The sequence below is a fragment of the Cibotium barometz genome, chromosome 6, assembly GCF_041138505.1.
Source record: "Cibotium barometz isolate CiBa-2024 chromosome 6, ASM4113850v1, whole genome shotgun sequence".
Classification (NCBI taxonomy): domain Eukaryota; kingdom Viridiplantae; phylum Streptophyta; class Polypodiopsida; order Cyatheales; family Cibotiaceae; genus Cibotium; species Cibotium barometz.
Genome location: NC_141051.1, coordinates 32,982,679 through 33,054,767, shown reverse-complemented (window position 1 = coordinate 33,054,767; position 72,089 = coordinate 32,982,679). Strand labels below are relative to the sequence as shown.

At 43.1% G+C, this 72,089-nt stretch overlaps 2 protein-coding genes across 2 annotated transcripts; both read right to left on the bottom strand.

The window, feature by feature from the left end:
• Positions 1–16,073: 16,073 nt before the first annotated feature.
• Positions 16,074–47,695, bottom strand: LOC147637659 (THO complex subunit 4B-like). Its single transcript, XM_086799486.1, has 5 exons — positions 47,407–47,695; positions 45,894–46,046; positions 45,670–45,738; positions 45,320–45,510; positions 16,074–17,187 (listed from the first exon to the last, which is right to left on the bottom strand). Exons 1-5 carry the CDS (start codon positions 47,602–47,604, stop codon positions 17,052–17,054), a joined length of 747 nt encoding a protein of 248 aa, XP_086655612.1. The 5' UTR covers positions 47,605–47,695; the 3' UTR covers positions 16,074–17,051.
• Positions 47,696–59,601: 11,906 nt separating this feature from the next.
• LOC147637658 (dual specificity protein phosphatase 1-like) lies at positions 59,602–61,198 on the bottom strand. Its single transcript, XM_086799485.1, has one exon. The coding sequence runs from the start codon at positions 60,685–60,687 to the stop codon at positions 60,034–60,036; it is 654 nt and encodes a 217-aa protein (XP_086655611.1). The 5' UTR covers positions 60,688–61,198; the 3' UTR covers positions 59,602–60,033.
• Positions 61,199–72,089: the final 10,891 nt, after the last annotated feature.

Here is a 72,089-nt window from a genome sequence, read left to right as displayed (position 1 = left end):
AGCAGTTGGAGACTTTGTGATTCCTCCATTTTACACAATAGGTGCAGTAGAGGTTAGGACAAGGTCTCAGATGTGGACACTCATGCTAGTATGGTTAGCTCGATAGACCGGGCACTATACAATCTCCCTCTTTGGATAGAGATGGGATTGACCTCCCCGATTCCGACCTTGGTCGGTTCTCCATTGTTGGGTCATTTGTTGCATTAATGCAACCAACTTCTCCACTTGTTGTCCAAACATGGACTCTTTGCCTTTCCCCTCAGACTTTGTGCTGGTCGTCTTAAAAGAAGCTTCTGATGTGCCCTCATGAAGCTCTTAGGAATGTGTTCCCTTGAAATTGTCCTCAAAATCCATAGCACTCATGCAACATTGCTCAAAGGAGGTATGGCCCAAGGCATACAATGAGTTGTTTAAGGACACATCATCAAGTCCCTCTAGAAATCTCCCTATTAATCTTTCATCAGAGAACTTGTCTCTAGCACTGCATCATGAGTGGAGATATCTAACTCTATTGATGTAGTCTCTGATGGTTTCTCCTTCCCTCTGTCTTACGTTATGTAGCTGCTCCATTGGGGCTCCATCTGGTGCCTTGGCGAGAATATCCTACCTTGAAGGCCTCTTTCAAGGCTTCAAAGATGGCATTGTCGTCGGACTTCAAGGACCTAAACCATTGGCCGGCTTTACCATCAAGGGTGAGCTTCTTGAATCAAGTGACAGAGAGAATGGCATGGACGTGGCAAGTTCGAAACGGCCGTGGTACTTGTGGTACAGTCATGGCACTATCAAATTTAGAAATTTTTAAGATTTGTCTAGGATTTCATGGAATTTAAGGATGTAGGTCTGACAGCCACCCAGTATATTCTCTGACAACCACCCAGTATATTCTCTGACAATTCAGTTACACCCACTTGATTGAATGCAATTAAATGCACTTTATGCTCAATTTGATGCAAATATTCCAATTTTAATGTAACTGTCACGTTTTCAGGCTGAAAATCTTACTAGGTTTGGTCAGCTGAGAAAGGGAACAGGTGTGGCAGATGTGCCACGACCGTGGCCTGTAAAGCGAATGGGTTTTTGTGCAGTTTTTGCTTGATTTTTTCCTCCAATTCTTGCTGATTCAGGTGTTTTTGTATTTTTGATTCAATAGAGAGCTAAGCTAGTCTCTAGCTATATCGGTGCCTACAATGCATAATTAAAACTAACAAATGGAGATTAATTTTTTGATTAAACTAAGATGCAAGCTTAAAAGAAGAAAAAACAAAAAATCAAAGTTTTACATGAATGTTAAGGGCAATGTGAGAGCAATTACGTGCTCCTCCCCCACTCGGTGAAGATTTCAACACTCTGATGCTCAATTAACCTTCAATGCTCCAGGTAATCACCATCAAAAAGAAAACAAACACGAAATCATTGAAAGATCCCTGCCCCCTCCGCGCGCAACGAATTCGGGGGTGCTAGCAGCGGAAGTAGCACTTCTTGCGCAGGGCAGAGCCTCTCACTCGGGGCCTTGCCCACCACGGATATCCGGACAAGAGACTAATCCCTCGGTTCTTCCAAAACCGAACCCGAAAAAACTTCCCTCGCCCAAAAAGCACAGGCGATTCCTCTGGGATATTTTTACTCTAACGTAGTCAAGAGCCTTAACTAACTGAACTGATCCGACCAAACCCGTAAGTCCCATGGTCAGATCAAGGAAAAGACTTGCACTTGGATCATAGAGACCAACGTTTTTTTCCTCATTGTGAGAGGCACAGTTATTGATTTTTTTCCATAGAATAATTTCTATCCAGGATTTACTTCATCTATCATACCATAAGAGAATTGAGTCTCATTTTAGGGATCCATCAGTCCAGCCTAACCCCATCCAACTAACCCCATCCAGTCCCATGGGTTAGCCAACTGCCCAACCACTATAGTGATGGGATCCAATTAGGAATTTGGTTAGACTTTGTCCCAGGTACCAGATCAGCAAGATCAACCAACAGATCCATATAAAAGAGCCATGGACTCATCCGTTGAGGACCAGCAAGGTCAACCAACCAGATCCATGCCCGAATTTAGAAAATAACTCTTACTCCTTGTTCCAATATCTTCCTCGATGCACGTGTGGGTATCTTCGGCGACCCAGAGCCCGAGCACCGTATGATCAGCACCCTCTAGGATCCTTCGCAGGTTACCTAGCGCTTACTCATAGGCCACTTCCTTGGTCCCTCATCCACCATACCGGAAGCTCGCCATTTAAATCAAACCGAGGCTACTCAAGACCTCGGCCGCGACCTTGCTATACGCGAGACGTCCTCCGTTGACTCTCCGTCAGCTATTGTAACTTTATCACTTAGGTCTCCACACGACCTCATACACAAGACGGCTAGCATTCTTGATATAAAATAATCATTTAAAAACAGGTCATAAATACAGTTTCTATAACGAACTCTCGTCTTTCGACATTGTTCCTCATCAATCTCATCAATCCACATTACTTAATCCAAGTCCAATCATATTTATTCCCATCGTCCTTCATCCATTCTCATCCAATCACATCATTTTCCATCTCATCACATCTCATCCACTCGCATCTACCCATATCCACATCTCATCACATCACATTCATTCACATCTTATCCATTCATATCTACCCCGATCCACATCACATCACATCCATTTCACCTCACATCTCATTCATTCACATCTATCCCGATTCACATCACATCCATTCACATCTATCCCAATTTACATCACATCTCATTCATTCACATCCCGATTCACATATCATCCATTCACATCTATCCCAATTTACATTATATCACATCACATCCATCTCACATCACATCTCACCCATTCATACTTATCCGACTCACATCACATCACATCCATTCACATTCATCACATTCATTGTATTCCCATTCCATCACATACATTCTATACATTACATCATATCCACATCATATCTCATTTATACACATCCCATCTTATTCATCCACATCCATCCAATCATTCACATGCACGACCATCCACATCTATCCATACATTCACATCTATCACTTCACATTCACATATATTCACATCACATCACATCTCATCCACATCCACATCACATTCAGATCCACATCTCTTTACATTACACCACATCTCATCCACATTTACATCACATTCACATTCACATCCCATTCAGATCCACATCTCTTTACATTACACCACATCTCATCCACATCTACATCACATTCACATCCCATTCAGATCCACGTCTCTTTACATTACACCACATCTCATCCACATCTACATCACATTCACATCCACATCCCCTTACATCACATCACACCTCATCCTCATCCACATCACATTCACATCCATATCTCTTTTCAGCACATCACATCTCATCCACATCCACATTACTCTCACATCCACATCCCTTTACATTACATTCTTTCACATACACATCCACATCCATTTACATTATATTCTTTCACATACACATCCACATCCATTTACTTTCCATCTCATCCTTTCACATATCCTCTCATCTCACACATCTTATCGCATCCCATTTACATCTTATCACATCGATTCACATCCTATCGCATCCCATTTACATCTTATCACATCCATTCACATCTTATCGCATCCCATTTACATCTTATCACATCCTATCGCGTCCCATTTTATCACATCCATTCACATCCTATCACACATCCCATTTACATCTTATCATATCCATTCACATCCTATCACATCCCATTTACATCTTATCACATTCCATTCACATCCTATTCCCATTTAGTAGCTTTTTCTACTTCGATATCGATAATGGGACTTTTTCTACTTCGATACCGATAATGGGACTTTTTCTAAATTTCTGCCAATTGCTTAGCCTAGATAAAGGTTCTTTTTCTCGACGACTATTTCCATATTCTTTCTCAATTTCTCAAATGAATTATATTCAATATTTCTCTTTTGAATAAAAGAATTCATGGGATTTGCAAAAATCAATTCTACCCATATTTTCACTTTTGATAAATAATCATAATTGAATTATACTAAAAATTTCTCTTTTTTTCATTTAATTTCTTGGACCTCAAATATCATGGGAATTCCACTTTTTGCATTTAATTATTTGCATTCCAATGTCATGGGAATTCCTCTTTTATCATAAAATAAATCTATCTAAAATTCCTCTTTTCTTTAATAAAATATCCTTTAATTTAATATGCCAAGAATTTCACTTTTACTATTTAAATGATTGAATTTCAAATGTCATGGAAATTTCTCTTTTATCATTTAAATATTTCTCATACATAAAATAAATTTATCTAAAATTCATCTTTGAGTTTAAATAAAATATCCATTAATTCCAATATGCTAAGAATTACACTTTTCCTATTTAAATGATTGAATTCCAAATGTCATAGGAATTTATCTTTTATCATTTAAATATTTCTCATGCATAAAATAAATTTATCTAAAATTCATCTTTGAATTTAAATAAAATATCCATTAATTCTAATATGCTAGGAATTTCACTTTTTTCATTTAAATGATTGAATTTCAAATGTCATAAGAATTTCTCTTTTATCATTTAAATAAAATTACCATAATTTTCTCTCTTTTTTAATTATTTAGTTATACGTAAACCTTAAAAATTAGTTTTCCATTGAATGTGATGAAAATCATTATTTTAGCCTAGGATAAGAATGAATTATGTATCAATTTCTTAAAATTTTTACCATAGCTTCACTGTGCTATTACTGACAAATTTTAATATTTTTGAAAAGAATAAGACATAGTAATGTAATTATGATAGTATAACTATCTTTTAACCTTAAATCCAATTTATGGATTTATCTCATAATATTACCATAATTTACAAGCATATAAGTATAAAAAACCATCTTCTTAACCTCTAGCTTCACAAGCCTAGAGTTTGATTTGTGAATTAAGAATTTCTCCATGAGAAGCATCAACTGAATAGAGAATTGGTCATATGAATGACCATTCTTTGGGGGAGAGAGAGATAAACATAAAAGCATCCTAATTTAAGCATAAATGTAAACTTTTCTTAATTATTCTTTACAACACTTAAGAAAAGCTTGATTTGCATTATAAACACTTAATTAAGAAACTTCTCAAGCTTGAGAGGGGTTGAGAAGTGAAAATATTGAGAATAGTATAGAAAAACCATAAAATTACACTTTACCTCTTGTTTTTGCTTGCTTCTCTATCATAGAAGAAGCCCCCAACCAGTCAATTGGTTTGTGTGTTGAAAGGAAAGCTCCAAGGATGGTTGAAGAGAGAGAGAGAGAGGCTCCACTCTCTCCAAAAGTAGAGGATTTTTAAGGGATAATAAAAAATATCATTATTTTAGTATAATATTGGCATGGTATAGTTCACATATTTTTTTACAAAAGACTAAGGATCTATTTATAGGTGAGGGAAGCCTCTAACCAAGTCCAACTAGGTTCTAGAATTTTCCAGGTTCAGTTTGGTTGAATTTGGATAAGATTTGGACCTAGTTTGGCTCCCTTTTGATTTGGTTTGATCCAAGAGAGAGGAGAGATAAAAATATCACAATTTTTTTTACTTAAAAACTCCACCACATGTGTGAAATAGGTGCCTCCTTGAAGTCCCCCCTTCTCCTTACCAAGGTGTCAAAAATGTATCATTACACCAAAATATCTCATTTTTTAGTAATATCTCATAGTTTTTAACTAATAAACCTTGTACTCAGTCAACTCTTCATCTTATGTGGGCATTTACTCATTTTTGGGTATTTTCTTTTATTCATTGGATTTATCTCCTCCCCACACTTGGATTGATCCTATTGGCCCCCATAGAAACCTTAATTGGACCATAATCTAAAAATTTCTGAAAATCTAGACCCTTAGGCTAAGGTCCTTTATACACATTTTCAGTTAATTCCAATTGCACATTGGAAAGTTCTTTTTGAATTTTTGTTTCAAGGGAAACCATTTTAGACACTAGGAGGATTTTTATATCCAAAAATATCTCAATTTTGGATTACCTCTCTCTAGACATTTTCTCTCTCCATGCCAAAATAGAGTAAAATAGGATCTTTCTTTTATTTCAGAGAGGGGAATAATTACAAGATCAGAAGGGGAGGTTCTTACACCTGTACACCTCAAAAGTTGGAGGGAGGAATCTTACAATCATGCAACCAACCAGTGGATTTACATTCCAACCGGGCTAAACAAAGACACTAGCAAATGAATAGAGTGGAGGACCCTAAGCTAAATGCATTCCCTCGTAGAGGTGCCAAAAATGTTAAGGATAACGTGCTAACTTGCACACAAGAAGGAAAGAGAAGAGAAGAGAGACACATGCAAGGGTCTAGTCCAGAGAGTTACACTTAGCCAACCCTACGAGGGTTAACTCCTCGATGTAAAGTCGCTAGGGGCTCACTCCACCTCTTCTTGTGTCACCCAAGAAGAGATTCAATGACTAGGTAGTGAGCAAGAAGGAGGGAGCTATGGAGAGCTCAACCTTCACCTCATGCAAGGGTCTAGTCCAGAGAGTTATACTTAGCCAACCCTAAGAGGGTTAACTCCTCGATGTGAAGTCGCTAGGGGCTCACTCCACCTCTTCTTGTGTCACCCAAGAAGAGATTCAATGGCTAGGCAGTGAGCAAGAACGAGGGAGCTATGGAGAGCTCAACCTTCACCTCATGCAACAAGCATGCAAAGGGACTTGATAGATAGCAAAGAGAGAGTAGAGAAGAAGAGAAATGAGAGCATTACCATCCCCACTTGCATACTTCAACAATCAAGCATGCAAGCAAGCAAAACACAAGTTAACATACACCACAAGCTCAAATGAGAGAGAGAGAGAGAGAGAGAGAGAGAGAGAGAGAGAAGAGGCAATCTCAAATGAGACTAATATGATTTTTCCCTTTCATATTTCATAAAATGACTTATATACAAGAGCTCATAGTTAGAATGGTCGGTTGCCCATTTACAATTGGGGGCCCAAAACTAGTCTTCCTAGTCTTTCTAGCTCTATGTACAACTATTCCTCACATGACCGGCATTACACAAGTCGTAACCTTGGTCATCCCATGTCTCTTATACAATAAGCGCATTGCACAATCACAAAAGATAGATTACAAAGAGTGTAGCCACGCTAAAGGTAATGTTAACCAGAGTAGTTAACAACACACTTTGTTTTCAGAACGCTGGGTATCTCAAACCCAGGTGGTTATGCCACATAAACCTCCTTCTTGAGATGGTCATTCAAAAATGCTAACTTCACATCCATTTGCAATACTAGGCCACTTCCCAGCGGCCAAGGCAAGTATTATATGAATAGTGGTAGTGGTAGATATGGGAGTGAATGTCTCCTGAAAGTAAAATCCTTCAACCTATGTGAAACCCTTTGCCACACGAGCCTTTTATTATATCCGATGTACCATTAGACTTGTACTATTTGGCCTTCCAAACCCACTTGGTGTCAATATTTATAAGACAATCCATAAGATCTTGAGTGTGGTTTCTCAAAATTAAGTCAAACTTTGACTCCATGCCCTCCTCTAGTTTGGATCTTCTTATACTTCCTCCAAGCTAGTTGGCTTTTATACTTTCATTATCTCAGGCAAGGCTATATTGACAATGTGAGCAGAGGCATTCTTCAACTCTTTTATTCTCTTGGATGTGCGAATAGCTACTGCCTACTAGTTGCCAATGGAGCTTTCCCATCCAAGAGCTGCTTCACCCATTTAGGATATAGCCCCTTATGTGGTGTTGTAGGTTTCTCTTCTTCATCAACTAAATAATCCACCTCTTGTGGAGTTGGTACTATCACTGGTGGTTGTGTCTGTTGGGCTACTTCTTCATTGATTAAAGGATAATGTGGACAGACACCACTTGATGAGGTTGTTCCTCAAACACCACGTCATGGTTAATAACTATCTTCTTTGCCACAAGGTCATATAGTTGAGTATAGTCGATAACCCTTTGACTCCATATTGTGCCCCAAAAGAAGATACTTTTTGCTCTTGGAATCCCACTTGTTTCTAGATAAGTCTAGAACATACGCAAAACAGTTAAAACCCAAATTTCTTGAAATATTCAGCCAAAGGTTTCTTGCCTATATAAGCTTCTTGAGGTGTCATTCCCTTCACTATCTTTGAGTAACTCCTATTCAGGATATGCATTGCAGTGAATCCATGCTTAATGCCAAATAGGAAAGCCTCAAACTTTATTCACATATTTGTGCAAACTAGAAACTAGGTCCATGGACTATTTTTAAGATTTGTCTAGCCTAATGTGTAGCTTGCACTAGGTTGACCATTTAATATGTAACTTAGCCTTCTTTAAACTTGTGAGTTATTTGCAATCCACTTAACTTAAGAGAGAAGAGTTGAGAGAGAGAATGAGAAGATAGAGAGAGTCGACACTAGATTGGGTCCCAATTACCCACTCCTACAAGCCTTTTGCAATCCACTTAAATTTAAGAGAGAAGAGTTGAGAGAGAATGAGAAGATAGAGAGAGTCAGCATTAGGTTGGGTCCCAATTACCCAACTAAAGGACCCACTCATGGCAAGCAAGAGTATTTGCTTGTATTTCCTTACAGAACTATGAACAATGATGACTTTGGATAGCTTAACGCAAGGACGAGGAAGCCCAAACATAAGCTGGACCATATGCTATCAAGAACATCAAAGCTGGACCATAAGCAACTCCAAGATGTTGAGGAGTAGCACATATGCTGGCTGAGAATGAGGGCTACCTTCATTTGCTTGAGGTTGAGCATAAGTCAATTTTTGATAAAGCACTAGATGCCAGGATGCTTGAAGTCTTGTTGAATGAGATGATTTATGCAAGGGAAAGTGAGATCCTTATATAACACCCAGATGACGATGTCGGTTCATTCATGCTATTACTGTTGGCATGTAAATAAGACAAACACTATATTAAAATATAACATTTAATGTTAGTATTAAATGCATTAACATAAAATGTTGGTAGAATATTTATATGCTATAGTAGATGCAAGTCGACTCCTTGACAAAGCCTTTGATCAGGCTGAACATTGAATGCTTATGTTTGGGCATAGCTATGATTCTTAGCATCTAGTGTTTGGGTACCAGATCTTCCCCCAAACTGCCCCATGGCCTAGCCCATGTGTCCATGCTTTCTGCATGCATTTCAATGGTTGTTATATGCCTAGCCTAAAATTACATGTACATGCTTTTGTTCTCTCCAAGTGGGTTAAGGGACTCACTTGACACCTAAGGCTAGGAGACTAATCTACATAGCTCGTTCTTGACATGTCCCAAACTACAGTTCATAAACTGCAGTTCATAACAAGGTCACGATAGGAGATAAATGTTCCTGAATGTGTACTAATGATGTACAATGTGGCACTGAATGGTGAGCCAGTGTGTCACATAGCAACTCAGTGCAGGGTGCATGTGACATTCCTTCTTGCTTAACTTGGTAGCTGGTTCATAGCTTCTAACTAGTCCAACAAGATGAAGAACTCTTCATTTAGCCAAACGGCTTCATGCGTGCCTCGGTCATTGAGCTTTGTGTAGAATTGTCTTTGTCTACGAGATGATTGGAACCATGCTTCTATTTTTGGAGGAGAATTTACTCAGGGTCGACGACTTTGGCTTCATCCACTTTTGGTTGAGACCACCTGTAATGCTAATCCAACATTGGGCTTCCATTTGTGGAGGAGAATTTACTCAGGCTCTATGACTTTGGCTTCATCAATCACTTTCAGTTGTTTCTCATTTGAGACCACCTACAATGCTAGTACAACAACATAGGGCTTCAACCTACAATGCTAGTAGGGCTTCAACCAAGAAACATGAAAGACATTGTACATAGTCCAATTTTTTGGTAGCTTAAGATTCATGGAGACATCACAGATCTTTCTGATGATTGGAAAAGGTTCAAAGCTTTGAAAAGAGATTTTGGGACAACTCTTGCCCATGTGCCTCAATCTCCATTTCTTAATCTAGAGATACACCGAATCCCCTTCCTTGTATTTGAGATCTCTTCTGGACCTATGGACTTACCTTTGATGAGATTCCTCTTCTAGAAGCTCTAAGATTTGGCTTAGTATGTCCAACGGTTTCATAGGTTATGAGGATTTCTTGACTTTTGGATGCAACATCCTTGCTAGCTTTCAGCTTTGCCTCAAAGTTTATTTGGCATTTATGTACCAAGTAAGTAGCCTCTTCTAGCTTATTCATTTCTTACATAGAATTTGGGTATTCATTGAATCCTTATTAGGTCTTTGGTGGAATTATTTACTATGTTGGCCCTTGCATAGCCTGCACTATGGATGCTTTGAGTTGTCCCATAACTAGATCCTCTTGTGAAGGAGTTGTGGTCATATCGTCATCAAGGATGCACTTGACACACTTTGAACCACAACTTGTTCTTCTCCTCTTAGCTCGCCTCCTCCATCTAGATTTGGATGTCTCTCCCTTCTAAAAATTGGAGTCCCCTTTTGGCTTTTCTTGCAATTGAGTGACTGAAAGGTATCAAGGTCACCCTGTGGTCCTTTATGTAAGGAGGATTTGTTTCAAAATTAAGTTTATATTCGTTGGTGGTCCTAATAGTAATTAGAAAATGACTCAAGGGGGATTTGTTTCAAAATTAATTTCATGCCCCTTATTATTTATTAATGGTTTCTTCATTAGCAAAGTAGCTCTAGTAATTCTGCCTTATGCACACTGATGACCTCATACTATGGAATCTGCCCCCGATAGCAACCCCACTTGCAATAGATATGTTAAGATTAGCACAAAAAATAGGAAAGGGGTGGCAAGGAAAGTTGGATGAGGTACAAGAGATCCTAATCAAGATAGCTCAAGGGCTAAATTAATGCATACATTTCAAGTCGACATAGATTCTAGGCAACATTTAGAGATCTTTGGAAATATATATATATTGAACTACATGATTTGATGCATTTGGTGAACAAGATAATGTGTGTGTGTGTGTGTGTGTGTGCGCGCGCGCGCGCACGCGGGCGCGCATGTGCGCCGCATTTGGTGCAGTAGATGATTTGACTTGTGTGAGGGCATTTAGTCTTACACATGATGGAAGAGTGGTTTAGATCACTAAAGCTTGGTTAAAGAATGGCTTTTTGAAACCTTAAAGGCAACATTTATGGTTGATTTTCTCAAAGTGGAGCAAAGTGGAGTGCAGCCACCACACAACTGAAGAATATTAACCAAGATAAAGGAGAGAGATGGCATAAAACACCTAGACCAACGATGTAAAGAAAGGGAAAGAATGAGTCATGGTCAATTGTTGTCACAATTTCTTATTAGATTAAGTGATATTGCTTTTCATTATCATGTGATTTGCTAGTGGATTACGAACTTGGGATGCTTCTTGTCAACTACCCATTAGGCTAGATGATAACATGACATATAAGTATGGGAAAGATACGGCAATGAATATCCCCTTTGTTTCTTGCAAAAAGCAACCCAAGATGCTAATCCAACCACCAGTTACTCAAATTCTATTGACAAACTTAGTACAACATTGTAGGAAACGTGATGGTGGAAAAATCCCAAGATACCATAGGGTACACGCATTTGTATCATGAGAGGAATCAAGTGTGGTGTGTTATATGCCACCAAAATCACATAAGCATTGAGTGTCCTCAATGCTATATGACACCAAAATCATATAAACATTGAGTGTCCTCAACTAAGGTAAAGACCTGGAATGTATAACTATACATGCTATGTTTGATGGGGTAACCATGATCTATGATACTAATCAATGTCGTTATCCTTGTGTTGATAATGCCCTCTCTTACCAACAAAGGCCTCCACGTACTCTATCTGCACCTCCAAGACTAGCCACAGTTGTAAATCTAGCTTAGATTTAGTAGTGCAACTAACACTTCCCCTTGGTGTCCCACTCCACAAATCTAAGAGCACTTTCTTGCTCTCACCAATTTTTCAGCAGGTGTTATATTTGCACACTCCCCTACACTCACACGAACGTAACATGCCTTTGCCATGGACACAACTCAACACACATACATGCCTCTTTTGGGCAAGTATGCCCCTTGGTGTTATATTTGCACACTCCCCTACACTCACACCAACGTAACATGCCTTGTGTGTCCCATGGACATGTGGAGTGGGCTCCACAAGGTCCCATGCTTCCGCATGACTACCAAAAACACCAAGATACCTCCACTTGGCATCTTCGTACCAATATGACTCACTACATTTTTTTATCAAATGCATGTGAACCACCGCTTATTGAGGTCTTTTTACACCAACCAGAGGCTCTTTGTGTGGGCATTAACAAGAGCGATCTTAAGGCTCTTTAAAACCTTATCTTTTATCTCTGTCTGGTGACCGGGCGACTGTCTCAGACTTCCGTTTGTAGACCTGCATAACCTACCCTTGCAGGTGCTTCTAATCACTTGGACCTCATCGACTTTTCGAACAGGAAGAAATCGCACAGTGTATTTGTTCTTGAGCGTAGATGAGAGAGGGGATCTCATAAGCACACGCATCACACTGGAAGGGTCCGTAGTACAGTGGGCCTTCATCGACGTGCGCCTGGAACGCCTCAGCTGGATTGTGGAACCATTGATACTTTCAAGCATAATTCTCCACCTGAATCAAGAACTGCCGGGCTTGTCAACAGGATTGGCTTGGCGCAAACCTGCAGGCGCAGCCCTGCGTAAATCTATTATTTCTTATTCTTCTCTCGGTAGATTTATCTTGGATGCTTTGCTTGTTGTCGCTCCATGTGGGTGTCATCTCTAGTACAGGGGTTGTGTGAGATCTTTTTCTTCTCCTCCAGGCTGTTGCTCTAGCCACTAAATGGTATAAGGTCCTTTTTTCTTGAGCTTCTTGTTGCTCCCTCTTTCTTTGGATAGCTGCTCACTTGTGTGAACGTCCTCGAGTCTTCCTTCCATTTCAAACAAGGCATAAGTGGTTGACATGAAAGGCTGCCTGCTTAGGCATGAACTGAATTGTTAACATGCTGAGCATTCATTCTTGCATTACAACCTTAAATTCTACCTTCAACTTTCCTCAATCTTCAACCAGAGCTCATCATGTGCATGCTTCTTCCCTTTGCATGCCAAATCTTCAAGGGTGCTCTTCATATGTTTCTTTTGAGAAACTATAGATGCAAAACCAACATGAAAGTATCCAATGAGGTGATAGCTCAAGTGGTGAATAGGACCAAGAGGTCTAGGATTCAAAATCCCCCTTGGTGCTTCCTCAATGCATCACCTACCAGCAGATAATTAAGTGCTTATGGCAAGTGCCCGCCTACGGGTAGTGAAAAATCAGTAACTATGGGAAGACCTTGGACCCTAAGGCCAATTGGAAAAAGGGAAAAAAAAAACCCAACGTGAAAGCCTTTAATGGCCTCCACACCACTTTACTCTATCTTTCATAAGCAAACTTAACCAACACACCTCTCTTTTTGGTGTGCTCAAGGAGGGTTGCATCCTTAGCCCACAACCACTTATCCCAAACAAGCTTGCACCTCTTCACATTCCTTGCCAAATACAAAGAACATGGAAATCACACATGCCATCACATAGCATCCCTTTCCACATTGAGCATAATTTATCCTCAAACCAACTCTATATGGTGCAAAAAAAAAAAATCGTAATCTGACTTTTCTTGAGGTAATCTTCATTGTTGACAATGTAGACTCCAAACTCTTCAATTGTTGAAATCTTCATTTGTTTACACCATGGGCAGCTTTAAGAAACCTCCAATCCTGCCATTGACCTATTGACCTATTGACCAAGGCAATCTCACAAATAATCTCTCTAAGATAATGATTGTGCTGATTTTCCAAAATCAAAGAACAAATTGCATTTAAAAAAACCCTAATCAAATGAACCAATTTGCAAATCTACTCTACACTCTACCAAATCCTAAGAACCTTGCATGGCTCTAATACCATGTTGAGAATCTAAAGGTGCAAGGGAGAGGCTCGGTAGAGTGTTGTACATAATGAGAGAGATCCAATTAGGGAGGCTCATAATAATCAAGGTAATCTATGACTAAATAAGTGGACACCAATAAGCACACTCAACAATAATGTATTGCAATAGCTTGTGTCAAGCATACAAAGTGAGAGGCTTCGAATATAGATAGCCTCAAACCCAATATCTTTGACATGTGGCACTCTTACCCTTTCCACCTTTAATGTGTTCCTCTACACTCCCCCTCGATCACATATATTTGTGATACCATATTTTCTAACAATCTAATTTACAACCTGCAATTATACATACTAAAATTATATGTACTGAAGTTGTACGTGTTAAAATCGTATGCCATGGGATTGTACGTGTTATTCAATATTATCAAGTAGGTCTTTGTCTGCAAGAGGTAAACCTATGTCAATACTAAAAACCTTCTCACTTCAAGATTGCATACCAATCCAATCATGCATCGACATATGTACTAAATGCTATTATACCAAATCCAATCGTACACATACCAAATGATTTTGCATGAATGCCAAATCTAATCATACACCCCGGAATTATAAGTAGTAAATTATATATGCTGTAGTTGTACGTGTTGAAGTCTTACACCATGGAATTGTACGTGTTACTCCAGTACAATAAATAGTCACTCTCTAAGTAAGAGACACAAGAAAAACCTAATCTCTCTCTCTCTCTCTCTCTCTCTCTCTCTCTCTCACATACACACACACACAAGTTGACCCAACAGTTTTCAATCATGCAAAAGAGTTTCCCACATAATATCGAGAGTTCACTTACATAGCAAGTCGAGTGTTCACACTATGGCCGATTAAAATAGAAAAGAAGAGTTATAGTAGTCTAATAACCTGATAGTTGATTGGCCTCAAAACTATTGAGCGTGAAGCATGTACAACACGTTATCTAATATTTGGTTAAAATTGGTCTTCTGGATCAGCCTACTGACGACTCCTTGGGTGTACTCTCAAATACAATAATATTTCCCATGAAGGCATGAACCCTGGATATCAAAGATATCTGGAATCTTGCTGAAGTGGTTAATTATGGTTCTTATTAATGGATTCAAGCCAAGCCAATTCAATAGCATCAAAGGTGATCTCTTGGACTCAAAAAAGTGTGAGCCACCACTCCTACAAGATATTTGTGGTAACAAGTCATTCAAAATGACTTGGCAGTGGCGGCAACTCCTCGTCTTGGGTTATTGCAAGTCATTCAAAATGGCTCGACAGTAGCAGCAACTCCTCGTCTTGGGTTATTGCATCCTTGCTTGGTTGTTTGCAAGTACCTTTAGGTGTTCACAACCTAACCACATCTAAGGCATCCAAGGGCAACAATTAAGTTTATAGATGTACTCTCATTCTGAAGCATTTCGCATGCAACACCTAAAAATAGTCACCTGGAAGAAAAAAATGAGATTTACTTACAAAGAAGAGATTATATTACTATGCACATAATGGCCACACAAGTGTGCGCACACGTGAAATTTGTTATTTCAGACACGCGACCACTAAAAGGGCTTGCTTACAAGCTCTCAACATTGCGTAAAAACACTTTCTAAAATCCTAAAAATCATGAATCTTGACATCCCATAGTACGGATCAAACCTTTTGCATGGTCTTCTGATTACTTAACTGAGTAATAAAGTATTCTTGCTTGCGCAAAGGCCAGAAATCTACGAAATCGGGCAGCTATTACACCATATTTAGGCATATATTAGGTCATGTGAGGCATCCTTGTCATTTCTATAGAGGCAAACTGGGACTCGGAATGTTCATCATAAACATCAACTTCGGAACCTAAATCTTATTGAGATAATTTGAGATCCAAAAAGTAACAACAATCACAACTAGATGTAAGAGCAAGCTATATTCCACCAACAGAGTTAAGATCTTTGTATATGAATTGGTGGAAATCTTGAATGTCTTAACAGTGAGACATGGTTTACAAAGAATAATAGAGCAAGTGTCAAGAGGCAATTAAACATTTAGCCCGAAAATATAAGACCTCAAACTCAACCCTTCAAAAACAAACACCTTATAAATAGGAAGGACTGCCATTCCACAATCTCCACTAGAGGTAAGAACAAGCTATATTCCACAAACAAAGTAGAGATCTTCATATATGAATTCATGGAAATATTGACTGTCAAGGACAATATCTATATGACGTCTCACTTGACAGTGCTTGACAGTGAGACATGAATAATAGAGAGTGTTAATAAGAGGCAATTAAACATTTAGCCCTAAAACATAAGACCTCAAACTTAAAAATTCAACCCTCCAAAAAACAAACACACCTTATAAATAGCAACCCAAGGGAGGGACTGCCACCGCCTGCCTTTCTTGTGCTCTAAGAAGACGTGCACAGATATTCAAATGGACCATCCCGTTCCCCAGGTTCCAAATTTTCTGCTACTAGTGTGATGATTGATCTGATTGACCAAAGCGGTTTGCGGTTTAAGAGGTAGTCCATCTTGATCATTGAGCTCACTGCCAAATCGTTGAGCTCTCTGCCAATTTAGAGCAAACTGTGCCTGATCCTGAAGGTAACCAAAACTCCATACTGTTCAAGTACAAGCAAGGCTTGTATCTGATGTTTGAAAACCAGTAATATAGACAAGCCTGAGAGTATGAGCTGCCCAAAACCAGAATTGGTATGATCTTTAAGGGTGGGCAATGCCAAGAGTTACAGGGCAAGATGTACCCCTGGTCCTGATGAAGGAGAGAGTGATACCGCTGAGTACACTCAGGACCAATATAGCATGTTCTCGGACATTCAATGGCAAGAATAGAGAAAAGTTCAAGGAGAACAAAATTCTGCTCAAATTCTCAAAAGTTTTGAGGATCTATTACTAAAATAAATCCTGATCAGTGAAAGAACCCAAGAGCCTTTGAATCTGGAATAGCAGTACTCCGCTTGAAAGACCAAACACAGCTTATAAAGCTTCATACAAACTTGCAAACCCTGTATTCCCATGTGAAAGGACAAACACTGCTCAGAGCTTCAAAACAGACTTGCAAAGCCTTTACCAGACATTGCTTATATGTTCTAGGATTGCCGAGTCGTGCACTTAAGAAACTTGCATAGCCTCAGCATGGTAATCTTCTAGCTCAGCATCTAAATCTGCTGCAGACTTGTCTGATCCTCTGCCTCCTCGTCCTCTCCCACGGCCTCTCCTAGATGGCCCACCGCGACCACGAGTACCCCTGCTTCAGATAAGACAAAGGATATCTCCCTCCCTCCCTCTCTCTCTCTCTCTCTCTCTCTCTCTCTCTCTCTCTCTCTGGAATTTTTGGGTATGTACCTGATGGAACTGCACACACAGAGAGACCTTGATGCAGCTACACTCAGGGAGGAAGGATCAACTACTCAGACCTCCATTACAGAATTTTTTAGCTCACAACACACACACTCAATCGAGGTGGCACCAAAGAAAGCAGATAGATAAATAGATCAGGACACAGAACTGCCATTTTACCTCATGGTACTGCCATTCAGCGGACCATAGTCGCCAGAGAGGGCAAAGTCTCCCTAGAGAGCCAAACAGCCGGCCCCCAGGGAATCCAGACCCTCTTCCACTTTAGTCTGAATTAGCAGGGTGGTGGATATGAACTTTGTTAATGAAGAGGGTGACAAATGATTTTCACTTTTGATTGCAACTGTTACAACCCTGTGTTTTTCCCTCTGGACAACAAGCAGGTGGGCACGGGCACGGGCACGGGCACGGGCCACACAATGTGGACAGGCATCAAGTTTGGGTATGAAAAGGAAAACCTATAATTGTGGCCAGCCCAAGTGTGAAAGGGGACAAAAAGGATTTTTAAAGTTATAAGGTTTTTAAACCTTTGATTGCTAAAAATATTATTATTATATTTTGAAAAGCATGCGTTTATTCTAACCTTTGCTTTTTAGCGTTTTTTTGAAAAAGCGCATCGTTTCTTTGAAGAGGGCGAAGGGTGGCGAGCCGTGAGGAGGTGGCCGTGTGGTGATCGCTGTGTGGGAAGGTGGCCGGATGATACGCAGGCACATCTCCTGGAGCGCTGCTACGCATGAGGTGCTGCTGTTGCCACCACATACTGTTGCTGCTGTGCATGGGTGCTGCTGCTGCTGCCGCCTGATGTGCTGCTGCCGCCATCTGCTGCTGATGCTGATGCTGCCGCTGCCGCTGCCGCTGCCCCTGCCCCTGCCCCTGCAGTTGGCCGCTGCTGCCGCCACAGGGTGATGTTGCTGCTACTGCCGTTGGTTGCTGCTGGGCGCTGTGCGCCTTTCCTGACTGCTCGCTTAGCTTGCAAGTGGCTTATGAGCGGAAAGTTTGGAATACCTGGCTCACACTAAATGGTCACCGAGGTGTTTGACACATTCCGATTGATTTGGAACGTGTGCTTGTCCCACTTGACATCAGGAAGAAACTTGTGAAACCACTGGATACCCAAAATTATGTCTACTCCTACAAGAGGGACAACCATAAAGTCACGCACAAACTCTATGCCCTGAATCACTAACTTAGCACCTAGAGCTTCATACTTGACGCTCGTTGTCATACCTATGCTAAAACCCTCAACCTGTTTGTCCACCGAAGTCAGCTCGAAACGGACACGCCTAGCGGCCTGTTCCGTGACCACATCCTCCGTGCTGCCGCTGTCAAACAAGACGACTCTCTGGCCACCTATGTAGCCAAAGGACTTGAGCAATTTGTTGCGCTCATACTCCTGGTCATGGGCGCCCTTCTGCTTATCTTCGAGCTCCCGACTAATAATTGCTCCAACTGAAGCACCGGGGTTTGAAGAACTAGGGTTAGCCGCTGGGATCTGTGTGGGAGCTGAGCTCACCACGGAAGCTGTGGAGGCGGCGGCGGCCTTTGGAGGCTTCTTCAGACAATCAGCAGTATGTCCTTTTGTATGACAAAAGAAACATCTACCTTCCTTGTACTGAGAAAGCTCCTCAGCACTCAACTTGCCACCTATCTTGCCTGTCTCCGCTTTTTGGTCTGGAGTAAGCTTAGACGCATTGTTCAAGTTCTTGGAGCCAGAGACTTCCGGGCTTTGTCCTGGGAAAGACCCCGTCTGGTTCTGGCTTTTGCCCCCCGAGGTGTTAACCTTGGGAGAAGCCGGCTGGGAAGTCTTAGACTTGCCACCATTGTGTTTCATTTCTGCACTCTGCGCAAGCGAGAGTGCGTCCTCAAAGGTGGCTGGCCTAAACATACGCATCTCCCATTGGATTTGCGTGTCCAGGCCATACAAAAACTTCCCTTTCTTGTCCGTATTAGATAAGCCTAATTGTAGACACAAGGTCGAAATTTTATTGGCAAACTGAAGGACTGGTTGCGCGTTCTGACGCGCTCCCCTGAACTCGTCTTCGAGTCGCTCAAGGTAGTGGGGCGGTAAAAACCGCTGCTTAAGGTCGCGGACGAACTCGTCCCACACATAAGCTGCCATACCTGCTCTGGTGTGGGCATGAGCCCACTGAGTCCACCAAGGAATGGCCTCACCTTCCAAGTACCAACTAGCTAAGATCACTTTGTCAGTATCTGTTTTCCTCACTGCAGCAAAGTAAGCTTCAAATTGATGTAACCATGAATAAAGAGTTGTGGGATCGAGTTTACCATTATACTTACTGAAATTCATTTTCTCGGAAAAATGATTCGAGAGCACCGCCGGTGTCAATCTGGCGTCCAAAGCTCTGAGGTAACGCTCGTGTTCCACGTGTCGCATGGCGTCGTCTTCTCGTTGTCGCATCTCCAATGCACGCATCTTAGCTAGTTGGTACTTGGAAAGTGAGGCCATTCCTTGGTGGACTCAATGGGCTCATACCCACACCAGAGAAGGTATGGCAGCTTATGTGTGGGACGAGTTCGTCCGCGACCTTAAGTAGCGGTTTTTACCGCCCCACTACCTTGAGCGACTCGAAGACAAGTTCAGGGGAGCGCGTCAGAACGCGCAACCAGTCCTTCAGTTTGCCAATAAAATTTCGACCTTGTGTCTGCAATTAGGCTTATCTGATACGGACAAGAAAGGGCAGTTTTTGTATGGCCTAGACACGCAAATCCAAGAGACGTGCGTATGTTTAGGCCAGCCACCTTTGAGGACGCACTCTCGCTTGCACAGAGTGCAGAAATGAAACACAATGGTGGCAAGCCCAAGACTTCCCAGCCGGCTTCTCCCAGGGCTAACACCTCGGGGGGCAAAAGCCAGAACCAGACGGGGTCTTCAAAAGCCAGAACCAGACGGGGTCTTCCCCAGGACAGAGCCCGGGAGCCTCTGTGTAACTCGCGGCGGCGGGTGCCCGGGGGACTAGGGCCTTTGACACACTTGTTGATACCATCAATGCATATTAAAACACTTAAACATAGCCACAGCCTTAACACATATCCATCATCACTTTGCATAAAACATAAAGCTGGACAAAACATCCACAAATGCTGAAAATGGAGCTTGCACACGTGACACCGCATAGAGGCCGGAATGGGCCGACCCCCCCCTTGGAGTATTTTATTACCCAAGGAGAATAATATCATGTACCAGCTTTGAGGGCCTTACTCTCCCCACGGGAGATGCCGGATTATCCATATACAAATGCCATAACACAGCCCAACACAAGGCAACTGAGCCGGAACATAGGCTGTAGAAATGCCGAGCCAACAAGATAATCCATATACCTCCGTGTGGATACTGATTCTTCCCCAAAAACCACGGGTCTTCATGCAATAGAAAGGGTACAGCAAGTACAACTCTCCATTCAGCCAGTACAGCAGGTACAATGGCTGGTACAGCCGGTACAGTGGCTGGTACAGCCGGTACGGTGGCTGGTACAGTCGGTAAGGTAAGTACAGAAGCTGGTACAGCAAGTACAGTGGCTGGTACAGCAAGTACAGTGGCTGGTACAGCCGGTATGGTGGCTGGTACAGCAAGTACAGCAAGTACAAATGCTGGTACAACACATACAATGGCTAGAAATCATAATAAATGATTGAATACCCTTGCCTTCAATAATTCTTCGCGATGGAAGCCTCCAAAACAGTCCCATACAGCCGGTATTCTTCATGGGCAGCCTTAAAGTGAGAGAGAAAGAGAGTAGCCATCATTAGAGAAGCCTTCAATGGTGGTAGAGGCTAGTGTGCAGCAAGAGAGCCTCCATTAATGAAGAGAGAGGGCTCCAATTTATAGATTTGGGCCTCCCATGAGCTAAAATGGCAAGAGAAGGCTACAATAACAAGTGGAGAGCCACACAATAGCTGAAGTGACAAGTGTGAGGCCACTTGTCTCACTTTGATTCATTTTCTAACAAGTGTCAGGCCACTTGTCTCACTTTGGTCCACCTCCTTGCCACATGTCCCAATCTAAGAGATGGGTCCTTCCATAAACTTTATCTCTAAAAATATCCCAACCGGTAGACATTCTGTCATAGGCACTTGGCCAACTCTTGGTATCTGCTTAATTCCAGATGTAATGACGCGAACAGAATTTCCATCGGAGTCGGGCCAAAAATAGCAACTCTCCTAAATTTTAGGAGTGTGGTCCTTTGTATTCTAGGATAATCCCCCATTCCCAAAGCTTGTACTTTCCAAATATTTAAACATCCTGGAGTCCACCAGACCCCTTTCAGACTGGGAAATGTCCAGGCTGGTGACACTCTGGCTCCAAGAACTCGAACAACGCGTCTAAGCTTACTCCAGACCAGAAAGCGGAGGCAGGCAAGACAGGTGGCAAGTTGAGTGCTGAGAAGCTTTCTCAGTACAAGGAGGAGGGTAAATGTTTCTTTTGTCATACAAAAGGACATACTTCTCGGGATTGTCCGAAGAAGCCTCCAAAGGCCGCCGCCGCCTCCACAGCTTCCGTGGTGAGCTCAGCTCCCACACAGATCCCAGCGGCTAACCCTGGTTCTTCAAACCCCGGTGCTTCAGTTGGAGCAATTATTAGCCGCGAGCTCGAAGATAAGCAGAAGGGCGCCCATGACTAGGAGTATGAGCGCAACGAATTGCTCAAGTCCTTTGGCTACATAGGTGGCCAAAGAGTCGTTGTCTTGTTTGACAGCGGCAACACGGAGGATGTGGTCACGAAACAGGCCGCTAGGTGTGCCCGTTTCGAGCTGACTTCGGTGAACAAGCAGGTTGAGGGTTTTAGCACAGGTATGACAACGAGCGTCAAGTATGAAGCTCTAGGTGCTAAGTTAGTGATTCAAGGCATAGAGTTTGTGCGTGACTTTATGGTTGCCCCTCTTGTAGGAGCAAACATAATTTTGGGTATCTAGTGGTTTCACAAGTTTCTTCCTGATGTCAAGTGGGACAAGCACACATTCCAAATCAATCGGAATCACCGGTGACCATTAAGTGTGAGCCAGGTATTCCAAACTTTCCGCTCATAAGCCACTTGCAGGCTAAGCGAGCAGTCAGGAAAGGCGCACAGTGTGCGATGATTTACATCCAGACAGCCCAGACGGTGGCCAGTGCTTCCGAGAAGTACTCGGTTCTCCATGAAAAGTTCCAGAAGATTTTTCTTCGGGACAGCCTCCCTCCCCAGCTCCCCCCGTCCAGACCGGAGGATCACAGGATTGACCTCCTCCCAAGCTCGGAACCCCCGAGCAAGTTTTCGTATCGCCTTTCTAAGGCAATGGAATCGGAGTTGGACCACCAGCTCCAAGAATTGTTGCAAGCTGGCTTCATTCGCCCCAACGTGTCGCCATTTGCAGCACCGATCTTGTTTGTCAAGAAGAAAGATGGGTCTTCCCGGTTGTGTGTCGATTATCGTGCACTCAACAAGTTGACTATCAAGAGCAGATTCCCGATGCCTCGAATTGACTATATTCTCGAGAGGCTGAATGGAGCAAAGGTGTTCTCAAAACTGGATTTAAACAGTGGGTACCACCAGGTACAGATTGTAGAGGGGGACATCCCCAAGACAGCCTTCCGTACAAAACGGGCCCACTATGAATTTGTGGTCATGCCATTTGGTTTGACGAACGCCCCAGCTACATTTAACCGCATGATGATGCGTGTTTTCCGGGAGTTGATTGGAGAGTGTGTGTTCATATTTCTGGACGACATACTCATATTTTCAGCTACAGTTAAGCAGCATGACATTGATGTGGAGAAAGTCCTTAAGTTGCTGGAAAGCAACGAGCTCTACGTCAATGAAAAGAAGTCAGAATTTTATCTCTTCCAAGTACATTACTTGGGATATATAATTAGTGCTGAAGGCATTCGACTTGATCCGGCTAAGGTGGCCGAGATTGTTAACTGGAAAGTACCACAGACATCTTATGACATTAGATCATTTGTGGGTATATGCCAGGCATATTCCACCCACATTGACAAGTTTTCTGATCTCTCGGCAGATCTCATCGATCTGCTAAAGGGAGTGAAAACAAGAAGGCAAAAGATTCGAATGACTCCACGAGCGTTGGAGGCATTCCAGAACCTCAAGGTGGCTTTGTCAGAAGCGCCTTGTTTAGCCCTTGCCTCGTGGAACGAACCATTTCAAGTGATCACCGATGCGAGTAACATCGCAATTGGAGGTGTATTGCAACAGTATGGTCATCCAGTAGCTTACATGTCTCGTAAGTTACTGCCCGCCGAAAAGAACTACGCAATCTATGATCGTGAACTCCTACAGGTATACAGGCCTTGAAACATTGGAAACATTTCCTGTATGGCCGTGACTTCGAGATTCACACTGACCATCAGGCATTGCGCTGGATTCAAACGATGCCAAGTGCACAGTGGAGTGATCGACAAATTTAAGCAGGAAGGAACAAGTATCTACGATTCAGACCACTAGATTTGACCTTGTTGGTACAGGACTAGAGGACATGAAGCACACATACGCGGATTCCGAGGAATTCAGTACTCAGTGGGAACAGGCATTGGATGCCACAGGACCATGCCACTTTCTGATACGCGATGGTTGGCTTTTCTACAAAGGCCGACTGTGTGTCATGAAGTCATTCAAGGCAGCTCTTCTCCATGATGCCCATGACACCATTACACGTGGTCACAGGGGCATGAATTCAACTCTGGAGAAATTAGAACGGCAATACTGACATTTGTCAAAAGGTAAAAGCTCCTCGTGGAAAGAAGATAGGGTTGTTACAGCCCTTGCCAATTCCTTAGGGTCCTTTCCAGGACATTTCGATGGACTTTGTCACAAATCTGCCTCCCAGTCCGAGTAAGCGTAATACGCAGTGCTTAACTATTGTTGATACGTTTAGCAAATTTGTTATGCTTATTCCTTGCAGGGCCAATGTGACCGCCAAGGAACAGTTATTCATTCGGCATTGGTATCCGATTGGCGGGATTCCTAGAACCATAGTGTCAGACCGAGATGCCAAGTTTACCAGTCATTTTTGGAGGGCATTGTTTGATAATTTTGGTACTAAGTTGAATTTTTCCAGTGCATTCCACCCACAGACAGATGGCCAGACAGAGATATACAACCAGTTGGCCTTTGATGTGCTGAAGTGTTATGTCCACAATCAGCAAGGTAAGTGGGAATCGTTTTTGCCTTTAGTTCAAGCTGTTTTGAATGACTCTTTTTCTTTAGCTATTGGCAGGACTCCATATGAGGCAGCGTTTGGAAGACCTTTCCAGTCGTTGTTAACCAAGACTTCGTCTTCAGTACCGAAGGCGAACAGAGTGACGGAGTCTTACCAGGAGATCCTAGAGTCAGTAAAAGACAGATTGGCTAAAGCGCAAGAGGCCTACACTCGACAGGCCAATAAAGACCGAAGGGATATGAAGTTTTCGGAAGGAGATTGGTGTATCTTCGGATTATGAAGCAAAGATTGAAGCAGGTGGACAAGCGATGCCCAAAGTTGTCTTTCAGGAGCTTCGGACCTTTTCCCATCCGAAAAAAGATTAATGAGGTGTCTATGCAGTTAAAGCTACCTCCGAGTTGGACTATGCACGATGTATTCATGTCAGTTGGTTAAAGCCATATGCAGGTCCACCCCCTTCAGAGGTCAAAGACGAAGCGGAACCAGACATTGTGGATGAAGCAGAAGTAATGGTTCCAGAACAGATCCTTCTGCACCGTTTCAAGCATGGCTCCGACCGAAGACTACGACAGTTCCTCACGAAGTTTCAGGACCCATAAACTCATGAAGCGGTATGGCTCGACAAAGAATTTTTCGAAGACTATCCAGCATTATTAACGGATTATTTGGAGGCTATGCAACTTCCGACAAGTTAAGCAGAAGGGGATGTCACGTGCATCCCGCACTTGGATGCCACGTAGACATTTCTATACAGAAGATGTAGGACCTGGGATGGTGAACTGGTCCCATGTGAGCCCAGTCCGGGACGAGTCAGCCAGGGATCCATCTCAGTCGTTCGAGGTCAGGTGTGCATTGTCCTGCACATGAGTCCAAGGTCAGGTGTGCACTGTCCTGCATGTGAAACAGTGCCAGTCCGCGTTGTGAGTCTCCCTCTAGAATGATGTCAGTGGTACTGTGTATCTGGTATGGTACCGGATACCAGATCACTGAGTAGATTATGTTTAGGACAAGGGGCCAACCCATAGGGCTACCCCGGAGCTTAGTATGGGCATGGGAATGTGTAAAACCATCCCCATGTGGGCCAAGAAGGCCCAAGCTAGACCCACCAACCATGGAAGGGCTGTAGTACAGTCCTAAGGCTAAAATAAGGCTATTTTCAGGAGGTTACAGCCTTCATAGGGCTGTAGGGCAAGTATGGGGCAGCCCATACAGGCTGCCCAACCCATGGATTGTGGGCAAAGACTATGCCCAGCCTTCTAGAAGCAAGTGCCTGCCTCCCCAGGCTGCTAGGGAATTTACGCAACATTTATTGGGATTTATTTGAGCATTTAATGCTGAAGATACTCAATCGTGGGAATATGCTGCTGGCCGCCTGCTCTTATGCTGGCCGATTGCCCCTGAAAGGTAGTATAAATAGGAGAGGTCCACAATCCCATAATTCATCTCAGTATTCACCAAGTGCTCAAGCCAATCAAGGGCCAGACAAGCCAAGGAGATTGCTAAGCAAAAGGGTGGACTTCTGAAGGTCAAGGGCAGGGATTTCCCAACCAAGAAAGGTCAAGAATTCTGTATTTGTTTTCAGATTTACATCATTCTAATAAAGCAAATACACCATCCGTGGTGGGGGCCCTACAGAGGGTAATTGGGACCCAATACTGTGTCCTCTCCATCTCTCTCTCTCTCTATTTTTTGCACTTCTCCTTTCAAGTGTTGTGCGTTAATTTCCGTCGCAAAAAGAGTGCTGAATTCTGAGTTTTGAAGTTACCGATCTTTCTCCGAAGCTTCCGCATATTACACCGTGTGGGAAGGTGGCCGGATGGTACGCACGCGCATCTCCTGGAGCGCTGCTTCGCATGAGGTGCTACTGCTGCCGCCACCATCTGCTGCTGCTGCAGCTGTGCATGGGCGCTGCTGCTGCTACCGCCTAATGTGCTGCTGCCGCCAGGTGTGCTGCTGCCGCCAGGTGCTGCTCATGCTGATGCTGCTGCTGCCGAAATCTGCTACAGTTGGCCGCTGCTGCCTGCTGTCGCTGCAATTGGCCACTGCTGCCTGCTGTTGCTGCCGCCACAGGGTGATGTTGCTGCTACTACCGTTGATTGCTGTAACTTGGTTGAACACAATGCTAATCAATACACTTAAATACACTAAGATTTGAAGGACACTTGCTCAAATACAAGAAGTAAATTGCTGAATTAACAAGAGGCACACAATGAGCCGGAACGGCCGACCCCTCCCTTGAGTAAATTGTATTACTATTGGAGAAATTCAATACATAGTTTCACGAGCATCCATTGCCAAATCCTCCATGCCAATGCATATGAAATTCAGCATTTAGAAAACAATGGTATGTCGATGTAGATCACCAAGGAGCTGCCTTGATGCCCGGCCCGACTTCAGTGCCCATATTCTCTACCACTGGCTCTATGTTCTACCAAGCAAGGTAGCAACATCTTCAAGAGCACATAGGACAAGAGAAATACTACACAGGGCGGCTAAACAAGGAGTCCTGCCCTTCTACTGAGTAAGTAATGACAATACATTGTCCAATTACCTTACCCGTCTTCATAGAAGTTGTTGCAAGCGGAAGCCTTCGCGTTGGAAGCTTTAGAAGTGTTGATATCTTCGATTTGCCGCAATCCTTCGCGACAAAAGTCTTCAAGAGGATGAAGGGAACCTTGGGAAAGCTTCCCCTATGGTTCAACTTGAGAAAGGAAGGCTGAAATTAGGGTTTTCAGTAAAAAGACCAGAAATTACATCAAAAATGAGAGCTGTTTTGCTGAATTTCAGCCATTGGGAGTGAGTAGGAGTGATTAGCACTTGGAAACACTCTTGGAAGCTTGGAAAACACCCTAGCAAGTTGGGTATGGCTATGGAGAGCTTGGAAATGGAGAGAAATGGTGGAAAAACAGAGTTTTCAGCCTCCAAAAATCCTCATGAAGAGAAAACACGAATTTCTCTTAATAAGTAAGTGAATTGGGGTCCAATCAGGTGAAGGGACACGGGGAGATGCCCATTTATGAGTAAAAGGGGAGGATCAGGTCCTGGACATTGAGTCTTGTCCGCCTCGGGACTTCAGTGAGTGTGAACTTGGAAGAGGTCATAATTTACAAGTGACTTTTGGGCGCTACACAGGGCGGCTAAACAAGGAGTCCTGCCCTTCTACTAAGTAAGTAATGACAATACATTGTCCAATTACCTTACCCGTCTTCATAGAAGTTGTTGCAAGCGGAAGCCTTCGCGTTGGAAGCTTTAGAAGTGTTGATATCTTCGATTTGCCACAATCCTTCGCGACAAAAGTCTTCAAGAGGATGAAGGGAACCTTGGGAAAGCTTCCCCTATGGTTCAACTTGAGAAAGGAAGGCTGAAATTAGGGTTTTCAGCAAAAAGACCAGAAATTACAGCAAAAATGAGAGCTGTTTTGCTGAATTTCAGTCATTGGGAGTGAGTAGGAGAGTGATTAGCACTTGGAAACACTCTTGGAAGCTTGGAAAACACCCTAGCAAGTTGGGTATGGCTATGGAGAGCTTGGAAATGGAGAGAAATGGTGGAAAAACAGAGTTTTCAGCCTCCAAAAATCCTCATGAAGAGAAAACACGAATTTCTCTTAATAAGTAAGTGAATTGGGGTCCAATCAGGTGAAGGGACACGGGGAGATGCCCATTTATGAGTAAAAGGGGAGGATCAAGTCTTGGACATTGAGTCTTGTCCGCCTCGGGACTTCAGTGAGTGTGAACTTGGAAGAGGTCATAATTTATAAGTGACTTTTGGGCGCCCAAACTTTAATGAAATGGTAGGCACTCACTTATAAATATTGGCTAAGTCCTAAGGGCTATTTGAGCCTAGATCGGGAAATACTTACCACCTGTTCACATGCCACACAACCATGTCAGCAAACAGTTTCACACGCACGGTTCACAGGCGGGCGTCCCCTTACACGGAACTACACATAGGTCATGCAGGCATGAAAACAGCATGCAATTTCATTTGCAGGCAAGCACATAAAGATGCTATGCAATGCAGCATTGGCATGAGCAATTTCCGTTCATGAAACCATATAAGACCAGGCGTTTCCAGGCAAGTATACGCAATACCAGACCCAGTGGAAAGCCAATCCTCCAGGCGTTTCCGGGCATGTACACAAAGGCACAAGTCCCAGCGGAAAGCCAAGTCCTCCAGGCGTTTCCGGGCATGTACACAAAGGCACAAGTCCCAGCGGAAAGCCAAGTCCTCCAGATATTTCGAGCATGATAACATCAAGTCCCAGCGGAATATCATATCCAACTATACAGCATGACACGTGTCAATCACCTGCATAGGCATATTCCATAAGCCATGGACACTAATCCAATATGTACATAGTGTGAAAGCAAGAGTGAACCATTCGGGTGGCCAAACGGTGACATTCCCCCCCCCCCCCCCCCCCCCGCTTCTAAACAGTTGTCCGCAACTGAAATGCATCCAAATATGTCTGAAGCACATGCGAGCAATCTTTGAAGAACTCTTCGTCTACCCATTTAGCATCAATGGGAAGATAGTTCTTAAACTTCACAAGGTAACGCCTCACAACTTTGCCTGCAGCAAGCTTGCGTTCCTTGTGATACACAATCTGCTCTGGTTGCAAGATCTCCTCAAGCTCATCCACTTGTGGTGGATCCTCAATGACCATGTCACTGGGCTCCGGCCCTAGATACTTTCGAAGGAGACTCACATGAAAAGCATTGTGTATGTGCCAATGACTAGGTAATGCCAATCTGAAAGCCACTTCATTGATCTTCTCGATCACTCGAAAAGGTCCATAGTACCTGGTTGCAAGCTTAGGATATGCACCCTCTTTGCCAGGCCTCTTTGCAAGTCTTGCTTTCTCAAATTTCAGCAATACCCAATCATTCTCTTTAACATCCAATTGCCTTCTATGCTTGTCGGCAGCCTTTTTATGCTTGTCTTGTGACCTTGCAATGGCTGTCCACACCTGAGCAAAAGCAATATCCAAGTCTCTTACATACTCATCAGCTGCAAATATCTCATCCTTTGTGCGAAGGATGGGTGGCAAAACCACCTTACCATAAACAATCTCAAACGGGGCCTTTCCCGTAGATGCATGCACCGTGTTGTTGTATGCAAATTCCACAAGCGGTAAGTACTTCTCCCAAGAAGACTTCTGATCCGCCACATAACATTTCAAGAGATCCAACACGGCTGAATTTGCAGCCTCACTTTGCCCATCCGTTTGAGGGTGATAAGCTGATGAGAAGCCCAATTTGGTGCCCATATTATCAAATAAGGCCCGCCAAAAGAGACTTATAGTCCTGGGATCTCTATCCCCCGCAATGGACTTCGGCATTCCATGATGTTTGAACACTTGTGCAAGATATATTTTAACCATATGCTCAGCTTTGATGGTCTTTTTGACCAGCAAGAAATGAGCTTGCTTGCTAAACCTGTCCACAATTGTCCAAATTGCATCATTACCCTGTTGGGTACATGGCAAGTCCATAATGAAATCCATTGTAATACTTTCCCATGGCTGCGTGGGAATAGGCAATGGCTGAAGCAAACCTGGTGCCTTTTGCCTATCAAATTTGACCTTTTGACAGGTGATACATGCACGTACATGTGCCTCTATGTCTGTCATGTGCACAGTTGGTATCTACCGTGTGCTATACGCATGCAAGACTAGTTTCGAGGCTTGGGGAAGCCTGGAACTAGGCAGGCTGATTGACGAGCTGAGTTAGGGTTATACTAACGGGCGGGCACCCAAGTATGGACGGGCGGGCGGCCAAGTGTGGACGCCCGATGACCGGCCAAGAGCCTATAAAAGGGTGGCCAAGGTTAGTTATTGTAATATAGAGAGTCTCGCGAGTTTATGAGAGCTCTATGGTCTTGGAGCCTGGATCTAGTGCAGACGTGCACCTGCTTTATGCAGCCAAGGCCGGCAGCAGTCTCGAGGCCCACGAGGGCAGCTTCGTGGCGGTATGGGACGTCGCGAGGAGGAGATTGGTCGGTACGTCGACCTAGTTAGCTCAGCTCGTGGCTCGGTGGGGACAGCCAAGACTGTGGGCTTGCCCACGGCTGTCATGGTTGGGAGGTGAGTCAGGCCTGCACCCCCTTTGCTGTTTGTTGTTCGTTTGTTTGCAGGATTCGAGTTTCGAACCAAGATCGATCACGAGGGAAGATCCGTGGGGATTTGACAGTGGTATCAGAGCATACCTCGTGAACGAGCAAGTCGGTAGGTAGTGAAGAAGAGGTCGAAGTACGGTATGTGTTAAAAAAGCTTGCTGTTTTTTCTGTACATACTGCAGTTTTCAGAGTTTTGTATGTGTTTTTTCTTCATCAAAGAACCCCATGTTGATGGGAGATGGTAGGTTGAATAGGGTTGATTGCTTTTGCAAAGAAGAGCCTGTTTTGTTGTGCAGTCGCATAACTTGCAGGGAGAGAAAACAGAAAAAAAAGAGCGAAAAAGCATGTTGATTTCGTTGCTTTTTTGAGCACGTGAGCGAAGGAGAGCAGCGTTTGAGAAGGTGGCATGTTGGCGGGATTTGCACGCTGGCATGTTGGCGGGATTTGCACGCTGGCAGGTTGGGACAGGTGTCGCTGGCGTTGGGCCATAGGCGGCTGCAGGCACCTTAGGCCTGCGCAGCCAGGCGGCCAAGGCAGCTTGCGCAGCCAGCCCAGGCAGCGCTGGAGCGCCTACGCCATGCAGCTAGGCTAGCGCAGCCAGCCCAGGCGGCGCCCAGCCAGGCCTTAGCGCAGGCGGCGCCCAGCCAGGCCTTAGCGCTCACGCCAGCAGGCTAGCGCCCAGGCAGGCCAGCGCCTAGACCAGCCCAGGCCGGCGCTCTAGCCATGATCCCTGGTCTATACAGGCGCAGGTGCAGGCGAAGGTTGGCGCAAGAAAGCACATGCGACGGCAGCTAGCACGCCGGCGGTCGAATCCAGGGGGGGATAAAAAAAAAAAAGAAGAAAAGCTACGTTTTTTTTAGCCTTCGTTTTTTTTAAGAATTTAAAACTTTCAAAGTTTTAAAAGATTCCTCCAAGGTTTCAAGGGTTCCAAAGGTTTCAAGATGTTTATTTTTTTTTTAAGAAAAGCAAATATATATATCCATATATATATATTAAAAAAATATATATATATATATATATTTATTCAAAAAAAAACACAAAAGCTAAAGCAAAAGCTAAGCCTAGCTTTTCGAGTTTTTTTTTGGCTTTTGGGAAACCTTTATAAACCCCTCTAGTGGGCTTCTTGCCACACATTTCTCGAGTTCTCAAGTTCTCGAGTTCTCAAGTTCTCAAGTTTTCAAGCTCTCAAGCTCTCAAGTTCGCTCGCACTTTTGTTGTGCAAAGACCAAATTTTCTCTCCACGTAACCTCTTCACGATGTCGACCCAAGAATCAGAGTTGGAGCCCCTCGTGGAACGCGAAGGCTTGCCGGCTACGGAAGGAACCGATGCCGATCTTTTTGACGAGTTTGTGTCAAAATCAGATTTCCAAGAGTTCAAAGTAGCTCTTGAAGCTTCTTCGTCGGAACGTCAGGCACAAATCGCAGCCCAGATGCAGGCTTTGCAGAACTCCATCGCTCTCTTGACCACTACCCTCTCTACTTTTTCGGGCATGGATACCTTGGCTTCAGCTTTAGGCCCCAATATTACTCCGGAACCGTTCGGGGGCGAGCAAAAGCAGAGAACCAAGGAGATCGTGGACACTTGGCTACATAAGTGGCAAGTTCACTTTCAGTTTCATCCATATGATGATGGAAAGAAGATACAGTTAGCAGCAGGTTTCCTGTCCGGCAAAGCTTTGCTTTGGTGGAAGGAATTGAACCCAAAGCCAACGACTTGGGCACAATTTGAAGATATTTTCAAGAAAGAATTCCTCAAGAAAGAGGATGATTACGATGTTGTTGCCCGGTTTTCAGCTTTGACCATGACCTCGCAGCACCTCACTTATGAGGTCTACCTCCAGAAGTTTCGTGACTTGCAGATGAAGGCTACAAAGATGGATCCCACTACTCTGTTGGGGTTTTTCGTAGCTGGTTTACCCGACTCGTACCGATTACAGGTTAAAAATAACAAATGTAAAACATTGGACGAGGCCATTCATTCAGCTCGTATCTATGATGATACGATGGTCTCTTCCAAGTCAAAACCCGTTACCGAGCAGGGGAACAAGCATAAAAGAAAGTTCTCCGCACCTATGGCTAACACGAATGAAGGCAAGTCTTCGGACCAACCTTCGAAGAGTTCAAGTTCGACACCAGCGAAGAAGAAACGACTCCTTAGGGCTTTGAAGCTCAAGAAAGAAGGACGTTGTTTTATCTGCGAAGAAAAAGGACACATGCGTAATGAGTGCCCGAAGCAAAAGGGTACCAAGTCAAACGCAGGACCCAAGCCAAAGGCAGCTAACCAGTTGTCTTTGACAGGTACGTCAATTACTGTACTTTCTCGCCCTAGTACTTGTTCTGATTGTCTGTTCAATTCTAAGGTATTTGGCATACATGATCTTCTCCGAGTTTATGGAGAAGTGAATGGCCATAAAATTCACATTCTTTTAGACCCTGGCAGTTCGCATAACTTTGTTAACTACAAACTTGTGCAGAAATTGAGTCTTGACACGACACTCAGCGACCATACCTATGAGGTACGTCTACCTGCGGGCAGACAAGTTTGGGATCGCAAAGTGGAGATGCTTCCAATCCAGATTCAGGACTACAAAGATACTCTGGAATGCTATGTCATGCATTTGGAAAATGTAGACTTGTTATTAGGGATTAAGTGGTTTAAGACTCTTGATGTCCAGATAGATTGGTCTAGTCATATTTTTTCTTTTCAGCATAGGGACACCAAGTATAGTATTTTAGGTGATTGTATCCATCCCTCTCAGGGACCTCTTGTAAATACAATTGATTTTGGAAATATAATGGATTCTTCTTTGTATACCGCTTTCCATTGTGTATTGATTCCACTTTCTTCTTTTCTCATCCCTTCCATGGATGTGAATGAATTAAGTGTGTTTGAAAGCAAAGAATTACAGAAGATACTTGATTCATTTCAAGATGTATTTCCTAAGGAATTGCCATCGGGTTTACCACCTGAACGGGCAGTAGATCATCGTATTGACTTGATCCCTGGTGCTCATCCTGTGAGTATTCCACCTTATAGGATGAGCCAAGCTGAGGAAGATGAGTTGGCTAAACAACTCGAAGATTACTTGAGGATGGGCCAGATCCGTCCAAGTAAATCACCTTGGGGTGCACCTGTGTTGCTTAGGAGAAAGAAGGACAATACTTGGAGAATGTGTATAGATTACAAAAGATTGAACAAGCTGACAATTAAGAACCGTTATCCTCTCCCTAGATCAGATGACCTAATTGACCGATTAGCAGGAGCGAAATATTTCTCGAAGATAGATTTGCGTACTGGCTATCACCAGATACGTATTCATGAAAGGCATGTCGAAAGAACCGCCTTTCGGACTAGGTATGGCCATTACGAGTTTCTCGTATTACCTTTTGGGTTAACCAATGCTCCAGCCACTTTCCAGCAAATGATGAACGATCTTTTTCGTGAACATTTGGGAAAATTTGTGGTGGTGTTCCTGGATGATATTTTGATATATAGCCGTACTCTTGAGGATCATGTCAGACACCTCACGATTGTCTTATCTATTTTAAGACAGAATCGACTATATGCCAAGATGAGTAAATGTGAGTTCTTTATGACCGACATCATTTACTTGGGACACAAGATCACTAGAGATGGATTGAGCATTGACTATGACCGAGTTCAGAAGGTTTTGGACTGGCCTATACCGCGAACAGTGAAACAACTTCGTTCTTTTCTCGGTTTTGTTGTTTTTCTTAGAAAATCTGTACGGGAGTACTCTCAGCTCACACTACCGATGACCGACTTATTGAAAGGTCGTGGACGTAAGTCCAATCAGCCTATCACTTGGAATAACGATTTGGATATGGCCTTCAGACTTTTGAAAGATAAAGTCAAGGAAGCACCTATCTTAGCATTGCCTGATCCTAGTCGGCCTTATGTTCTTGAAACTGATGCCAGTGACTATGCTATCGGGGCTGCTTTATTTCAAGATGGTATACCGGTTGCTTTTGAAAGTAAAAAGCTAGACGACACTCAATCTCGTTGGCCAACCCTTGAGAAGGAGCTTTATGCTGTGATTCATGCTCTCAAGGTTTGGAGACATTATTTATATGGCTCCAAGTTTGTGGTATTGACTGATCATCAGTCAATCAAGTATGTGTGTGATGCGGATGATTTGAGAGGCAGGAAAGCTCGTTGGGCAGAGTTAATGCAAGATTTTGATTTTGAGATCCGTTATCGGAAAGGGTCCATGAATAATATTGCAGATGCGCTTAGTCGGATTAGAGAGGTGAATTCTTTGTCGTTCACCGAGATTTCTACTGACTTATTTCAGTCATTGAGAGGGCTTTGCAGGACTGATAGTTATTTTGGTCCATTTTGGCAGAAGATCCAGGACGGGAGCTCATTGATTGACCAAGACTCGGTGACTGCGCAGTCTACTATTCAGGCTGCAGGAGGTCAGTGGATGATTCGGAATGGTTTACTATTCCGTAATGACAAAATTTGTGTACCACAGATCCCGGACATTAGGTCCAAGATTCTGAGGGAGTGTCACAACGCCCCTTCTGCTGGACACCCTGGAGTACACAGGACACTATCTTTAGTGAAACACACTTTTTATTGGCCGAAGATGAAAGGGTATGTGGAAGATTATGTTCTCAAGTGTCAGATTTGTCAGGCAAATAAAGCTGAACGCTTTAGACAGGCTGGGTTGTTGCATCCTTTGCAAATCCCAGGTAATAAATGGGAAAGTATTTCCATGGATTTTATTACCGGATTGCCAAGAACACATCAAGGCCATGATTCTATTTGGGTTGTGGTAGATCGCTTGACAAAGATGGCTAGATTTTTACCGACCCGGAAGACTATTACAGCTACGCAATTAGCTCGGCAGTTTATCGAGCAATTGTTTAGATTGTACGGGTTACCGCAGGACATAGTCAGTGATAGGGACTCTAAGTTTACAAGTGACTTTTGGAAACTTGTTTTCGAGAAGTTGGAAACAACTTTGAATTTGAGTTCCTCTGATCATCCTCAATCTGATGGCCAGACTGAAAGAGTGAATCAGATTTTGGAGGATATGCTTCGAGCATATGTATCCAAAAGACAAAGTTCATGGGAGGATTATCTTCCTATGTTAGAATTTGCATACAACAGTACTAAGCATACGAGTACAGGGTTTAGTCCTTTCATGCTTATGTATGGGTTTCAACCAAGATCACCTGTTACAGTAGGATTCTCAGGACTTCAGCATGATGCAGCACGTAATTTTTTGCAAGATATGCAAGAAATGTTACAAGTTGCGAAGGAATCTATTAGAAGTGCTCAAGACCGAGACAGGTTTTATTCTAATAGACATCGTTCACCTAGAGAGTTCTCTGAGGGAACGATGGTGTATTTGCGAGTTCCGAAAGATTCCGAGACTTTACGGACAGGTAGATCTCCGAAATTATCCCCTAGATACTGTGGACCATTTCATGTTACACGACGGATTGGTTCAGTTGCATATGAATTGGATTTACCTTCTCATGTGAAAGTTCATCCTGTATTTCATGTCAGTAGACTTAAGGAAGTACAGGGTGGAGCGGATCAGTTAGTTACTCCTCAAGAAATTATAGATGTCCAGGACATGACATTTATTCCGCACGAACCTGAAAAGATTCTTGGATTTCGTGAACGAAGATTGCGTCATACGCTTATCACGGAATACAAGATCAAGTGGAAGGATCGTGTTGAGGAGGACGCTACATGGGAGACATTGACTTCTCTTCAGAGAGATTACCCTGGCTTTTTAATGAGCTCAGGAGTGAGCTCTTAGAGGAAGGCGAGTATGTCATGTGCACAGTTGGTATCTACCGTGTGCTATACGCATGCAAGACTAGTTTCGAGGCTTGGGGAAGCCTGGAACTAGGCAGGCTGATTGACGAGCTGAGTTAGGGTTATACTAACGGGCGGGCACCCAAGTATGGACGGGCGGGCGGCCAAGTGTGGACGCCCGATGACCGGCCAAGAGCCTATAAAAGGGTGGCCAAGGTTAGTTATTGTAATATAGAGAGTCTCGCGAGTTTATGAGAGCTCTATGGTCTTGGAGCCTGGATCTAGTGCAGACGTGCACCTGCTTTATGCAGCCAAGGCCGGCAGCAGTCTCGAGGCCCGCAAGGGCAGCCTCGTGGCGGTATGGGACGTCGCGAGGAGGAGATTGGTCGGTACGTCGACCTAGTTAGCTCAGCTCGTGGCTCGGTGGGGACAGCCAAGACTGTGGGCTTGCCCACGACTGTCATGGTTGGGAGGTGAGTCAGGCCTGCACCCCCTTTGCTGTTTGTTGTTCGTTTGTTTGCAGGATTCGAGTTTCGAACCAAGATCGATCACGAGGGAAGATCCGTGGGGATTTGACAATGTCCTTCCGCATACCTGGCCAAAAGAAATACCGCTCAATCATGTGCGTAGCAGGCATTATGCCTCTATGACCAGCATATGGAGGAGCATGGCACTCATCCAAAACCTTTTGCCTCATGTCAGACACACCACATAGGCAATTATCTTTCATGAGATAACCCTCTTTGATCATATATGAGGCATGTGCATGACCAGCCATCAAATCAGCCCAAATAGTGGCAAAATCAGCATCCGTATGATACAAATCACGCATGGTAGACAAGTCCCCATGAGAGGCAACCGAGATAGCTGCTACATACGGCTTTCGTGACAATGCATCAGCCACTACATTCTTCTTTCCTGGGGTGTGCAAGATCTGAAAATGAAACATAGAGAGGAAATTGGCCATCCTCATATGCTTCTCTGACAATTTAGTTTGAGTAAGAAAATACCTCAAACTCTGGTGATCTGTCTTCACAGTGAAATCAGCCCCAAGAAGGTAATGTTTCCATATAGTAAGTGCATGAATTACAGCCAAGAGCTCTTTCTCATAAATGCCAAGAGATAGCTCTGCATCATGCAATCTACGACTCTCATAAGCCACGGCATGTCCCTCTTGACTAAGGACAGCCCCTATGCAATTTCCAGATGCATCACATTCCACACAAAAAGGCTTTTGCAAATCTGGAACGATCAACACTGGACCATGAGTAGTTGCATCTTTCAATTTGAGGAATGCATCTCTCTCTACATTAGTCCATTTGAACACGGCCTTCTTCTTTGTCAAATCATGTAAAGGAGCAACAATCCATGCAAAGTGCCGAATGAACCTGCGGTAGTAAGAGCATAATCCAAGAAAACTACGGATCTCATGCACCGAACTCAATTCGGGCCAATTCTGTATTGTATCAATCCTTGCAGGATCCATCCGCACTCCATCTTTGGACACAATATGCCCAAGATAATGTATCTCTGACAAGAAGAACTCACTCTTCTTTGCATTTATGAAGAGTTTATGCTTATGGAGCTCTTCAAAAACAATAGCCAAATGAGCTTTATGCTCTTCTTCGGTCTTCGAGAAGACTAGGATGTCATCAAAGAAGACACCTGTAAATTTCCTGTACCCACGGAATATGCGATCCATCATTCTATTGAATGTAGCCGGGGCATTTGTAAGACCAAAAGGCATAACAAGATACTCATAAAGCCCAAATGCTGTCCTGAAAGCAGTTTTGTGTACATCCCCAGGCACTACACGCACTTGATGATATCCACTCTTGAGATCAATTCGGCTAAAGCATGCCGATCCATCCAACTTGTCAAGGATATGCGTGGAATCGGAAACCTATTCTTGATGGTAAGCTTATTCAAAGCTCTATAATCCACACACATACGAAAGGATCCATCCTTCTTTTGAACTAAGAGGACGGGTGAACAATATAGGGAAGAGCTTGGCTGAACCAAACCCTTCTCAAGAAGCTCATTTACTTGCTTCATGATCTCCTCTTTTTGGGATGCACTTACACGATAGGCTGGCCTATTAGGCGGTGAGCTACCCGGCACAAGATCAATGCGATGATCTTTCGGTCGTACAGGTGGTAACTCATTTGGTAACTCATCAACAAAACAATCATTGTGCTCTTGCAAAAATTTCAGCCTATCATTACTAAGAGTGTTTACATGTACATTATTTTTCTCAACATGATCTCGTACAAAAATCAAGTACGCAAAAACACTCTTTTTCATTACTTTCTTAATTTGTACATAAGATACAAGGGGAATAGTATCACCCTCTTCACCAGCATCAATTACATGTTCTCGGCCTTTATGCATGAAGGTGATCCTGTTAGTCTTGTAAGCCTTGCACGGATCAATACGTGTATGCCAAGGCTTTCCAAGCAATACATCACAGCCATTCAAAGGCGCCACAAGAAAATCCTCATGATCCACATAGCCTTGAATGTATATGCACAACTTGCCAAAAATAGGCATGACCTGCACTTCTCTACCAACAAAGGTAGCCCCTGCTTCAATTTGAGGACCCATGTCCTCCACTTCAATACCCAAAGCAGCTGCCATCTGAGTGGATATGAAATTCTCCGATGCACAATCATCAAACATGAACAAAGCGAGCTGATCTTTGAGTTGTCCCCAAGCTTTGCATACAACCCTATCTTTGCTATCATGTGAAGTGTTGCCCAGCACATCCGGAACCATATGCACATTAGGTTTCGGTACATTAGCATTTTCAGCTTTGTTCTTCTTATTTGGGCATGCTCTTGCCATGTGCTCAGTGCTGCCACAAGTAAAGCATTTGCCTTCACGCATATATTGCTCCTTCTTCTCAGCACTAAGACCAAAGTTTGTCGGCTTATAAGAACGCTTTTTAGCAAACTTATTTTCAGCTTTTGGACCTGATTTGGCTTGGTTTTGGTCCCTTTTAGGTGGCTGTCCATCATTTTGCAGGTTTTGGACAGCCCTCTCTTTGCCTTGAAATGAGGGTTTAGCCTTATTGGATCGACTCAATTTGAGTTCCAATTGCTCGGTGACGGTGGCGGCTGCAATTAGTTGGTGTAAGGTATGACCAGGATACATTTGTAATCCCGCTTTGTACACGGGTTGCAATCCCGATCGAAACCTTCTCTTCCTTTCCGCCTCGGTGACATGCATAAATGGAGACACCTCCAAAAGCACTTTCCAAAACTTTTGTACATATGCATTTACCGATTCCCCCTCATTTTGCTTTACCCAATCCCACTTCATTGTTATCTCCTTCAATGCATTGGGAGACAAGAATTGAGCATAGAACCTCTCCTTGAACTCTTTCCATGATCTAACAGGATTCGGTGAGAGCTTCTCCGTGAGCCACCAATGGGCAGCAGTGCCTTTCATGAACATGCTTACATGCCGGATCATGGATTTCTGAGTGAAATCCTCATCACTGAAAGCAATATCAAACTGGGCAATAAAAGCAAGTGCCTTTGATGCATCATATTCTCCATGATATGTGTCAAACTTCACAGATTTGTCTCCGGCTTTGAAGTCACGAGACTTTGATGCATGTGTGTGCATCTCAACATGTTTTCCCCCATATTTGTCCATTGGGACAGCTCCTGTGAGACTCGCATCATTTTTGGACCAAAAGGTGATGCATAAGGCATAGATACATGTGTCCTATAAGCATGAGGCATGGCTGGCCCCTCAACATGCATTGATACATTTTCAGCCATAACTTCTCCCTCACGAGCACACTCGAAGGCATGAGTGGCATGAGAGATACGCGGAATACCTCCACCAACAGAAAATTGCAGCCCACGTTGCATGTGTTGTGCATGTACATTTTCAGTCGGCAATGGCATTGACATACATTTTGACCACTGCCATAAACATTGTATCCTTCACGGGCTACATGAGGTATTCCTGCATGGCGTGAAGTCACTGATTGTTCCTCTCCCATCGCATGGAGGTTCATCCTCTTAGACATAAGTTCTTGTTCGGGTACTAGTGGGGATTCCAAGACATGTGGGATGCTTGCCTTTTCTACATAGGCATCCTCGGTACGAGCCACGTATGCACGTGCTGCATCCCTCGGTTGCATGTGCAACTCTTGAGCAATTATTGCCATTGCATGATCCATGTAAGATTCAGCTTTCTTGGCCTTCAAACGGTCATGTACCAATGGATCCTCGCGGCGATAGAGATTCAATTCTTCTTGTTGTGCATGGAGAAGAGCCTGCATACGAGAAAGTTCAGCCCTCAAGACTATGGACTCTTCTTCTTGCATCTTCTCTTTGCCACGGGACGGCTGTCCCACATATTCATGTTCCCTATTGTGCACCACATGAGTTTGCTCATCCTGTAAAGCGTTGGAGGCATGCATTTCATTGTCCCTGCCTCTTGTATTAGCATCTCCAACATTCATTGTATGGCTGTCCATAATGTTCTAAGTGTAGAGATAGCTAGTGTTCACGGTGATCGTCTCTCACGATAGAAGTGAAAGAGAACCGTATGCTTTGATACCAATGTAACTTGGTTGAACACAATGCTAATCAATACACTTAAATACACTAAGATTTGAAGGACACTTGCTCAAATACAAGAAGTAAATTGCTGAATTGACAAGAGGCACACAATGAGCCGGAACGGCCGACCCCTCCTTTGAGTAAATTGTATTACTATTGGAGAAATTCAATACATAGTTTCACGAGCATCCATTGCCAAATCCTCCATGCCAATGCATATGAAATTCAGCATTTAGAAAACAATGGTATGTCGATGTAGATCACCAAGGAGCTGCCTTGATGCCCGGCCCGACTTCAGTGCCCATATTCTCTACCATTGGCTCTATGTTCTACCAAGCAAGGTAGCAACATCTTCAAGAGCACATAGGACAAGAGAAATACTACACAGGGCAGCTAAACAAGGAGTCCTGCCCTTCTACTAAGTAAGTAATGACAATACATTGTCCAATTACCTTACCCGTCTTCATAGAAGTTGTTGCAAGCGGAAGCCTTCGCGTTGGAAGCTTTAGAAGTGTTGATATCTTCGATTTGCCGCAATCCTTCGCGACAAAAGTCTTCAAGAGGATGAAGGGAACCTTGGGAAAGCTTCCCCTATGGTTCAACTTGAGAAAGGAAGGCTGAAATTAGGGTTTTCAGTAAAAAGACCAAAAATTACAGCAAAAATGAGAGCTGTTTTGCTGAATTTCAGTCATTGGGAGTGAGTAGGAGAGTGATTAGCACTTGGAAACACTCTTGGAAGCTTGGAAAACACCCTAGCAAGTTGGGTATGGCTATGGAGAGCTTGGAAATGGAGAGAAATGGTGAACAGAGTTTTCAGCCTCCAAAAATCCTCATGAAGAGAAAACACGAATTTCTCTTAATAAGTAAGTGAATTGGGGTCCAATCAGGTAAAGGGACATGGGGAGACGCCCATTTATGAGTAAAAGGGGAGGATCAGGTCCTGAACATTGAGTCTTGTCCGCCTCGGGACTTCAGTGAGAGTAAACTTGGAAGAGGTCATAATTTATAAGCGACTTTTGGGCGCCCAAACTTTAATGAAATGGGAACGCACTCACTTATAAATATTGGCTAAGTCCTAAGGGCTATTTGAGCCTAGATCTGGAAATACTTACCACCTGTTCACATGCCACACAACCATGTCAGCAGACAGTTTCACACGCACGGTTCACGAGCGGGCGTCCCCTTACCCGGAACTACACATAGGTCATGCAGGCATGAAAACAGCATGCAATTTCATTTGCAGGCAAGCACATAAAGATGCTATGCAATGCAGCATTGGCATGAGCAATTTCCGTTCATGAAACCATATAAGACCAGGCGTTTCCAGGCAAGTATACGCAATACCAGACCCAGTGGAAAGCCAATCCTCCAGGCGTTTCCGGGCATGTACACAAAGGCACAAGTCCCAGCGGAAAGCCAAGTCCTCCATGCGTTTCCGGGCATGTACACAAAGGCACAAGTCCCAGCGAAAAGCCAAGTCCCAGCGGAATATCATATCCAACTATACAGCATGACACGTGTCAATCACCTGCATAGGCATATTCCATAAGCCATGGACACTAATCCAATATGTACATAGTGTGAAAGCAAGAGTGAACCATTCGGGTGGCCAAATGGTGACAGTTGCTGCTGGGTGCTGTCAGGCAGGCTGTGAGTAGCTCTAGACACAAGATGGGTTGCTGCCAGCAAAACAGGACACCAAACAGGCTGCCAACAACCACCAACCAGACAGGTGGGCAGCCAGGCAAACGTCAGCCAGTCGGACAGTCGGTTGGACAGTCAGGTGGACGCCAGGTGTGGGAAAGCGGTGCAGAGAAAGGGCACACAGTAGTGAATTTGGTCAGGTACTGGTGGACATGGAGCAGGTTACTTGTATGTGACACCCAGGCGGGTTTTCTTGCATCATGGAGTAGACCAAGACGCTGGTTTTCGAGAAGAAACAGGACTTTGGTATCGAGGATACAGGCCTATGGTTTATGGGTACAGGTCTATGGTTTATCAGATACATACAGGTCTTTGGTTTCATGTGGAAAGCATGTCTTTGGATTCATGTGAATAGGTTATAGTTTTCTGGAGGTTACATGCAGGCTGTGACTATAGGAAGGACATGGTTTGGTACAGCCCTACTGCTGTTTGGTAAAGGGTTCGTGGAGATCCATGGTTGAGATGGAGAAGACCTTTTCAAGCAGGGAGGTGTTGTACAGGTGTGCCTTCCCTATGGAATGCCTTGCTGTAGTAACGAGAGTTCTTATTTGGAAAGTCCTGGGTGAAAAGCTAAAAGGGATCCTATTGATAAAGGATTCGACAAGTTGCACTATGTACTCATTTCTGATCAAGTAAAGAAATACCGCAAGGGGCGCCCCTGCGTTTTGGGGCCAATCAGTGTCCTTGTACTATTTGCAGGAGCATTCTTGGTCCCCTGTTTGTTTTCCTTTTTCAGGTTCCCATGGGTGATGAAGTGTTTTGTGTGCGAGTGTTTGTTTCACCGCCCGTCAAGTTTTTGAAGGCCGGTTTCAGCAACACACTACAATTATTTGTACTCGTTGGGCTTGCGCTTTGTTCTCCATGTTCCAAGCTTTAGTCCAACCATGGAGAACTTGTACTACTATTCAGGTAAGTTTGAAGGGCATGGACCCATGTTGGTGTCAACATTGGTCTCATTCTATCTTGCTGAACATCACACTGTTTTGCATCCCTTGCTACATAGTCCTTGAGAGTTATCATGCTTCTATGGCCACCCTTGCTCTATATTTGTGTATAATTGCTGCGTGTGTAGCCTGTGTGCAGCTTGTTGCTGTATGAATAATATAAATTTCTCAATGCTAGTCATGTGACTTCCTCCTCTTGGGATCACACTGGCCAATCAGAAAAATCATCTGAGCCTCCTCATGTCTGAGGCACTCTTATGCAGGCAGAATGCCAAATATCTTTTAACCTTGATACTTAACCAGCTCTATACTATTCATAGTAGACCGAGAGCCTGTTTCCTAGAAGCAAGCAATCTCCCTTTCCCCTTCCCCCATGCACCTCTGCAACTATTTTTAACACTTTTTCAGCTAATCTCTACTTGCCTATCCCATTCTAGGTATTACTACCTCAAGTGTAACACTCCAACACATCAAAATCTAATAAGTTATGCATCTCCGTGTTACATCAGAGGGCATGTTCATGGGCGAGTCTTGAGCTCATGGGAACCGGAAACCCCTTCGCAGCCATCAATGCCGCAGGAGAGCGAACCGGAAACCCTGCCAATCGAGGAGGCGCCGAAATCAAAGGGCTCCCCAACATACCGTGAGTACAAGCATCCTCTGCATCATCGTCAGGAAAGTGCCCCATTCTAGGTTTTGCTTTTCCATTCGTTGTAATTTACATTTATATCAATGCATAGTAGATTAGGTCAAATCTCTCTCACGTCTATTGTATCCATCAAACATCTTTGCGTTAATCTCATTTTAAATCTTCCGTTGTTAGTTGCATGTTACACAGAGAGTATGACTACATCAAGGCCATACTTGCATCAAAATGCGTTTCCTACTGTATGAAACCTACCAAAATTTCCTTTTTGATGCAAGGACTTTGTTCCTGAAATTTACCATTTGCAGATTCGAACCAAGATCCTCAACTTAGGAGGCTTGGGTACTACCATTTGGGCTAGCAGAGGTAAAGCAATGCCTGAATATAACCTATAAAACTTTTTTTAACAGAATTTTTTGCGTCTTTTTTTATTTTAAAGCATGTGGCTCAAAATCAAACAGGCGTGAAATTGACTTGTTTCTTGAAGTATGTGCACCTATACTGCGATGCCCTGTACAGTGTACCTGCTCACCACAGCCTGCACATTGCCTGGACTGTTGTGCACTGCTCATCTAGGCCTGAAACCAAGCCCAAACTGCTTTTTAGAACCCTGCCCCCCCTTCCCCCTATAAGAGCTAGCGAGAAACTCTTCACTGACAAGCCTTTAGGCTAGTCAGCTAAGATAATCTCAGGTTAAAACAGAGTTTATTTTTAGCCAGGTCCCACCCCAGAAACCGACACCCCTACAACTTACAAGCCCTCAACAAGGCAACCACCGCTCCCCTTCAATGGCATATAAACAGCACCTTTTCACAACAAAGAACTCGATCTTTGAAGTGTGAAGGAATTTGTAAATAAGCAAGAGATGAAAGGCCTTCTCTAATTTGGTGTCTTTTCTTATGTTTACAATGTTCACCTGAGATTCCTAAAAAGTTAAAACTTTGCCCAAGGGGCAGAAAGAAAAACTTTCCTTTTTTAGAGATGTTTGCAGAGAAGCCAGCAAATAATAGTTTTTTTCAAATGTTATGAAACTCCAGAGGTACAAGAAATGAAGCTTACATCTCCCTTGCACCCCCTCCTCTCTCAGCTGAAGCAATTCCATTCGTAACTCGGCCTGTAGTGGCAGGAATAGACAGATTTGTTCCAATTATTTCAATTTTCATTGGTTTTCCATCCAGTTGCACATTATTATATCGCTTTGAGGCTGCCAAAGCATCTGTTCTTCTCGAATACACCACCTCCGCAGTCCCCTGCATAGTCAAACATGTCCTGAGTTACCGCAAAGCCTAAACTCAAAACTTTTGAGTTTGATGTTCAGGCACAACAAGCCCTATGTAAACCACAAATCCATAACCCATACAATTTCTCAATCAAAAGAATACAAGGAAATGCAGAAAATGAAATGCCACCTTTGAGCGTCCACTCCTGTCATAATGAACTGTGCTCCGTTTCAGGTCACCAATCTCTGAAAAAAGCTCCTGGCTCAAAGGAAACCACATACTTCAAATAAACAAAGGACACAAAAGAAGGAAAAAAAAAACACAAAAGAGAGTGAATCAAAGACAAATAGAGGCAGCCCAACCAAACTTGCATAGCATAATGAATGATGGCGCAACTTAGATTGGAGGCACACCTTTATGTCTTCGTTTGAGACTCCAAAATCCAAGTTGGAAATGTAAAGTTTGGTGCCTGTTTCAATTCCTGTATTTGGTCTCAGAGGAGCTGCACCCGCACCTTCTTCAAACAGATCATGCTCCCATGGACCATCTGGTGCTCTCTGAGCAGGCTGCTTTTACAGCAAAATAGTAAACAAAAAAACTGAATTCCCAACTGCAACTTCCCATGAATGTTCCCGAGCTAAAGAGAATATAAAAGGAATAAAAATGACTCGAGCAATTGCTTCGTTTATGGTAATTGACGGGTAGACACAGTGGTTGATAGTGACTACATGTAGCTATTAATGATTCCATCATGGATGTGTACAGAAATCAGCAGTAATAGAAGCTCTGACATAAAGGATTACTTCAGGATTTGAGAAGAGTAACCACATTATGGGAAATCCCAACAAACACCCTGGCCTAGGAAATGGATGATTCTGCCATGATTTATCAAGAAGTCCAGATCTTTCAATAGAAACAATGATTTGGACACTTTTATGTATTTCCACCAAAATCAAAAGATTCTGTACGTTTCACAATACTGCAGGGCATGTAGATAAATATGAGATCTAGCATGACATGAAGAACATGGAAGGTTGTTGCTAGGCACAATGTTTTATAGTGATTTGTAAAGTTGAACGATTCCCTTGTGGTTGTATCATGAAAACACGAGCTTCAACATAAGTGCTCCAATCATTGAAAAGCCAGATGACAAAAATTTAAGAGTGCAGAGGATTCAAACACAATGCATGATGAAGAATTCCATGTGCAGACACTGTCAAGAACTATGTCCGGACTTTGATGCTCTTAGTCTGCTTGAAAGGTCAGGTGCGGTGTGTGCCCTCATCAAGTAAAAACACAGTTTCCTCACCATGGCCTAAATCCAGAAGATGTAGTGTCCTTGCTGTAAAGCGATGTCATTTCCTCGCCATGGCCAAGGGCAACAAGTTGCATGCCCTAGACTAGTTTCCATGCCATAAGGCGATGTTGCCTCTGCACTATGGCCTAGGGTTAAGATGAAGTGTTCTTCGCCATGCTCTGTGGCAGAGAGCCTTTCCATAAGGGGATGCCGTTTCCTCACCATGCCCTACGGCATGAAGGTGCAGCTTCCTTGGTCACGCCCTGGGGCTTCTCCATGCCAGATGCAGTTTTCTTCTCCATGTCATGGGGCAAGCAGATGCCATTTTCTTGGCCATGCCAGGGAAACAAAAAGATGCAGTTCTTTTATCACCATCCCATATGCAATTTTCGTAGCCATGCCATGGGGCAACCAGGCACAGTCTTCATCTCCATGCCCTACGTCAAGACGATGAGGTTTTCTCGCCAGCCCTACAGCAAGCAAATGAGGTTCTCTTCGCCCTAAGGGGGGGGGGGGATGTACGAATTCCTGGGTATGCCCTAGGGCCAAAAGAAGTTGCAGTTTTTCATCTGCTGGAAACAGGGAAGCAGGAAACCCTAATTTTGAGAAGAAAAGTCAGGTATGCTTGCCTTTGTAAAGGAGTAGGGCGAAGGGCGGGAGCCAGATCGCGTGGTACTTCTGCGGATGGGGCCGGCTGAACTGCTGCCACTCTTACCTCGGCGAGCTCCACCGCTTCCTCCTTTTCCGCCTCTGCCCCTGCCCCCTCGCACGGGCTGCTTGTTGTTCTTGATCAGATCGTCCAGCGCCATGTCTAACGCACTCGTCATAGCCGCTGTGAAAGCTCTGGTGCTTCCTCAGCCTTCAACAGAGGGAGCGAGAGTGCACCGAATGCCGGAAAGGAGCGTGACAGTGGAGCCTGCAGGTTATAGTCTGTTTCAGATTGTAATATACTAATATATACTAGTATGATTTTTGTATCTTTGGTTTGTCCGGACACGTCAGAGGTAGACTCTGTTATGGTAATTATGGAAGTGTTCATACACCAACCTTGAAGTTAAACTCTATTAGTGCTAGATTTACTCTCGAATGTAGGTTTGGGTGGACGATGTCAAAGCATGGCTCATAAGAAGAGCAAGCATCACAAGTTGTGCACGGTGACTTCTCTGCACAAGATTGCAAATGGAAGAGTCGTCCACCCACACTTGTGAGCAATGTGGCCAATCACATAGCAATGTCACCCAAGTATTGCCCTCTTGAGTCAATCCACAAGTTAAAAAGCATTGAGAATTCACCTCGTAACAGTGTACCTTGTTGCGTAGCGACATGCGGGCTAGTGTGTAAAGAAGGATGTCTTTGAGATGCTAGCTAATATGAGATATGACACTTTGGAGTTGTCACTATGTGATAGGCCAAAGCTCCCAAAACAACTCATGACATAGGTGAATGGTTGTAGGTTGAGCCATCTTGTTGACAAGATGGGGGCCCTTGGATCTAAAGAGCAACTTTGGTTGTAGAGGAACTTTGCCACTATGGGAAAAGTTAATGGTTACAAGGAAGGAAATGGGAAGAAAAAGTAGTTTTCTAGAGGGTGGGCAAGCGAACTTATTTTGGCAATGAAGGAGAAGTTATATGCTTAGGGACTAGATGAAAAAGTTGAGTGTTAGAAAGTCTTAGACACAATTTCCATTGTCTAATGTGAGGAAGGCTCCCATAATTATAGTTGTTTGTACTAGTCTAGATAAACCGCGAGAAAGTTCACATGCCAAGTCATGGGGAAAGATTCATGCAACAGTCCACATGTCAAACCACAAGAAGATTTATGTGCCAAACCATGAGAAAAATCACATGCCAAACCATACCATGGGAAATGGGAAAATCCATGTGTGTCAAATCGTTGAAAAGTTCACATGCCAAACCACCACAACAAAAGTCGCATGGCAAAGAACGAAGTTTTACATACCAAACCATAAAAAGTTTAGTCATGTGATGGACCATATCTTCGTGTTTTTGTAGTGGTGAAGAGTGAAGGGAAATTATGTATAAGTGGGGTAAGTAAAGAACCCCCAAAACACAACCAAAAAACTAAACAACACAAAAAAACCCACAAGCAATAAATTGTTCAAGCACTCTAGATGACTCTGACACAGAAGCATAAGAAGGTAGTGGAACTCTAGGGCTAACCACCCACATCAGCCTACATGGGATGAGAGGTGTACCAAAGATTGTAAATACCAATAATGCTCTCATGAAAGCGAGTGGTGATGGACCAAAGACCCATTCAATAAATTTTTCATTGTTACATGGTTGAGGCAATTACATGCCACCCTTAAACAAAAAGCTCGCTAAAGAAAAAGTCAATACCTTCACATACAACCTAGCCACATAACCAAACGATCACGTGACATGAATATCTAGTGAGAATCATGGGACAAAGCTATTAACTACAACAATTTCCAAGATAGCCCAAATTTGGATCGAGCATAGTAGACTTCCATCATGAGCTTGTCAATACTACAGGCCAATAGCCGCAACATCACCATCCAATTGTAGCAAGTTGGATCGATAATTTTAGTGATTTAACTATTATATGATGAGTTACATCCACCCCACGACATTGGCAATGAAGACACCATGGCATATGCAAGAATACAATAACATTGACAATGAAGACAACATGGCATATGTAAGAACACAACAATGTTGACAATGAAGACAACATGGCATATGCAAGAATATCCAAGTATTTCACCAAGTTTATTGGAGAAAGAGATGCTTCCAATTTCCTACATCACTTTTAAGAACATATGCAAAATAATGTGTGATTATGTGGAACACCTCTTTTGTGGGTTCTAATAACAAGTTCAAGGCTACATCCTTTCCATTGTGCTTGTTTAGAGTAGTGGCAAGTTAATATCTTGAATACCAAAAGATGGCCTATAACAAAGTGTGGTCTTATATAATAATGGGCCCAAGGCCAATGGATCATGCCCATGGACAATATTAATGATAGTATGAAAGGGGTGGTCATGTATATGTACCAAAATAAGCCATAATTCGGGATAATCACTTGAATATGAAAATTCTCTCTAAACCTAGGCTAATCTCCCTAATGTAGGCTAATCTAAGGTTAATACAAGCTAATCTTAGGATAAGGTAGATGTTTCTTTCTTTCATTGGTATCAGAGCTTAGTTTTGGATCCATTTTTATCTTCATTTCAAGAAAAATTGAAAGACTCTTAAGATTCTTGATTTTCCTGAATTCTCTTGGGTTTCTTGAGTTTCTTGGCAATGTTTGGGAAATTACATAGATTTAGTGGTGATGGTGACCAATTATTGTATTATCTTGAGCTTTGGAAGCATTTGAACACCTCTTTTGGCAAGATTTCTCCACATAATCGCTTTTAAGACCACATGCAAAATAATGTGTGATTATAGCACCTCTTTTATGGGTTCTAATAACACTTTCAAGGCTACATCCTTTCCATTGTGCTTGTTTAGAGTAGTGGCAAGTTAATATCTTGAATACCAAAAGATGACGTGTAAATAACAGTGTGGTCTTATATAATAATGCACCCCATGCCCATGGACCATGCCCATGGACAATATTAATGATAGTGTGAAAGGGGTGGTCATGTATAATAAGCCATAATTGGGGATAATCACTTGAATCATTGAATATGAGAAATTACCCTTTCTTCTCTCTAAACCTAGGCTAATATCCCTATCTAGGCTAATCCAAGGTTAATCTAAACCTAATCTTAGGATAATGCTTTCTTTGATTGGTATTAGAGCTTACTTGTGGATCCATTTTCATCTTCATTTCAAGAAAAATGGTATAATTGGGGATAATCACTTGAATCATTGAATATGAGAAATTACCATTTCTTCTCTCCAAACCTAGGCTAATATCCCTACATTCCAGGGCTAACTTATCTTTTGTACATTGACACAATCTAATACATTTGTGTGTTGTGTGCATTCTTGCTTCTTCTTCTCCAAGCCTTGTGTGCTTTCCTGCAACCCTAATTCCAACAATTGGTATCAGAGCAAGCATTGGCTCCCAAGGCTACGTCACCAGCACCCTTCGACTCATGTTCTCCGATTGAGGTGAGCTTTCATGAGCACTTGCAGGTCCCTATACTCTGCAGATAAGCCCGTAGCGCTTTTCATTCTCAAAAATTGCATCTGAGGTCGTTTCAGGCTCCGTTTTTGCATTTCAAGTTCTGCACAGGTATTTTCGTCATTTTGTGCAGAAATTTCGACAATGCAGTTTTCTGCAAAACAGGCATACGTATTCTATTGTGGACCGTGTTACATAGCACGAGTTGTTTTCTGTTGAGTCTTTGCTTCATTACAGGTAGCTTTTACATCAGTTTCAGTCAGTGGCCATGGCTGATAACAGCAATGATGTATTTCGCATGTTGTCTGCTGATGGCAAATTGGATGGAGACAACAACTACCCACTTTGGGTATACATGATGCAGCATGTTTTGGTTGCAAAAGGAGTGTGGAACATTGTGCAGGGTATGGATGTACGTCCAGGTTCTGTGGATGTAGGATCTGTTGAGGATGTTGCAGGTTCTAGCAGCTCTACTGTTGTTGCTGTTTTACCCACTGCTGAACAAGCTCGTTGGGATGGTAAAGATGCGCAGGCTCATGCCTTGATTGCACTTTCTGTCAAACGTAACATCACCCTACATATTCGTTCAGCTAAAACAGCAAAACAGGCTTGGGATATTCTAGCTGGTTTGTATGCAGGTCGTAATGAGGCAAAAATCTCTTATCTGCATAAAGAGCTAGAATCGAAGATTATACAGGAAGATGATGACATGAATGTTTTTCTTGCTGAGATTAAAGATCTCAAGGAACAGTTGATTTCTGCAGGTGAGATTATTCCTGATCATTCTCTTGTGCGGATTGTTCTTGATGCTTTACTTGAGTCATATCATTCTCTTGTGCAGACTGTTCTTGATGCTTTACTTGAGTCATATCAGACTTTTGCTTCCACGTGGAGACTTGTTACCGAGGACAAACTTGATGTCGTCAAGTATGATACTTTAGTCAACAAGCTCTTGCAACAAGAAGCGCAGTCCAGGCAAAACAGGGCTAGGCAGCGTGCAATTGATCAGGCATTTATTGCTGCCCAGCAGCAGAGAAGAAGTGGTAAGGTAGCCCCTTCCACTGTTTCTTCTCCTATTAGTAGGTCTGCAACTTCTACTCCTTCCACAGGTAGCAATAATAGGTCTGAGAAGGCTCTTAATAAAGGCAAGAAAAAAATCAGGTGCCACTATTGTAAGGCAAATGATCATGTCATTAAGAATAGCCCTAAGCTAAAGAGGCAAAGAAGAAAGAGTCAAATGCAGCCACAATAGCGGATGCTTCTACAAATGCAGATTCTGTAAAAGTTGTGTAGGATACAGAATGGGCGTTTAGCGTATATTGTAAGGCAAGAAAAAAATCAAGTGCAACTATTGTAAGGCAAATGATCATGTCATTAAGAATAGCCCTAAGCTAAAGGCTAAAGAGGCAAAGAAGAAAGAGTCAAATGCAGCCATAATAGCGGATGCTTCTACAAATGCAGATTCTGTAAATGTTGTGTAGGATACAGAATGGGCATTTAGCGTGTATTGCCAGTATAATCCATCTGTACATGATGCATGTTTGGCATTTTCTGTTGACTCTCATGTATGGTATTTTGACAGTGGTGCTACAAAGCACATTACCTCGCATCGTGAAATGTTCACTTGTCTTGAGGCTGTCCCTAATGGGAATACTGTCACATGTGCCAATAATGCATGTTTTGCAGTTTCTGTTGACTCTCATGTATGGTATTTTGACAGTGGTGCTACAAAGCACATTACCTCGCATCGTGAAATGTTCACTTGTCTTGAGGCTGTCCCTAATGGGAATATTGTCACATGTGCCAATAATGCATGTTTTGCAGTTTCTGTTGACTCTCATGTATGGTATTTTGACAGTGGTGCTACAAAGCACATTACCTCGCATCGTGAAATGTTCACTTGTCTTAATGGGAATACTGTCACATGTGCCAATAATGCTTCTTACCAAGTGAAGGGCATTGGTAAAATTATGCTTACTGCTGCAAATGGCAGCGCTTTCACACTTTCAGATGCTTTGTATGTGCCAGGGATAAAGAAGAATCTATTGTCTGTCTCTGCGCTTGCTAGACTTGGACTAGTAGTCAAATTTGTGGATGACAGATGTACTGTTCATGATTTGACTTCTGGTGATACGATTATTGTATCTGGCACCTTGTTTCGTGGGCTGTATAGGCTCAATTCTTATGACAAGTGTGTGGAAGATTCAGCAAATGCAGTTTCTGATGAAAAGGTAGTTTCAGATGCAAAACTATGGCATGCTCGTTTTGGTCATCTGAACTTTGCTAGTTTGCTACGTTTGCAGAAATTTGATCTTGAGACACCATTGAAACATGTTTGTGAAGGCTGTATTTTAGGCAAAATGCAGCGTTCTGCTTTTCCAAAGGATGGTTCTGTGCGGGCCAATCGCAAATTACAACTTGTACATAGTGATGTATGTGGGCCTATGCAAACTTCGTCATTTGGTAAACACTTGTACTTCGTGACTTTCATTGATGATTACTCAAGACATGCATGGGTATATCCACTGAAGGCAAAGTCTGAAGTGTTTTTGTGCTTCAAACAGTTTTTGCTTATGGTTGAAAATGTATCCAATTGTAATGTGGGCACCCTCCGTTCTGATCGAGGGGGGGAGTACATGTCTAAAGAGTTTGATGCATTTCTGGCTAGTCGTGGGATAAAACACCAATGTACAGTGCTGTATAATGCATTTCTGGCTAGTCGTGGGATAAAACACCAATGTACAGTGCTGTATACCCCTCAGCAAAATGGTGTTGCTGAGATAGAAAATGGGTCACTTATGGAGATGGCACGATGTATGGTCAAGACACAAGCTTTGCCACATGCATTTTGGCTTGAGGCTGTCATGTGTGCTGCATATGTACTCAACAGGTGCCCCACTAAGGCCTTGCAGTCTATTACTCCATACGAAGCTTGGCATGGCAGGAAGCCTTCTATTGGTCACTTGCGTGTCTTTGGTTGCTTGGCCTATGCTTTAGTGCCTATGCAACAACGCAGAAAATTGGATGATAAGGCTGTCAAATGCATTTTTGTTGGTTACAGTGCTGAGAGCAAGGGCTACAGATTGTATCATCCGTAGTCAAAGCGTATCTTGATTAGTCGAGATGTTGTTTTTGTGGAAGATGCTGTACAGCCTTTGTTATCATGTACCAAAGAGACAGGTGTGAGCTCACGGGATGTATTTGATACGCTATTGCCTCTGTTTATAGGTGGGAATTCAAATGTAGCTCACCAACGTGGCAGGAAAGACGGTGTGACTAGGATGATCTGGTAACATGCATTATCATATATCGCACCGTCTTTCCATTGTTGCTTATGCCTCCCACCAAGTTACCCACACCGCTCTCTATCCAGTCAAATTGCATGTACAATGCTTCTTCCTCCCACCAGCCCACATTTGTTTCTAGCCAGTTAAATTGCTTGTACAATGCTTTTTCCTCCCATCAGCCCCACAACAGTCTCTAATCAGTTAAATTGCATGTACATAGGAATGTTCTACTTTGCATGTTTGGTATGTACATATAATGTTCTACCTTGCATGTCTAAATCCAAAATGATGTAAATTCTTATATAAAGTCATATTTGATTCTGTGTTTGATTGACAGGCCTAAGATGGCTAGAACAAAGAAAACAACAAGGAGGGTTAGACCTTGGCAGAGAAAGCAGCAAGTGAAAACACGTTGTCAAAGTAAAAGCTGAAAAAGAGAATCAACCAGCATCTGAATGCCCTGAGAGAGATAAGGAAAGCCCAAAAACATGTCGAGTTACCTGTGTGCACCACATGGTAACACCAACTTGCTTGTTGACTGGAAAGATAAAGCTCAATCAATTGTGCCAGCAGCAAATCCTACGGCAATGATGTGACTTTCAGAGAGCCTATGGGGGATAACCCCTCCCTTGGAGAAAATTTTCACACACACAAATAAAGTATTAATAATAATATTAATAAATATAGGGTTACATATGCCACATGGCAACTCAAGACCATGGTGCCACATGACCAAACAAAACTTAGGAAATTAGGTTCCGACGAGTGCCACGTGGCAATGCAATCCCCTCAGTGTCACATGGCATTGGTTGCCACGTCACCCAAAATAAAACTTGATTTTTTTGGGTTACATGTGCCACGCAATAAAGGAGGCCCAGGGTGCCATGTGGCACACAGATGTCACCTTTAAAAACATTAAAAAATCCTTGAATTTTTTTAAAATTACGTGCGCTACGTGGTATTGGGTGTTACATCACCCAAAAGAAGGGAAAAAAGTTTTTTTTACATTATTTTTAGAGGGGGGAGAGAGAGAGAGAGAGAGAGAGAGAGAGAGAGAGAGAGAGAGAGAGAGAGAGAGAGAGCATGAAAACCTCCCCCAAGAAGAGAACCAAGAAGAGAATCTAACTAGGGAGAAGAGCTAGCAAGCAACTAAAGCTTGTAAAAGCCTAAGAAATAACCCAGATTTGCATCTCTCCAAGGCTCAAAACATTCCTATAACCATACTAAAGCATTCGTACAACCATGCTCAAAACGTTCCTACAACCATGCTAAAACATCAAGTGAGGTAGAGATGCCCTTGTGATAGTTGGGTGGGGTAAGTTGCATATTCTTCAAAGTCACTCCCCACCAAGTGCTTATTCTTCTCAGGGGTATGGGTGAAGACCTCAAGGGAGGAGCCCAAATGTGTGGCCATGCTACTTAGGATAGCAGGCTTGAAGGTGAGAGCTCAAGACAAAAACAATTGGCAAGAGTTTGGATAGGGAGAGAGTAAAATGTGAGGGAAAGGAAGCGGTGGGCCATGTATTTATAGATTTGCATGGACACGACTATGGCACATAAAGGTGACAAGAAAATAAATAATTAGAGAGCACACGCACATGAGAGAAAATCCTATGTGTCTACTATCAAATCTTTCTTTATTTTTCAACCTTGCATCTTTCAAGCGAGCTTTAGCAAGCTCTACATCTTCAGGCCTCCTCTCCAACTGTCTTATTCGCAATGCAAGGAGGTCATCTCTGCTCAATCCTTCCGGTCAATGCAAAGATGCATATGCCAAGGTCAACATTATCTGGTAATCCAAACTTTTACCTCAAAGCCACGCAAGGTTTGTAATGCTTTACACTTCTATTGCCATCACCATGCTTCAAGCAAAGTGGGACGAATAGCCACCAACTTTTTAAAAAAAGGCTCATGCAGTGCTCAGATCCATTTGGCCATGTCCGACAAGCCACCCATAGCTCACAGTTACCAACATCCATGCCATTTTGGGTGTCCTAAATTCTTCCATTCTCATGGACAACCCAACCTCATTCATACCGACCTTATTGGCCAGCCTCATTATGCATCAACACTCATTTTCCTATCTCAAGCCATGTGTAAGAGTTAAAGAAAGTAAACAAATAAGTGTTGAAGAAACTGGTGTGTTGGAGTTTTCACCAGAAGGAGATTCTATACAAGCATACCTTTTGCCCAATGCCCATGCATGACTCCTACAATATACCCACATGCTAAACATCTCGTAAACACATCAACAATAGGCAATGATATCTCAAGCACCTGCATTAAGCCTCATCATCATCCAAGTACATTTTTATTGGTGGTAGGGACCATGGCAAGCATCAAGGTTGGCCTATGGTACAACCCATTTCTTGGACCACCTTCAAATGAGCAGGAATCTTAAATGGCGTCTTTCTCTGCTCCACCACCCATTGATCCACATTGCCTCTATTCTTAGTGCTCCCTAACACCAAATCCCTCAAGTCATAAGGGTCACCCAACTTCATTACAATTATGGGTAAAGTTTTATGCGTGCATCAATAATCTAATGATCTTGACTCCCGAAAAGGGATGTCAAGGAAATGTCAAAGAAAGCAATACCATTGCCTAGAGAATGTCAAAGAAATTAGTATCATCGCCTGGAGAATCCTCGACCTTGGAGCTTTAATGCATGCAATCTCTGCTTCAACTCCAATTCAACACTAATATAACCTCGCCCTAGCCGACATATTCACCACAAAGAAGCCTAATCTCTAAGCATCATGTTGTGACATGTCATGGCAAGAAGATGCAGGCCACCATCTATCCATGCAAATCTTTCCATGGTAGTCCAAGCGCTCATTCTGCCAATCACAGGGTACCGCTTTTACCAGCTACCTAATTTTGAAGTGTCCTAACCATTTCCACACAATAGAAGGAACACGAAGAACTTCTCCATTGCCTATATCTTTCATGCCACCTCGGCTACCTACCACCAAGGCTACCCAAAGCGTATCACCAATATGCCCTATGTCTGGTTACGGATTGGTCTTAAACCGTAACACTTAACCCTACACATTCTAACCATGGCATATGTTGGAACATCCACACATTTTTCCCCTATCAGTAATATCACCTCCAAGTTGTGTGACAAGAGGACACGATTAGGGGCGTATATTTACCACTTCATAGATTAATCTGGTTTTACCTGCTCGACCTACATAAAGCACTTTGCCATCTTACCCGCTCAAACAGACACTTATGTTTTGTAAGACGGCGTTAGAACATATAATGTGGCCTTACCTTGAACTTAATATCAAATAGGGACTTTAATGTACATATTAGCCTAAGGTTTGTAATAGAGACCGGACCATTTTTTAAATGTGGTCGATCTAGTGTGAAAACTAGTCACTTATATATGAGTCATTTTTTACAATAAGCAATACACAATCATTTCCTTGCGAATACATGTGAGCTCCTTTTCTTCTCTACTCTTGCTTGCTTGTGTGCTCTTAAATCTTGCTTGCTTGATGGATGCATGCTAGAATAGGTTTGAGGATTCCTCCTTGCATTAGCTTTTTCTTCTTCCTCTACCTTTTGTGAGAGAGAACCACTACAAAGACTAACTCCAACTGGACACAAAGAGCTCTTCTTTCAATCCATTGGCAAGGAGCATTCTAGTGTGACAACAATGGAGTGAGGACAAGCTAGTGCACCCGTATCGGGAAGTTGCAATTATTGGTCTAAGGCAAGGCTCAACTACACATACTTAGGCAAGGCTAAGATAAGGTCTTGATTTGAATAAATCATGAAGAGAACACGAGAAGCTGTCTCTACAAGGTGTAGGCAAGGCTAAGATAAGGTCTTGACTTGAATAAATCATGAAGAGAACACGAGAAGCTGTCTCTACGAGGTGCAGCCACACAAATAATTTGCATGCCAGTACTAGGAGCACAACATGAAAACAACAAAGAGATGTGGCACATAAGATACGAGCATGTTAGCATGCCATCCTGCAAGAAATACTAAGGAAAGGGTACGCCCTCAACATAAACTGCACAAACCACCTCCATATAATGTTCACGTGGTAAGATTCACATTAACCTTTGCCAGCAAGAAGGGGGATAATCACACAATCAAGGTAGCAGTTACTTCACATAGAATTGTGTGGCCAATGCCAAGTCCATCGTTAGGAAGACCAAAATACATCTTTTTGAGGGTCAAGCCAATCAAAGAAGGAGAAACAATGATGAGAATTGCCCGACAAAGCCTAAACAGAGGAGCAGAGTTCCCACATCAAACAAAAATATACCACCTTACACACCACAATTGAATAAGATACGAGCATGTTAGGCATGCCATCCTGCAAGAAATACTAAGGAAAGGGTACGCCCTCAACATAAACTGCACAAACCACCACCATATAATGTTCACGTGGTAAGATTCACATTAACCTTTGCCAGCAAGAAGGGGGATAATCACACAATCAAGGTAGCAGTTACTTCACATAGAATTGTGTGGCCAATGCCAAGTCCATCGTTTTAGGAAGACCAAAATACATCTTTTTGAGGGTCAAGCCAATCAAAGAAGGAGAAACAATGATGAGAATTGCCCGAAAAAGCCTAAACAGAGGAGCAGAGTTCCCACATCAAACAAAAATATACCACCTTACACACCACAATTAAATATAGTAACAAAAAGTAAGGATAATGGAAATGGTAGATGTGTGTTGATCTACAACAACTTGCCAAACCAACTGTAAGGAGAAGCAACATGCTCTACTAACTATCTAATCAATAGAGCATAAAACAAGGTATCCCAAGAAAGACATTGGAAGGGTTATGGAGTGGTAGGAACCAAATGTGGGACAGGTAAAGTTGTTTGGGTGTGGAGTAATTGCACATATACCAAAACAAAGGAGTGACAAGATGGAGACCACGGGAATGCCATGTACATAGTACAGAGTATGGAACCCCACCATCCAATTCTTGGGAGGACAAGATGCACACAAAAGTCGCACAACATCGAGCCTAATAGATCATAATAACAAAGCTCACAGATCCTCATGAGTCACTTTTGAGGTCGCTCAAGTGACACAGGATATAGTAGGGAAGAAAGACAATCATTCTCAGTAGAAACCAACATAGAAGGGGAGGAAGAGGGGAAGTTTCTACTAAATCTCAATAGAAACCAACATAGAACACAATACTAGCAACCAGAAATGTGCACTCCAAAGTGCTGGTATACACTCTTGTGTGAATGCTGATGATTCGAGTAAGGATACCCCGTTGAATGTCAATTATATATTTCAAATTCTGCAATGTGTGTACACTTGTGAATTGGAGTGAATAGATGCATGACTTACAAGAAGACTAACAATTTTTTAGAAGACTACAACCAGAAAACTAGTTCAGCTAGAGTTTTCTTGATGTGATTAATATTGCCTAATGTTGCTAACATTACTAAAAGAATTCTGTTCTCTCTCTTAATACAATAATAAATCATGCCATACTGGCAAATAAGAAATCTTTACAATTTGCAGATGTAGCTAAAATAACTGTCATTCAATGAAGCTGAAGAAGATGCTTGTTGTACCATCCAATTGTGTAAGTGCCTCATGTGCCCTATTTCCCCTTCCTACATGTACGAATGGAAGAAGGCAAGCAAGGGCACAATCAGATCGAGCATGCCACTGGGGTAGGTCTGACCGTGCATGGCTCAAGTCTGGTTCCTTCATAGAGTTGAAATGCACTGGTTTCTTCATTCATAAGGAAGGGTGGGCAGTAAGAATGTCTGGTAGAAACAACACCTCAACTGCAACTTGAACCATTGGCAAGTCAATCCACAGTAAAAACACCATGTTTAAGCATTTGCTAACCCTGGTCTTCAAGCTCTGTTTGCCTTCTAGGCTCTTTAAGCTGCTTCTCAAAGGATTGGAGCTGTTGCATGAAGCCGGGGTTGGGAGAAGCCTTCTTGTAGTGCTTGTCCAAGATTGTCATGGCCTGCTTCAATGGCAAGCTCAAGGTCCTCATCAGGTATGCTGCAACGATGCTGGCGCTTCTTGATGCCCCAGCCATACAGTGCACTAAGACAGCACCATGCCTTCTCCCTTCGTCGATAAACTCAAAGCAGGGCTGCAAGACCTGCAGGATGTTCTGCTCAGGAATGTCCGCCAAGGGTACTACCATTCTGAGCAGGCCGGACCCATGCTTGGCAACATCGAAGTGAGTAAAGACCGGCTTATCAGCGCCAGAAGAGATGAAGGTAGGGGCGACAGAACAGCTTTTGTTGCAAATCGAAGACAGGATGGAAGAGGAGACGAGCGACAGCACATGAGTTATCCCCATGTGGTGATCACTCCGAAGTACCCTGAGGGCAAGCTGCACATCGCCAATGTAGAGCCCTTTTATGATACGGTTGGCATCGGGGGGTGCGGCATCAGAGGGGTCGGCTGTGGCGTATCGAGGAGGGGTGATCTTGAAGGCCTGGTGCTCCGGGAATACTCGTCGTCCGAATTGCCGGCCCATACTGCCTTCTTCTTCAAAGACCGGTCTTATTCTGAGGTTTCACAGCGAGAGAGGGAAGAACCCTGGCTTCTGAGAAAACAGAGAGAACTCTGATCTTTCAGAGGAAACTCTAGCGTCGGAGGAAATACAGAGAGACCTCCCAGATCGATGTTGTGGTGCAAGAGTGGAAACCCTAAAAAATGACAGATGAGACAAAGCTTTAATCACTCAGAGCAAAAGAGCAGGCCTTCCAGAGCGAGAAAGGAAAGCCTGGCTTCTGAGAGAAAAACAGAGAAAACTCTGATTCTTTGAGGAAACCACTGCGAAGAGACCTCCGAAGTCCAGATCGACGAAACCCTAACTAATGCTCTGATAAAACCCTAGCTTTCTGTGCTTCTCACGAAGCCCTCCCTTCTTCCGTGCTTTTCAAGAATACCTAGGGTTTGTGTTTGCTTTTTACGAAATATAAGACTTAAGTCAATCTAGAAGTTTCCAGACTCAACGTTCCCTACACGAGCTTTCTTGACATGTATACACGTGCCTTAGACATGTATACACGTGCCTTAGACATGTAGCACGAGGAGAGGGTTCTCCAACGCCACCTAGAGAAGACGACGGATGACGGGAGCACAAACAATGACCTATCTAGCACGAGCAGACACTTCTCCAAGCTGCCATCGCGCAGAAGACGGATGACCCAACCAAGAACATTGGGCACCCACGAGCAGAGAGTTCTCCAAGCCAGCATGCCGAAAAAGACGAACGACAAGAGCACGGAAACCGACACTAGCAAAGAGTTCTCCAAGCTGCCATGGCCTACTTGAGGAAGATGTTTCTTGACCAAGTGGCATGATTTGCATGTAAGAATGGGCAATACTTTGGCCTGCGAGTTTAACACCTGACACACGGAAACCGACACTAGCAAAGAGTTCTCCAAGCTGCCATGGCCTACTTGAGGAAGATGTTTCTTGACCAAGTGGCATGATTTGATGTAAGAATGGGCAATACTTTGGCCTGCGAGTTTAACACCTGACACCCACCAAACACCCCACATGCAAACCTTAGTTTCCAAAAGGAAACCATAGTGTGCACTGTGAGGCCTGCATGAAAGAAAATACAAAATCCACATATTTAATTAAATCGATGGGCAAAACAAACGTTTTCACACGTATTCACTACACACATTATTTAATCAAACCCTTAGCTCTAGGGTAACGCTAACGTACGCAAACACCTTAGCGAGCGACGGCCATTTACACAATTTCAATCGTCCTCTCTCTCATGGATAATGGCAGAACGAGCGCACAGGAGAAAAACATATATTTTTTTCTATCTTCTTAATCTCTCTGCACTCAACGTCCTCTCTCTCTCTCTCTCTCACTCAGGCGAATAATGCCGAAACGAGCGCACAGGAGAAAAACGGATAATTTTTTTCTGTCTTCTTAATCTCTCTGCCCTACGGTGGACTCTCTCTCTCTCTCTCTCGCTCGCTCGCGGATACCAGAACGAGCGCACAGGAGAAAAACGTATATATATATTTTCTATCTTCTTAATCTCTCTGCACTCGGCGTCATTTCAATCGTCCTCTCTCTCTCTCTCTCTCTCTCTCTCTCTCTCTCAAGCGGATACCAAAACGAGAAAATGGATATATTTTTTTTCTTTTTTCTAGTGTCTTTATAATTGCATGAGACAGTTAAGAAGATTCGAGATAACTTTTTTTTAAATGTGTCACCAGCCTTGAAGGTTCCAAGAGATAATGTCATAAGGTCCCTCTTGCCTCAACTAATTAATCAGTGTAAAACGAAATTTGGGACACATATTTGGATCTTTTGACGAGCACCAGGGCCTTTCAAAATTGAGTGGTTTGGTGAAATATAGCAAGTTTTTTCGTATTTTAGTATAATTTTTGACGGTCATTTTAAAATTTTACAAATACTCATAAGCATGATGCCATCAAAAAACAACTATGATTGCATCCGTGAACATATGCAAAGCACACATGAACCTAAAGTGTGGCCTATGAAAATGTTATAAGGTGTTCAAGCACTTATGTAAATGTCCAAAGCCCTTGTTAAACGTGTAAAAGGACATCATAGATTCATGTAAGTAGAGTTTCTTTGTGAGAGAATCAAGAAGCAATTGTTTTATCTACCCCACCATACATCTAGGGAGGCAGAGCACATATAGAGAAGATTAATGAGTTAAACCTCTTGTACTTGTGCCTATGTAAGAGGCATCTCTTTATGAATAATTTGCGCAACTTTAGTCGTATAGGGAGGTGGAGCAGATATAGGAGAAGATTAAGGAGTTAAACCTCTTGTACTTGTGCCTATACAGGAGGCGAGTTCTTATGAATAATTTGTGCAACTTTAGTCCTAATCAAACTTGTGTATACTTAATCATCTACGTAGCTTAATCATCATTATCATTAAGCTATGTTGCTAATCATGCACTCCACAACTTATGATCCACCATAGCCCCTCCATTATGCATCAATGCTACTCATCCGAGCCATCTTTTCATCTTAGTTGAGCCCACTCATTCCAATTAAACCCCTAGATTAGGCATTAGTAAAATCATAAGTCCCTAATAAAAATCTATTTTTTTGCATTTTATTAGTAAAAAAATAAGCCCCTACTAAAAATCTATTTTTTCCTTTTTGTACCCCTAGCCTTCATCAGCTCATTACTGGAGTTTGCAACCTTTTTACTTCTTACAAAGGGGTTAAGGACCTTCCCAGCATACAAATGAATGGTTTATGCATCATCTTGGTTAACATCAACAACTTCTTTCCATAGAGATCCACTCTACATGTAGCAGTGTGATTTTCTTACAGAATGTAAAATCAATTTTATTACTTATATTTTGACAAAATTGCTTATGCACAATCCTTAAAAATGTTACAAGGAAGGCCCACATAAATTTTGATGAAGAATGATAGTATTTGATCTCTCCATTCTCTGTTTGAGTCTCATAGAATGTATACTAAGATTACACTATGATTTAAGTGGCTTTTTTGGAATCTCAAGGCTCTAATCTCTCATTAAAATGTTGCTAAACACTTCTATGTCATCAAAATTGATTTGCCCCTTGATTCAAGCACTCAAATCTTTGAAAAGATGTAGGGGAGAAGGAAGCTTGAGCTCTTGTAAGCACACACATTCTCACAATGTTGAGAGATGTAATCGCGGTGTTGTGTGTATGTGGGAAAGCACCCTAGAGGTGCAAGATACTGTGGTAAGATAAGAATGCCACATATGATATTGTATGGTGTGTGAATGGTGAGAGCCACATAAAAGAATATGAAAAAGGGAGTGCCACATGGATGATGATGTGTAAAGTGGGATAAGGCTAGAAGGCCTATATCATTGTATGGTTCATTGTGAATTGAATAGAGATCTTATGTTGAGTGTGCAATCTCTCTCTCTCTTTCTCATGGAGTTTTTAGTGTGGTATAACCCACCTTAATTTTATTCTTAATCTTGGGTCTATCACCATGATCAATCCCATTTTAGGATTGCTAACATGGTATCAGAGCTTGGGTGGGCTCTTGGTCATGGTGAATATCTATGTATAGTTTTCTTGGTTAATGAGGTTGCTTGATTAAGCATTATTTTTAGTTATTAATGAAAAAAAAAATATGCACACTCATCATTATGGATTCCATTTGGAGTCTTGGAAGCTACTCATGGAGAGTTAGAGATTATGGTGTTGCCATGGAAGTTGAAAATGGAGATTTTAGCAAAGATGAAGTTTTGGAAGCTACCATTAATGTGTACAAGGAGTTTTACATCATGGAGGATGCAAACGGAGTTGCCGCTATCATCAAGAAGCTGCCAAGAAGATTACAAAGTAAGGTTTTGTGATTTTGCCTCAAGTTTGGTGTCGAGCATAGGAGGACGTTCATGTTAAGAAGGGTTGCTATGAGGGATTTGCGAATCTCATGATTCTTTGCATATGGGCAAAGAGTATAAAGGTGCATACTTGTCCAATTTGAGGCAAGTACTTGAGGGCTGATTTGTAGTCCATCTAGGGGTGGTGTTGCTACATGATTTGCTCATAGAAGATGAGCAAAAGAGTGGAAGCTTGTCGGAGCTTCTACATTGGCTTAGCACCTTGGTTTCTTATTACGAGAAACCGCTTGTGAAGAGAACCCTAAAATCGATGCATGCGCAAGACGAGCATGCATAAGAAAGCTTATTTGGGAGCTTATGAGCCACAATGGTGTTATTGAAGCCTCGTCAACAGCTATTAGAAGCAGATTTTGAAGCTCATGAAGAGCTCAACACACAAGCTTGTGTAAGAGATTATGCAGCACAAGGAGGCTGTAAGCTTGGCATACTGAAATACCAATAGAAAGTCTTGTAAGAGCTATGAGTTTGCAGAGAAGAAGGCCTCAGAGGGACTGCCCTCTCGAGTGAGCGCTACAAGAAAACTACACAGAAAGAGAAGAAACCAGGGGTTTCAAGCTTGCAAAGGCAAGCATTGCATATGTTTGAGAATGATTTTTTGTAACCCAAAATCGGTGTGCAAACACACTAAAGAAGGCTACCAGTGAGTAGGCCAGCATAATGGTGCTTAAATAGCTGCTCATTTTTTTTGAAATAGCCTCAAGAAGGCACTTGAAGCAGATGTATGGTAGTAGAAAATTGTAGATAACAAGGAGCTGCAGAGAAAGTAGGCAAGTGTGGCCTACCAGAGAAGTGAATTCATTAGATCAGTATAAGCAAGGGGAATATGGCAGTAGCCATATCATCATAAGCAACCCAAGATTGTATAGAAGCAAACATTTAGAAGGAGGAAGCCATGGTGGGCTTTGCACACAGACTGCAAGCAATGTGAACTACAAGCTTAGAGCAAGTAGAAGGTGCATGAGAGAGTTCCACTAGTAATAGAAAAGCAGCTCCTGCCAATGTTCAGAGGTCGCAATCGAGCCTACAAGCAAGAACCACAGCTCAATGAAGAAGAAGAGCCACTGGGGTCAGTCCATAGTACTAAAAGAAAGCTAGTGAGATGGTTTGGCATGTAGGTAAGCAACGCAGATTGCAAAGTTTAGACTCCAAACAAAGAGAGGTCAATGGAATTCAGTGCGTTGCAGAGAAAAGCCATATTTGGCATGCTAAGAAGGTGGGTCCTAGCTAGTGGTGCAGGGCCTAGGCTACAACAATTTTAGAATCGATTTTTAAAAACTGAAAGCTTCAAAAATTTTTAAAGGTTTTAACCTTTAAGGGTCCATTCACACACTAGAAGTTGTTTGGTTAAAAGCTTTTTTAAGCCCTTGTTCACATGGTAGAAGGGAACTTGAAAACCATTGTAAATTGGTCTCATATTTTTTGATAATGTCAAAAGGAAATATCACACACATATGGGCCCGCTGCCCAGCTTTGGCTAAAAGACTTTGTAATTTTTATTATCACCCACAATTGATGATGGGGGACAACTGTGCCCGAGCCTGCATGCTCAAAACAAGATGTGTATTCACCCATTGGTACGAGGGTTGCCTTGTCGAGCTCACCGAGAAGGTCAAAATCGTTGTCGTGATGTGTGCATGAGCAATGCACATGTGAGGTGCATGCGCATGGGATGGTTCCCACCCAAACTTCTATGTTCAAATCGGACTCAATGGTTTCGCTGGAGCAAGTGGGCTCAAAATGGACTTCGGTGTCTAAGATGGTAGACATATGCACACACGTTCATTGGCTAATTTTCCAATTTTGCATTAAGGGGGAGTGTTGAGAGACGTGTTGCATTTGGCAATGCTACGTTGGTGTTATGGGTGATGGGTGAGTTGTGGAACACCTCGATTAAGAGGGGGTGTTGAGAGATATAGTCACAGTGTTGTGTGTATGTGGGAAAGCACCCTAGAGGTGCAAGATATTGTAGTAAGATAAGAATGCCACATATGATATTGTATGGTGTGTGAATGGTGAGAGCCACATAAAAGAATGTGGAAAAGGGAGTGCCACATGGATGAGATGTGTAAAGTGGGATAAGGCTAGAAGGTGTATATCATTGTATGGTTCATTGAATGCAATAGAGATCTTGTGTTGAGTGTGCAATCTCTCTCTCTCTCTCTCTCTCTCTCTCTCTCACTCTCTCTCGGAGTTTTTAGTGTGATATAACCCACCTTAATTTTATGCTTAATCTTGTGTCTATCAGCATGATCAATCCCATTTTAGGATTGTTAACATTGTTGATTCCAAAATTGGTTATTTTTTGTATAAAAACAGAGCCATTAAAATAATTAGCACACTTTAATCAAGCTAACCATTGATTTCTTAACCTCAAACCAACATTTGGAACCAAGTGTATCATTGTATGAAGCTGTTTTAAATTTTCTTCATCATTACAAACTTCATCAAATCTCTCCAAATCAGTTCAAAATGACATCTTCACCAAAGCAAGTGAAGCTCATCTCTAAACCTAAAAAGAAATTTATCAAAGTAAAATCCAATCATTATTATCATCATTTTGCAAAAAGCACACATGGTAGAGGCTAGTTTGCAGCAATAGAGCATGCTCAAATGAAGAGGGCTCTAATTTATAGATTTGGGGCTCTCATGAGCTAGAATGGTTTTTTAAATTTTTGAGCACACATATGCACTTATATGGTGAAGGCATCTAAAGCATCATTGTACACGCTACCCTTGGTTATATAAACCAATGAGGTAAGACTTTCCCCCATTCTCATTATGGAATTTAATACATATCACTTGGATAAGGTTGATGGGTAGGATTTGTATACATGGTAGATGAAGGTTAAGTATCATTTTAATGAATGAAGGTTTATGGAGCATAGTTAGTTGTAAGGAGAATAAACCCACAACTAGAGAGAGTGAGCTTGCATGGATTACTAGAGATGATAAAGAACTTTCTATCATAGCATTTTCACTAACTGATACTTACATTCATCATATTTTTTATTTGGATTCATCTAGATGCATAAGAAGAGCTACAAAACTGTTTGGGGCTAAGGGGAACAAATCTAAAATTGTTCGGGCTAAGGGGAAGAAATCTAAAATAGCACTTAAAATTGATTTTTTTGCTTAAAAATGAAACCCCAAGATTCTTTTTGCAGCTCATGTGAATCACATGAGAAGCATCATCTCAAAACTAACCACCATTGGAGCTCCAATACTTGAAGATGATGTAGTGGATGTGCTCCTCAAGCATGCCAGAAGTAGACTATGACAACATAGTTACAGCCCTGAGGAACTGTAGCTAGTAAGGGTACGGATTGTCCACCACAACATAGACTATCCACCACAATAGTTGAGTCAATGGAGGCGCCAAGCATTGGGATCATCCAAAGCGGAGACACACCACCACAAATGACATGAAAAGGTGCATGCAACATTGAAGGTTCCAATGGCACTGACAGCACTGATTGACACTCCAACGGCACCTCCTAGAGATAGGAGATTCTACCAAAGGCTACACTGCCACTCCAAAGCATCCACCAAAGATAGGAGATGCCACCAACTCGACCTCGAGCATATATGGCCCCTCGATGCGGAGGACATCCTTATCTCACCTTGGAGGACATCCTTTTGATCCCATCTTAGAGGACATCCTTATCCTACATCCCTCACCATCATCTTGGAGAACATCCTTATCCTGCATCCCTCACCATCATCATGAAGGACATCCTTATCCTGCATCCCTCACCATCATCATGAAGGACATCCTTCATGCTCATTTGTCATACCATTTGTACCCTGTTTTTTGTCTTCATCTTGAGCTGTGTTGTCCTCTTAACTATGACCTCTGTTGAGTGTGCATGGTACAGTGAAGGACATGTATCAGTGTTCTCTGAGTAGTGCAAGTGTTCTTGTTCCTTATGTAGTCTTCTCTCTTCTTGTGTCATGTTTCACTCCATAGTGTCTTATGTGTTGCACTATGAGCATCGAGGACTCCGAATATACTATCCAGAGAAGAGCCATCACGTAGTGTGCCGGGAAACCAGCCCTGCTATATAGTTACACTAAAATTTGGCATGCCTTACATCGCATCCTCTGTGCATGCCCAATACACGCTCCCATGGTAGTCCAGTCAGCCTATCTCTAAGAGTCCTCTCACAATACACGGTCATAGTCAGAAGAAGTTCAACTACATACCACCTAGGGACCCTCTTCCACCTCTTCCTATGGTAGCTAACCTTGGTAATCTCACCCTCGATAAAACAATGCAAGAGGCCAAGCCAACCCTACTGGTCTAGCCAATCCTCCTGGCTGCGTAAAACCCCTTTCCACGGTGTTGGGCTGAGACAACGTCAAGCTTCCCACCTTCAAAGTATCATCCACCACTGAGGATGTGGACGATCACATTCGACGGTTCATCTCCATTTGTAAGAGTCGGGGTCTTGAGTGGGAATATGCCTTCTTGGTGCTCTTTTCGTCCACTCTCCAAGGTTTTGTAGTAGACAAGTGGTTTAGTTCGTTTCCAATTGACCACTTTGCATACTCGACCACTCTAAAGGATACCTTCCTCCGGACCCTCCATCCTGGTAACTATGAGGACCGCATTCTCCAAGAAATAGGGAAGCTACAACTACTACTAGGGGAGAGAGTGTCAGAACTCATGACACGGACCACAGTGTTGGTGGTCCACTTATTAACTTACCCTGGCAACTTCATGGTATGTCGATGGGTGACACAAGCCTTACCCACCCAGCAGAAGATTTGAGAGAGTCGGCCCACACCACCAACATTGTTGGAATTCTAAGAGCTAGCCTTCCAACTTGAAAATGCACGACTCATGTTTGAGCATGATGCAGGCTTTGTACCTCCAACAGTGACACAATTGGATGACCCGGTGGCTCAATTGAAGCGGGAGCTGGAGGCACTTAAAGTGAGCCAAAAACCTTTGATCGAGAAAAGTACCACAAACTCAAAAGGGAGATTGAAGAATTGAAGACTCAGAAACGAATCCAAGAAGGGGCTATGGTGTGCTATATGCCAGTCACTTGGATAGAATGCCCAAAAAGGAGGTACTCCTTTTTGGATAGAATGCCCAAAAAGGAGGTACTCCTCCTTTTGTGAAAAAAGGAGGACATGAAGATAAAGATTGCTACTACCTTAAGGGGTTCCGTTAACTCCATCAACAACAAACTCCTCATCCCGCCTTCGCAATTTCCAACCTTGCCCATTATGCTACAGCTTGCCATTGCTGTTCCTCCACAACCCCCCATGTCGCTACACCTCCTCCTTGCCCACCCATTGCTCAGGTGACCTACTTTCCACCACTCATCCCTAATCCTCCTACACCAACCACCATGGCAATAGCCCCCGTGAACCATCCTACTTGTCCTCCCCAACCTTGCAATTATCCCATCCTTGGCTATAGATGTGGGGAATCGGTCATTACCAAAGCTGCTGCCCCCTTCCTCAAGGTGCTCTGCTTGGCATTGCCCAGAATCCAAGGATAATTATACCTAGGATTGCCCCAAGCAAAGGGCATCCACATCCTCCAACTTCACATTTTTGACCCTAACCACACCCACTTAGTCTCTATAGGACATTCTCCTTCCACTTGCCAACCTTCCTCTCCCACTCGTGGAGTGTCCGTTACACCCCCAACACCTACCCATGAGGATCCATCATCCACCACAGTTGTCACCAAATCACAAAGGAAGGCCATGCCTAAAGAGCAATAAGGGGATGAGCCAGATGATAAAGCTCAACCAATCCCCCAAAAAGTCATAGATTAGTCCTTCTTGTAGGCCTTCAAGGACCTCCACAACCAACCTTCCATGTCAGACAAACCACCTCCTCTCACAATCGAGTAATAGGTGGCATTGCCTGATCAATTTGATCAGGTTCTACAGAAACAAAGTTCAAACCTCTCGGTCTGTTAGGATGCCTCAGCTGCATACATTACTACACCCCTCCACTTGGCACCTATCATGGTGATAAACGGCTCATCTTGCCATGACCTTATCTCGGATTCTTTAATTAGACTTGTGTCGTTTTATGCTTTGGCAGCAAGGATGAAGAATCCATCATTTCCCTAGCTTTTGTCCCTCTCTTCCATATTCCAAACACAGCTTACACCTTTCTCTGTTGAGGATCTACTCAAGGGAAATACCATGTCAGTGAACCTCTTGGATCTGCTCTGGATTAGCCCCAGTGTCCGACAATGCCTTAGTAAACTACTGGAGCAACTCACTGGTATGACCACCAATTTTAGTGGTGGGAAGTATGGTGGGTTTCCCCTTCCCTTTGGTATTGCTGGTTGCATGGGTATTAGTTGTACCAATCCCTCCCTTACAGACTATCGGAGCCCACCTCTCTGTGAGATTCATGGTACCCCACTTTTTGGGGCAATTGTTGACAGTGGCTCTCAGGTTAACCTCGTGTCAGAATTCACACTCCATGCAATAGGTATGAAGGTGAAGCAGCGAGCCAACTTCTGTGTTCGAATGGCTGACCAACGAGAGGTGACCCCTATCAGCCTAGTAGAGGGTGTCACTATAATAATCTAGGGGATTTCATTCTTACTCAACTTTGTAGTGATCCGGCTTCCTGAAGTCAGAGGGGCCTACTCATTACTCATTGGTCGTCCATGGCTTAGGAGTACAGGTGTTCTGCATGATTGGGGTTCTAACTGATTGTGGATTTCTCAAGGGCATGGCGGCCCACAAGAGCTCAAATTGGAGGAAGGCTTGGACCAAGGGATCCGTGGTGCCACAATAGCCCCCGTTTCTTCTCCCAACCCACCTGACGCCCACTTCCTGGCTGACGATAGAAGAAGGCCTTGTTTCCCATGCTAATGAGTTGGAACTACTTGACTGGCTCCAGGCAGCAGAAGGCCTGTCATCGTACATGGTGGACAACACAAAAATACAACACGCTTCTGCTAAAGTCACCTTTGAGCACGATGAGGCTTTAGGCCTAGGAGAACCAATCACAGAGGATGTAAGATGGCCAAACCTCTCCCAAATAACAAACCTGACCAGTAACCCATTGACACAGCATAGAGCCCCACCACAGGTGTCTAAGGATAGACCAACTTTCTCGGTGGGGGAGTGTCCTAAGTCTTGGACAGAAGATCACTATGGCACCTTCCCAATTTACCACTAGCCCGCCCACAACCGCCCACAACCCCGACCTCCTCTCTAAAGCAGTTGAGACAGGGGAACCGCTCAACCTTCCATCTTGCCAAGACCTAGTCCAAGAATTCAACCCGGCACTTACAAGGAGCCTCGTCCCATCCTCTTAGCCTCTTGGCTTTGGGACCACCCCGCCCTCCATGAACAACCTGCCTCCTTCTTCTGATCTTATAAGGATGTCTTTGCATGGACATACAAGGGCTTGGAAGGTGTTTCAGCCACCATTGGTGTCCACACCATTCCTCTCCAGGAGGGCACTCGACCCCTTCGAGGGCGCACCTACAAGCTCAACTCAAAGGATGTAGAGGCAATC

Excerpts from the sequence above, each read along its gene's own strand:
- LOC147637659 (XM_086799486.1), bottom strand. The coding sequence starts at position 47,604 with ATGACGAGTGCGTTAGACATGGCGCTGGACGATCTGATCAAGAACAAC. Across the intron at positions 45,511-45,669 it reads ACAGGAGTGGACGCTCAAAG|GGGACTGCGGAGGTGGTGTA; the intron begins GTGGCATTTCAT and ends TTGACTATGCAG. Across the intron at positions 17,188-45,319 it reads GGAGGGGGTGCAAGGGAGAT|GGGTACTCGTGGTCGCGGTG; the intron begins GTAAGCTTCATT and ends TATCTGAAGCAG.
- LOC147637658 (XM_086799485.1), bottom strand. The coding sequence starts at position 60,687 with ATGGGCCGGCAATTCGGACGACGAGTATTCCCGGAGCACCAGGCCTTC.